This window comes from Lissotriton vulgaris, chromosome 2_1, assembly GCF_964263255.1.
Source record: "Lissotriton vulgaris chromosome 2_1, aLisVul1.2, whole genome shotgun sequence".
NCBI lineage: Eukaryota > Metazoa > Chordata > Amphibia > Caudata > Salamandridae > Lissotriton > Lissotriton vulgaris.
This window is the reverse complement of record NC_141687.1, coordinates 615,197,546-615,269,634: the sequence shown is the minus strand read 5'-3', so window position 1 is coordinate 615,269,634 and position 72,089 is coordinate 615,197,546. Positions and strand designations below refer to the sequence as shown.

At 45.6% G+C, this 72,089-nt stretch overlaps 1 protein-coding gene across 2 annotated transcripts; it reads right to left on the bottom strand.

Moving 5' to 3' along the window:
- Positions 1-26,898: 26,898 nt before the first annotated feature.
- On the bottom strand, positions 26,899-58,863 carry CCDC28B (coiled-coil domain containing 28B). 2 transcript variants are annotated; one of them, XM_086955668.1, is made up of 6 exons: positions 58,728-58,843; positions 54,540-54,779; positions 47,901-48,064; positions 45,210-45,364; positions 44,842-44,864; positions 26,899-27,909 (listed from the first exon to the last, which is right to left on the bottom strand). In XM_086955668.1, the coding sequence occupies exons 2-6, from the start codon at positions 54,698-54,700 to the stop codon at positions 27,855-27,857; spliced, it is 558 nt and encodes a 185-aa protein (XP_086811794.1). In that variant the 5' UTR covers positions 54,701-54,779; positions 58,728-58,843; the 3' UTR covers positions 26,899-27,854. The 2 variants fall into 2 exon arrangements, with proteins under 2 accessions (XP_086811794.1, XP_086811795.1); XM_086955669.1 differs by lacking the exon at positions 54,540-54,779 and having other exon boundaries at positions 58,728-58,863.
- Positions 58,864-72,089: the final 13,226 nt, after the last annotated feature.

The following is a 72,089-nucleotide window of genomic DNA, read 5'->3' as shown; positions in this document are numbered from 1 at the left end:
CTACGGCCCCCCAGTTTAGAGGCAAATCTGAAGATGCAGTTTACATTTCTGGTCATCTTCAGACCAACACAGGATTGCTCGTTTACCCATCTCCCATCTCCTGAAAAGGTAATACCTAAATAGCAGAAATATTGGACAGCCTCGAGTTTATCCCCATCTAAAAAGAATGTCTTGTTTTTCTTCATTTCAATTTTTTCAATTCAAAGATAGCTTTATTCGGTATTTGACAACACCATATAAGCAAACATTACAAAATACAATTAAAACAACATTTTTTAAAGCATTTAAATACTAAAAAGGAGATTGTTACAAAGGATTCATATTCATTACAATAGTCATTCAATTAGTCTAGTATTAAAAACCATACAAAATTTTTTTCCTAAAAAGCGTTTGATGTATGAATCATTTCATTTACTTAATAGAAAGGTTGAGGTAAATATGACATATTTATGTATTATATGGTGTTATTAGGCACAGAATAATACTCCTACAAACCCTCAGCCTTCTAGTCGCTTCTCATAGACCCTCTACATTTTATAATGAACGACAGGAATTTTATCACCACTCCAATAGTACACTCGTCTTGAAGCAAATACAATCTTTGGAGGGCTGCTTTACAACTTCTCAAGCCCCACAGCTTTAGTAGTGGCAATAGATGTTTTTTCCTACCCCATTGATAATACTTGCAGAAAAGTATACAATGTATATTAGTCTGAGTGGCTACTCCGTCACACGGGCAATTTATCAGTTTCACTGACCAATCATTTGGGGCCGGGAACGTTATTAGCCTAAAAAAAGAGTCTGTCCTCAGACGAGCTAACAGCATTCTATGGTAACAGGAGATATTTGGCGCCAAATAAGGATGTAGGCCATGTTCATGCAAAATCTGGCGGTGGGCTATAATGGTAGACTTATTCCCATCTAGATAATATCTCCTCTCCTCCAATAGACCAAGACATGTCTCTTTTAATACTTTTTTGGGGATTTGGGCGCATGATATTGGGTCTGAAAAGAATTCTGGCTGGCCGATGGAGTTCAGGAATTTTTTAACGTAGGCTAGCCATGGTTGTTTAGCGCCATTCCCTTGCTGCAGGCAATCCTGAATTACCTCCCTATTGAAGGTCGTGTCCTCGCATGTCCAGATCTTATGCCACAACATAACTGGCGCTATCTTTATCATATCACTAATATGAGACCTATCCAGTTCGTTGTGGCAAATAGTAGTGGATGTGGAACGCGGGACTCCTAGGAGGTACCTCAGGAATGCATTCTCCACCCTTTGGATTTCAGAGCTATCTGCAAGTCCCCAGATCCCCGCCCCATATACAGCTGTGGACACACATTTTGCTGCGTAGATCTTAAGTAGTGTGTCTACCGGTTTCCCGCCAAGTTTTTTGGCAAATTGCTTTACCGCCCCTATTGCGCGGGCAAAGGCCAGATTCCGGGAGGTAATCGCTGCAGACCATGTCCCCCTATTATTAAAAATGATACCCAGGTAAGAAAAGGTTTTCGACATTGCTATCTTTGAGTCATTAACAAAGGTTTTGCAGTCTGGTACTTTTTTTCTCGTTGTGCATGACATCGTGAAAGTTTTCCCCACATTTATTATAAGGCCTCTAGAGCTCATAAAGGTTGCAAAGCCCGTTAATGCCTTTTGGAGTCCCCGCTGAGTGCGGGCCATAATCACCGCATCATCAGCATATAACAATAGTGGGACTGCGAGTCCGTTTATCTTGGGGTAATCCACCTCCAGGTCATTCATCGAGACTGCTACCTCGTTTATATACAAATTAAATAAAAACGGTGCAAGAATGCAACCCTGGCGAACGCCCTTTGCAATTGGAAATTTTCTGGTTTGCTCGCTGTTTTTGCCATATCTCACTGTGGCTCCTGCGTCTCTGTACAGTTCCTGGATAAAAGTTAAAATGTTTTTATCAATCCCCATTTTGGTCAGGGTTTTCCACAGGATTCCATGATCCAGACAATCGAATGCCGAGGTTAAGTCGACGAATGTTAGGAACAAGTTCCCTTTTTTTGATCCAATATATTTATTTATTATAAGGGACAGGTTTAAACCCTGCTCTATGGTTCCCACACCCGACTTAAAACCATATTGCAATTTTGAGAGTATCCCGTTACTCTTGGACCAGGTTTGTAATTTGGTTAGTAACACCCTGCCTGCTACCTTCATTAAATTATCTAACAGAGAAATGGGGCGATAACATTTTGGGTCTTGTCTGTCTCCTTTTTTAAATATTGGGATGACTATCGCTTCCTTCCATGTGTTGGGGAAACCTAGTTTGGTGTAGGCGTTGAGGACATTTGCCAGTAAGGGTGCCCAGAGATCTACGTTCCCTTTAAATAGATCAATGGGGACACCGTCAGGCCCTGGAGCCTTTAGGCTTGCGCTCTGGGAAATCGCTTGTTCCAGGTCTGCAGGGGTAAACATTACTTTTAGAGGAAAATTTCCCTGTGGCTGTAAAGGAATCTCACTCCCCTCAACCAACTCCTCTTGTGAGATCAACACAAGTAAGTCTTTCTTGTAGAGGGCGGTAAAATGATTGACCCAGACATCTTCAGCTATGCCAATTTCCATGGAGTCTACCTTCCTATCTAGAAAGAAGGGGGCATTAACTTCTTTCCAGAAGGACGTGTTATCCCTTAGGGCGCTTGCCTTTATCAAGGCTTCCCAAGCTGCATTTTTAAGTTCTTTCTTCCTTGTTAGGAGAGTCAGCTTGTAGGCTTGTCTAGCCTCCTTTACTTGGCTGCTATCCCTGGGTATGGTCTTTAAAGCCTGTAACAGTGCTTTATGAGCATTTGTGCAGGCTCGATTAAACCAGCCATATGTTCTCGTTTCATCCCCTGCCTTTAATTTTTTAGTTAGCTTAGCGTTTATTGTGGCTTTAATCTCATCATATGCCTGTATTATTTGCTCTGGGTTGGTACTTAGTTCCAGACAGGTGGTAAATTGTCTAGTTTCTATCTGTAATAGATCTTTCAGAAAGTTCGTGGGTTCAATTTTTGCCCATTTAATGGCGTAGCCATTTTTCCTGGCCAGTGCCACTGAACGACCATGCAATATATCCGTGGTGCTTATTTTTTGGGTGCCAGATTTCCCTAGTTTAAGGGAGGTACTAATAGGGAAATGGTCACTTATTGCTAGGCCCTCCGTATCAAACCCCCCCACCCAGCCTTGGTTCCTATTTGAAACCAAGATAAAGTCTATTACAGTGCCTGCCCCATGACCAAAAAAAGTTGTTTGAAACGCTACGGGTGGCTGGCAGAGTTCATTTGCAAATGCCAAATCCCATTCATGCATAAATTGATTTAGCAAATTTCCCCCTAAGGAGTGTTCAAAGTGCGTAGTGGGATCCCCTTGTGAGTCAAAAATGCCACAATTTTTTGTTTGACTATAGGGACATAGGTGACAATTAAAATCCCCTGCTATAAGTAGGCAGTCTGCCGCCTGGCCGCCTCTCTTTAGCAGTGAATCCAATTCCGCTATTAGAATTTTTACCTCTACTTTTGGCATATTATTATAAAGGTTTATCAGAAAGAAGGAGCGCCCGTTTAATTTAAAAAACAGGCCTTGTAGTGAACTCCCTACACCTGCCTTTGGCCCACTTGCCTCATACATATTCTGTTCTATGTTACAGAGATTAGAAGTAAAAATACAAAGTCCCCCCGAGCCCCTGCCTCGGTTACCCTGGATCGAGGGAACGTAGAAAGTGCTAAAACCCTCTATAGGGGTCTCATATGGGTCCCAGCACTCCTGTAGGCAGACTATATCCTGCTTTTCCATAAAAGTTAGGAATAGCTGGTCACGCGCTTTTTTCGCAAGCCCAGCAATATTCCAGGAAGATATCTTTAGCAAACAATTCCCCTCAGTGGTTGGGCAGGGTTCTTCCTGCCTAAATTGTGGGACCATGCCCACCTGCAAGGCTTCAGTCTCGTTATCGAGTTGGGTCTTAGTCCTATCTACTGTACTCAGATATGGATTTATGCTGGTAATTTCAATTATGGGGCCAGTTCCATTCTCGGTCCTTGACCTACTGGATTTTTCTGTTAACTGCTGGCTTAACCAGTTTCCACCACCCGTGTCTTGCACTAGTGTAATCTCTGACATCACGGGGTTAGTATTTTCTACTAGGGGAGGGACATCATGGATTTTTAGTTGGGGAGCAGTGACTTCTAAGACCCCTGTGGTAGCCTTTATTGGTCAATCGACCATGTCTAAGCAGTCGAATCTATTCCTCATGGGAACCCCCTCCCAGTAATCAAAATTTGGGTTGCCTCTGCTGTGGTACCAGGGGCGGGAATTCCAGCCTCTGTTCCAACCATTATTGTTGTTATTCCTATTTCTGCTTCTATTAGTATACCCCACCTGTGTCCAGGGCCAATGCTGGACATCATCCCAACCAGTTCTATTTTCGTAATTCGGGGTATTTAACGGAGGATAAAAAAAGGAAAGGCGCTGTACATCCACCCCCCCCCTTTTTTCAAGTGCTGGCCAGGAAGAGATATAGTCAGCCATAGCAGGATCGTCACAGTTGACTATAACGCAGTCACCCTGTAGGCTTTTTTTAGTATCCCCAATCCAAAACACTCTTCTAAGTGAGTTGATTCTACTAAGATGCGATGGCTGTATAGGTCTATTTTGGCTAAGCCATTGCAGAACTTTGTTTCTCAGTGACCACGGGGGCTCATCCGAGCCCTCTGGTAATTCTGAGACCCCTGTTAGGACAACAGTGAACGGGGTGGCCTCAGGTGGAAGATGGAACGGCCGTCTAAATCTAGATCCCGTCCTCTGTTTCCCCTGAGCTTGAGAGGGCTGAGTTTTTTGGGGTTTTTGTGAATTCTCCTTTAGGTTGGCTAGCTGAGTATTTAGGGCTACTAGGGCTGGGGTGGGTTGTGCATTATCACTGGTGGTAACGAGTTGGCCCTTTCCCTCTACGGTTTGGGGTTTAGGAGTATTTTGTGGGTTGTGTTTGACGCTTTTAATAGTCTGGATGTTCCCTTCTTTATCTGGTCCACGGGGCTTTGGGCAAACAGCTGGTGTTGTGGATGGTTGAGTTGGTTTAGCCAATTTGGCCGGTTTGCTTGGCTGTTTGGTCTTCCCCTCCCCCATGTCTAGGGTACTCAGTGACTTCTGCATAAATGCAGGAGTATTTAGTTTGGCGAGTTGTTTTTCGATTACCCTTATACTTTTCTCCAGGGGTTTCAGATGGTATTTTAACAGTTCCCCCATGCTGTTTGTGAGAAAGTCATGTAGTGTCACACATGAGGTACAAGGTTTTTGTATGCCCCCTACTGCGCCTAGTGTATCTAGGTTCCCCAGTGGCGTGATGTGAGGGCGTGTTTGGGATCACACTATTGGTTGGTGATGGTGTTTGCAACACTACGATGTTGTTACTATTTATGTTCGGGTTGCAAAAATTCACACCATTTGGTGGAGCTAATATGTGCTCATGTGGGTTCGACCCCTTATTTAACCTCTTAGGTATGGCACCCTCCCTGGCCCCCGTGGTGTTGGGTTCTATGGCCATTTCATGATTATGTAGGAGTTGTAAATCTGGTGTTTTTTCCAGATCCTCCCCAGAATCAGAATCAGGACCTAGTGACAACTGTGTTGCTGACAAATCCACAGTGTTTGGAACTGTGTGAACTAATGCACTTGTTGGATTCAGCAGGGGTATGATCGGCCCCTTTTGTATAGGGGTTTGTGCTGAGGCCAGCGGGCCCATTGACGATCTTTTTCTGGCCATCTCCAGTTCGTGAGACACCCGTCGATCTATCAATTGAATAGTATTGTCAATGGCTGCGTTGGCCTTGTGTAGGAATAGGTCAAGTGGACCCGTTATGTCAGTGGTTTTGTCTGTCTTTTTGCTTCTAGTGACTCTGGACATGATCGGGCGCTATGCGTCTCAGACGCAATAACTTGTAGGTCACGAGCAAACTGATATCGCTATAAAAATTTGTGACTAGAATATGAGGACCCACTAATTTTTGACCACACAGATCAACAAGTGGATGGAGGAAAATATAAAACAAAAATACCGTGGCCCAGTCCAGTCCTGCACAGTCTGTAACGGGCTGAAACGGGCCCGCCCTTGGCCCGGGCTTCGCCTCGCGCTTCTCCTCGCGCGCGTCCCGCGTTGCGTGAAGTATAGTTTAATTTAAAGGGAGGTTAAAGGGGCGTTACCGCCGGGGGAAGAGGCACCAGGTGGTGGAAGCAAAGGCTTCTGGTCCTCGCAGTCCCCCGGTGCAGGCAGCCAACAAGAGTGGGGTCAAGCGCACGCTGGGAGCTGTTGGACACTCCGTCGATCAAGGAGGAGCTCCCACCAGCAGCGCGACCTCAAGGATTCCTCAAAGCAATTTGGCGCAAGTCCGCTTCCAGGCGTCCTTCAACCAGCAGCAGCACGGATTCTGTGAGTGGCACCCGCGAAGCGGGTGTCACGAAAGGTAAATAGGGAACGGCAGGTGATGGGCGTTACCGCCGGGGGAAGAGGCACCAGGTGGTGGAAGCAAAGGCTTCTGGTCCTCGCAGTCCCCCGGTGCAGGCAGCCAACAAGAGTGGGGTCAAGCGCACGCTGGGAGCTGTTGGACACTCCGTCGATCAAGGAGGAGCTCCCACCAGCAGCGCGACCTCAAGGATTCCTCAAAGCAATTTGGCGCAAGTCCGCTTCCAGGCGTCCTTCAACCAGCAGCAGCACGGATTCTGTGAGTGGCACCCGCGAAGCGGGTGTCACGAAAGGTAAATAGGGAACGGCAGGTGATGGGCGTTACCGCCGGGGGAAGAGGCACCAGGTGGTGGAAGCAAAGGCTTCTGGTCCTCGCAGTCCCCCGGTGCAGGCAGCCAACAAGAGTGGGGTCAAGCGCACGCTGGGAGCTGTTGGACACTCCGTCGATCAAGGAGGAGCTCCCACCAGCAGCGCGACCTCAAGGATTCCTCAAAGCAATTTGGCGCAAGTCCGCTTCCAGGCGTCCTTCAACCAGCAGCAGCACGGATTCTGTGAGTGGCACCCGCGAAGCGGGTGTCACGAAAGGTAAATAGGGAACGGCAGGTGATGGGCGTTACCGCCGGGGGAAGAGGCACCAGGTGGTGGAAGCAAAGGCTTCTGGTCCTCGCAGTCCCCCGGTGCAGGCAGCCAACAAGAGTGGGGTCAAGCGCACGCTGGGAGCTGTTGGACACTCCGTCGATCAAGGAGGAGCTCCCACCAGCAGCGCGACCTCAAGGATTCCTCAAAGCAATTTGGCGCAAGTCCGCTTCCAGGCGTCCTTCAACCAGCAGCAGCACGGATTCTGTGAGTGGCATCTTCATTTCTTCATTTTCTTTCCACAGGTCATAGTCATTGTCTTGCCCTTGTTAATTTTGAGCTTTCTGCCCTGAATAAAAATATGGAACTTCTCAATTAACTTTTGCAGCCCATTCGCGGTCCTGGAAATCAGGACCGCGTCGTCCGCGTATAAAAGGACGGGTATTTGCTTTCCATTAATGATTGGGGCATCAGCATGAGATTCTTGTAAAAATTGGTCAACCTGATTACTAAAAAGGGAGAATAAAAGAGGGGCAAGCACGCACCCTTGTCGGATCCCTCTGCCAATTTTAAAAAAGGGGGTACATTCACCATCTGTTCCGAATCTGACCTTACTTGAGAGACTACTGTACATTCTGGCCAGGAGGTGGATGATTTCGGGCGGTGCGCCCATGGCAAGTAGTGTTGGCCAGAGCAGTGCGTGTTCCACCAAATCAAATGCGGAACTTAGATCGGCAAAGCACATAAACAGATTACCTTCCTTGGCTTTTGTGTACTTGCCGATAATAAGTTCCAGGTTCACGCACTGCTCCATGGTTCCTAAACCCCTTCGGAACCCGTACTGGATAGGTGAAAGAATATTATTGTCTTCTGCCCAGGACTCTAATCTCACCAAAAGTACACGACTCAGAATCTTTAACGACGAGTCCAAAAGTGAGATTAGGCGATAATTTTGTGCTTCTGCCCTAGAGCCCTTTTTGAAGAGTGGCACTATAATAGATTGACCCCATGAAGTTGGTAACTTATCTTCAATTGCAGCATTAAAGTAGCGGGTCAAAATGGGGGCCCATAGGGTAATCTCATATTTGTAAAAGTCCACAGGGACCCCATCCGGTCCCGGGGCTTTCCCCCCCTTACTCTTCTCGATTGCCTCAACCACCTCGCTTAATGTCACAGAAAACAATAATTTCTCCCATTTAAAACAGGCTGATGTGTCAGCTAAAACATTGGAATTAGAAACAGAAGTAAAACCAAAGGTAAAATCAGAGTTAAAAATCCCTGTAAAGTGTGCTATCCAAGCCCGGCAACTGACGTGCGAGGTGAGTTCAGGAATGTTGTCGTTCTTCATGAACGGACTATTGACAGTGTCCCAAAAAAGTTTATGATCTTTGGTATCTGCGGCCAGATCTAATTTCGCCCATGCCTCGTCCTGCAATTCCTTCTTCCTGGTGGAGAGTGCAGTTTTGTAGTTGTGGCGCTCTTCCCTGATCTTACTAGCGTCTCTTGGTAAAGCATCAAGTGAAGTTTTCAGCCTTTTTAGTGACTGAGCACAATGGTCATCAAACCACACCGCCTTGAGCTTCCTTAATTTCTGAGCTTTGTGTGCCAAGGATTTCTCAATCGTTTTTGTTATGGTTAGGAAGTTGGATAACAAGGTTCGTGGGCATGGTTTAGAGGATAAGCAGTACTCGACCTCTCTGCAACAATTTGTGATCACGTTGGCAACAAATTGGGTGGGGTCAACTTTTATCCATTTCACCCTCATCCCATTTGGTCTTTCTGCTGCGATGTCCTGGATTGGTTGACCATAGGTGTTCCTTTTGGTTCCCCAACCCAATAGTTCAACGGTTACACTGTTATGGTCACTGACCGTTTGTTCAATCACCCAAACATTAATATAGGCTACGGAGCAAGATATCATAATGTGATCAATGAGTGATTGGCTGTTTCTCCCATGGAATGTCGGACACCTGACATTGTTTATGTTCTTGTTGCATTCTAGGAGGTCCAGGTCATATTTAGCAAGTAGGTTATTTAAAGCACTGCCATAGTTATTGTGCGGGAAATGATTATATACACTTGTTTCCCTTCCCGAGTACTCCTCCCTGTGGCCACATGCCCCCTTGAGTGCGTAGTTACATGTTTTGATGTTGAAGTCTCCTACCCATAGAATTGCAGCTGGTTTAGATGTACTTGATAAGATCGCATCAATGGTCCGCTCTATGTCAGAAATGAACGTTCCCCGTTTGTGCCCCGCAATATTATTGTAGAAATTCACTACTATTAGATCTCTACATCTGCTATGGGCCATGCGCAGAACGGAAGCGTGTTCTCCTAGGACAACATGATCACTAACACAAAACTCAGTTAGTGTGGTGGATATCAGGGTCACAAGTCCGCCCTTGGCTCTACCAGCCTGGGATGCCACAGCCTGCACACTAAAGGAAGTGTAACCCTCGACGTGAACTTCTTTCCTGTCCCAAGTTTCTTGCAGGCAGATTATGTCATAACCCTGTTTAATAAAGTCAGCCCACATGGGGGTGTTTACCTTAGAGGCTATCCCAGCTATATTCCACGTAATAGCCCTCAGGTTGTCTTCTAAAACTACTTGGGGTGGGTCGGTAACTGTTATGACTGATGGTGTTGTCGGGTTCTCCAGATGATTTTCACCGGTGCATATGGTAGCATCTATCACGGTTGGATCATTAGAATTTGCTACAGTGGTGTCTGTTGGAAGTTCCTCAGCTGTATTAACGGCCATCAACCTTGGTTCCTCAGTTACAGATGACTCAACAGATGACTCAACAGCGAGAGTATCCCCGAGTCAGTCATTTTCATCTAGGGAGTTGAATATCTGGAATCTATTAGATGTTGGGACTGCATATTGACCATAAATGCTCGTTCCCAGCCCGGGGACATTAAGGTTATTGAGGTAGTTGGGGTTTGGTGTTCTAAATAAATTTAGTGGTTGCTGTGGAGCATATTGATTGTTTGGGTCATAAGGAATCATAGGGTGCCCGACTGGTTGCACTGGTGCCTGCTGTACAGGTGGATGAGGCATATTTATTACTCTGGGGTGTTTGAAATTCTGCACGGGAATTTTAAATCCCACCTGGTTCCTGTAAAAATAGTCCAGTGGGAACAAGGTAGTGTTGTAATCATTATCTGATGGGATTGGCGCATTCAAGATGGAATCTCTTGCCCATTCGGTGGTTTTATAATTTATGATTACGCAGTCCCCACTTATTTCCTTTTTACTGGGGCCCACCCACCCTACCCTTTGGGTTGAGAGGATCTGACTTGCCCCTCTTAGGGGGAATCCACAATTGTGGACAAGCCAGTGCAAAACTTTGTTTTTGAGTGTTTCGCTATTTTCGAATTGGGAGGGTTTAAGTTTCGGGATATTAGCAAGAATTGCCACATATGGTCTACTTTCTGGCGGGAGATTAATCACTGCAGTAATGATGTTATTATAGTAGCTGCGTGCTGGTGGATTCCCGTTTACAGAGGTATGACCCATTGGCTCTCCACCTCTTACCCCAGAAGGCCCACTTGTGGTGTTCCCTGGGGTATAGGTGTGTAAGTTAGTGGGCTTGCCGGGGGCTGCCGTGGGGGCCACATTTCTGGCGGGAGGAACCTGTGAATTAGTTGTATTAGTGGCAGTCATATTGTCCTTATTCCCAGGAGGTACATGCAAGGGAGTTGGAGTGACTTGTGGACCCAGATGTTCAAGAATGTCTAATTTAGCTAGACCTAATTTCTCCAAATTTTCCACCTTTTTACAGATCTGCTCGAGTTTGTCATTTAGGGGGGCAATGAGGAGTTTCATAGCATCCACAATGTGACACATTATAGACTCCCCATTGAGTGTGGTAGGGTTAGTATTGCCTCTTGGTCCCAGATTTGAGCTTGACTGTGGTGGGGGTGGCTCTCTTCCGTTGGCCTGTTCTGATAATGAAGGAGTTACCTTCTTTCTCCTGCCCCTTTGTTTCACACACCCCTTACTTGGGGCCAATAATTTTCTATTGCGTGTGCGTCTGGATCTGCGGTGGACAGAGCCGTGATCAGTCGTACTATCTACACAGCTATTATTAGGTGAGTCGATTGTGGGGATGGGATCTTCATTATCGCAGGAAATCAGGATTGCGCTGGTCTCAGGCGCGTTACTGGGCCCCGGTGCCTCAGGTGGTGTAACATTACTCTGTAAATTGGGAGTTAGGGACAACCGACTATCCCTATCTTGAAACACTGCAGGAAGTTTGGGATGATCTTCCACATGGGTTGGCTCGGCCCCGGGGAGACCCGTGTAAGATTGCATTAGTATAGAGTCATTTGATAATGATGTCACATTTATATTATTTACATTGCAATCATCGGGTTGTGATATCTGCTGGATTAAACATGCACTAGGTGGTAACGACAATCGTCTCTCAGTATTTTCAATGGCGTTCGCTACCACCACAATTGTCTGTTGAAGCATGCGGTCAATTGCAGTTAAGGTCGGTAGCGGTGTTTTTGTTGGGGCAGTATTCCTTGTGACAGAGCGTGTATGGATAGGCGTTTTTTTGACCGTGATTTTGGCGTTTGACTTGGGCTCCATAGGTGCCATTTGCAATATGCTTATAGGTCAAGTGTGTAAATACCTTTTGAATGGTCGGCGAATCGGCCAGGGGGTAATGCCCAGCCCAGACTCTTCAGGCCTCTGAGGGCCACAGAGGGCCCGCCCTTTGCCCGGGCTTAGCCCCGGGCACGGCCCCGCGCGCGGTCCCGCGACGCGGGAAGGCCAGCCCCTTTAACGGCGCCTCCGGGCGCTAAGCCTCGACGCGACTTCCGGGCCAGTCGCGGAGGCTTCTGGGGACTGTAGTCTCTACTCCCCCGCTCTGCGGCAGTCCCGGTGTTGAAGGGCTGCGGCGGGGGGAGGAGACAGCAGGTGCGGTGATGGTCGCTCGAGTCCCCAGGCAGACGAGGCTGAAGGCAGGTCAGGATCCCCAAACGGCAAGCAGCGTGCAGGTAAAAAACGATGGATTTGGGCCCAGATCTTTGGACTGGGGTGAATGTGTGACATTGATCCACATCTGTCCATCACCTGTTTTGTTTGCAATTGCCGCCATGGGTGCGCTGGGGATGCTCAGACGTGGGTCCCAGGCACTCCACAACACTGGAGTCAAGCTAGCCGGGCTGATGAGAGGTGTTACCTCGAAACCGGTCCGGTCCTCGGATGCTTGATTCCGTTCTGGGAAGGACATGGCTTTTGTAGTTCGGACTGGACTGTTCCCATGGGGCACAGGGTCAGAGCTGATTTGCATATCGCCATTGTCTAACCCAGGGTGGTGTGGAGTGCAAAAAAACGATGGATTTGGGCCCAGATCTTTGGACTGGGGTGAATGTGTGACATTGATCCACATTCTGTCCATCACCTGTTTTGTTTGCAATTGCCGCCATGGGTGCGCTGGGGATGCTCAGACGTGGGTCCCAGGCACTCCACACCACTGGAGTCAAGCTAGCCGGGCTGATGAGAGGTGTTACCTCGAAACCGGTCCGGTCCTCGGATGCTTGATTCCGTTCTGGGAAGGACATGGCTTTTGTAGTTCGGACTGGACTGTTCCCATGGGGCACAGGGTCAGAGCTGATTTGCATATCGCCATTGTCTAACCCAGGGTGGTGTGGAGTGCAAAAAAACGATGGATTTGGGCCCAGATCTTTGGACTGGGGTGAATGTGTGACATTGATCCACATTCTGTCCATCACCTGTTTTGTTTGCAATTGCCGCCATGGGTGCGCTGGGGATGCTCAGACGTGGGTCCCAGGCACTCCACACCACTGGAGTCAAGCTAGCCGGGCTGATGAGAGGTGTTACCTCGAAACCGGTCCAGTCCTCGGATGCTTGATTCCGTTCTGGGAAGGACATGGCTTTTGTAGTTCGGACTGGACTGTTCCCATGGGGCACAGGGTCAGAGCTGATTTGCATATCGCCATTGTCTAACCCAGGGTGGTGTGGAGTGCAAAAAAACGATGGATTTGGGCCCAGATCTTTGGACTGGGGTGAATGTGTGACATTGATCCACATTCTGTCCATCACCTGTTTTGTTTGCAGCAGCGTGCAGGTAGGCACACGCACGGAACGCCACAGGCTTTGGCGCATATTCAAATCAGTCTTTATCCTGTTCCCTATTGGAACAATCCAGATCGAACTGCCAGGCCAGGTCCTCCCTGGACCAGAAACAAGCATCTTGAGGCCAGTTTTGGGGTATCACCTCATATCAGCCAGGGTAGCTTGAATCCAGTAGCACAGGGTGCACAGGAGCCACGTCTGACAATACCCTTCCCACTTAGGACGAACAAAGCAAAAACAAAAAAATTATGGACGGAATGCTGAACAAATCAAACATTTACCCCCAGTCACAGATCTGAGTTTAATTCATGATTTGTTTGCTCACCATGCCACCCCAATTTGGACCCAGCCATAGGCAAATCAGTCTTGCCCCTGTCCCCATGGGAAAATTCTGCCTTAGGTTCCAGGCCACGTCCTCCCAGGACCAGAAACAAACATTCTGGGATCGGTGTTGAGGTATCATCTCTCATCAGCCAGGCTAGCTTGAATCCAGTGGGGAATCACCTACCAGCACGCAGGCAGTCCAGCAAAGCCTGCTACACCAGCGGGACGACACATCGCTCCTGGGGCCCTGACGCTGTGGTCTCGCCGCCCAAACTCCATCGCGGCGGCTGGAGACTACAGCTCCCAGAGGGCTGAGCGGCAACTTCCGCCCACTTCCGCCTGCAGCGCGCCCGGAGGCGCTATTAAAACGGGACTCTTCCTCCGCGTCGCGGACGCGCGCGGACGGCGCCGGGCGGAGCCCGGGCAGAGGGCGGGCCGTCTGTGGCCGTCCGGGGACGCCGAGGGACGGGACGGGCCACCCCCCTTGGTCCTTCATCTGTGACACCAACTCTAGGTACTCCACCTTGGCCATATGGACCTTGCATAGGGCAGTTGGGCCCCTGAAAGCTACACGCTAAACCCCCACGGCAGCACGCAAGAGGATTGGCTGAACCCAAAGCCGCACTGTATTGTGGCGGAAAGGAAAGAGGCCAAAGGGGAACGATGTCCACTCACCCCAACACACGCTCGAATGGGACCAAGTCAACTAAGAGAACAACCCCTAAGATAACACGGGGGGAAATAAAGGAGGCTGTCCACGCAAAGGGGAACAAACCTACAGCAATTGACTTAATGCTAAAAAAAGTAACAGGGGAAATTGAACGAATGGAACGGAGTTTATCCTCCTCGCCAAATCTCAATGCCATCACTCAAACACCCCCTAGAGATGTACTACTAATTGATAGTTTAAACACCCAGGGTAGTGTGCCACAAACAAACTATGACACAGTGGATGTCCCTTGTGCGCAAACCTCAGGGCTAGAATCCCCCGAATTTATCGACACGGCCCCTCGAAAAGTAAGGAAGCGAGTGGGGAGGAATAAGGGTCAGCAGAGGCAGAGGAAAGCACCCCCAAGAACCAACTCCCCAATAAGCCTCCAAGAATATAATTCACAAGAAAATAATCCACGAGCTGACACTATTCCCCCAGGGTGGATCGAGATAGTAGTAACAGACATTAAAAAACAGCTAGAATCCTTCATTGCGGCACAATTAAAACCCATCATAAGCAAGGTGGATAAAATAATGTGTGAGTTCTCCAAACAATCTAAGGCATTTGAACACGCACTTGCAAAGACTCCCGCTGACCAACCGCAATCGACAGTGGAAACCATCAATGATAAGGCAAACACAAAGAGGGCCCAAAATAACAACTGTGTTAGCCATGCCCAACAGGCTATAGTTCAGATTCATGAGGCCCCCAGCACTGCCCAAAACCCCAAAGGGAACATAAACGATCACCCTAGAGGGAGACATCAACAAGGTGCGAGTAACACACAGAGAGAAAAACCACCCATACAACCACTAATGCAATGGAGACAAGACGAGCGCCTGCAGAGAGAAGGGAATTACAATCACTGTAACACAGACTCTGATCCCTTTCACAACACCAATACTCAGGCACCACACTTAGATTTACCCCCCGAGGCGAATCCCTTTGTTATAATTTTTGCAGGGGTCCCAGAAAATAGGCCTAATGAGAGGGAAACACACCCACAATTGCTCTCAAAAATTTCTAGATGGTTGAATATCCACAGACCCCTAGATACTGGGGAAAGAGGAGAGATTCTAAGTGTAAGAAGGGTAAACTGGGTTGGGAGTAGAAGGAAAGACATCAGAGGTGACTGTATAGTCGCAAACTTCACAGACACTAGTCTGGTAGAGTACATCCTAAAGAACTCCAACAGGAACCAAACCAGCACGATTTGTGCCCTTCCACTTGGGTATTTCTACCCAAGGACACGAAACAATAATCGTGGGGAGGAGGAGGGAGGATGGACGCTGGTTAGATCACAGCGGCCTCACAGACCAAGACCTGCAAGCCACCTCGATCAGCCCTATCCCCAGCGTGACTACCCTCAATGGAGAAACAGATATGCCCCATTTCAATCTCTAGAGGGCATAGATTGACTCAAATTCACTCACTCCACTCAAATGAACACTACAGGAAGCCCGGCCATTAATAGCTATCTTGGCCCACAAGTAGGGAATACAGGGGGGAGCCTGGAGTGTATATTAACTAGGGGTCTAGACTCACCCCGACCCCAGAGGGAAAATGAACATACAACTAAACTAGATTGCCCATTAGATGGGATAGAGGGAGTAACGGAAACCCACATGGCTAGAGGCAAAGAAAAGCGGGAGGGCCTGACCATTCTATCCTGGAATGTCGCAGGGCTGGAAGCCAAATTAAAAAACAAGGAATGGCTAGAATTTATCAAATGTTTTCATTTGATAGCGCTCCAGGAAACATGGGCAAGAGACTCTGGCATATGTCAATTGGAGGGCTACAAATGCTTCTTTAAACCCGCACAGGGTACAAACTCGGGAAGAGCAAAGGGAGGTTTAGTCGTATACGCAGACTTAGATCTGAAAGGCTGCTGGTCATTTACCAATGACCCCTCAGATAATATACAAGCAGTCAGACTCACTCACCAGGGGGAGTGTTTACTGTTCGTGAATTTCTACAATTCCGGACCGGTGGAAGGAAACTTCCCAATCTTAGAGCAGTTGGAGACCTGTTTAACCAAGGAATTAGATCAAAGGGCGACGGGGCTTGAACCAACCGTCCTGTTGATGGGGGATTTTAATTGCCATCTATGCCCCAAACTACTCCCCTTAACTCCTGATTGGTCAGCTTGTCCTCTAGAAAAGGGCCCCCACTTTACACATACCAAAGAGGGTACATCACTGATGAAGTTATTAGATAACTTTGCCCTTACAAAGGTCATGGATTTAGCCGCTCATAAGCCAGGTGAAACCCCAATACCAACATTTAAGGGTAAAGGCGGGGGCTCTATAATAGATTATGTTATGATATCCGCCTGGGCTAGGGAAAGGATCATAAACACCAGGACAGAGTGGAGTCCCTTTAGCGACCACAACCCCATTATAACAGAAATCAAAGGGAATGATTTCATCAAAAAAGTTCCAGGGGTGATCCAACAAGCAGAAATCCAACCGACAGATCAAGGGAGACGCCTAAGGTGGTCACTGATTAACCCCCAAGATTTCTATGTTAAATTAGTTAATGAAGGGAAAGATCACATAGAGACCTGTTTAGATGCTACAACAGAGGGCAGAGGTTTAGTAGAGGCGTTTGAATCCTTAACCAAAATTGTAGAGAAACTCCTGACAACTAAGAAGCCCATAAACCCGCAATCCATGCCCAGATGGTTTGATGCTAACTGTTCGAAAGCGTTAAGAGACCTAAAACAGAGCCTAAAACTGAAACCAAGGGACAAAAATGAAATCACCCGTTGTAGACAAAACTATAAAAACCAGATCAAGATCAGAAAAAGCACCCTCCAAAAAGAAACCTGGGCAGACTTAAGGGAGACTGGCGAAAACAAGGACTACACCCAGTTCTGGAAAATTATAAACAAACCATGTTTTCACGATTCAACCTCCCCAGTCATTAGCTCAAACATTCTGCCGGAACAATGGATTGCTCATTTTAAATCGCTGTACAATCAGCAGGATGTAGATATTGGTGACGGAATATGGAGGGGGCCAAGGGCGGAAAAACTCGAATTATCCTTGGATGAAGTTCTCAAGGCAATACTAGGGTTAACACGGAACAAAGCCCCGGGCCCAGATGGAACCCCCCCGGATCTCTTCCTAAGTAACACGGACCTTTGGGCCCCAATGGTAATGAGAGTATTGAATGCAGCCATCAAAACGGGCCTGCCGAGATCATGGTCCACTGCGGTGATTGTCCCGATCTACAAGAAAGGCTGTAGGGACAGCCCGCAGTGTTATAGACCAATCTCGCTCATCGACGTCTCTGCCAAGGTACTGGGGAGGGCACTCCTTAACCGCCTACTGGATTGGACTGACACCCATAACATTCTGGTGGACACCCAGTATGGGTTCAGAACGGGGAGATCAACCACCGATCAGTGCCTCAACCTGTACCTGCTCACTGCCAAGTACACCAAAGCGTCTGAAGGTACCATGTATATGGGGTTCATGGACTTAGCAGCGGCGTTTGACAATGTTAATAGAGCCAAACTATGGTCGATCATGTTTAACCTGGGAATCGACCCGGATCTTATCAACATCCTGAGGGAACTTCATTGGAACACCACTGCCAGGGTCCGCTACAGCGCGGGGGGGGGTGAGTACCGATCCCTTCCTGTGCTCGGGCGGGGTTAGGCAGGGGTGTATCCTGGCACCTTTTTTGTTTTCCCTCTATATAAACGGCCTGGAGAGCGACCTAATAGCACTAGGAACTGATTGCCCAAAGGTGGGCTCACGTCACCTGCCAGTACTCTTGTATGCGGATGATGCCGTCCTCCTAGCCCGGACGGCGGTCGGACTGCAACTCCTAATCAAGGGTTTCGCAGATTTTATGCGGAAATTGGACCTATCTGTAAATATGACAAAATCCTTTATTATGATAGTGGGGAAGAAACCTCAGAAGAAATTCGTATTTAAACTAGGGGATCATGTTCTGGACAGTGTCAAAACATTCCCATATCTGGGTCTCTTATTCGATGAGAAGCTGAAGTTCGCCCCGTTGGTAGAGGAGAGGGCGAGGAGACTTGTCTCAGCGAATGGAGCCATTTCAAACTTTGCTCGTCGAATGGGAAGGTGGTCCCCTGAGCAGGTGTTGACTTTGTATAGATCAGTCAGCATCTCAAAAACCATTTACGGATCCGAAGTCTGGGGCTTCAGAGATGCTCAATTAATCCAAAGTGAGGAGGAGAAATTTTTTAAAAAACTGTTAAAACTTCCGCTGAGCACCTCCGCCGCAGTAACACATAATGAGCTGGGAATATCATATATAGCAGACTTGATTAGACTGAGACCCATACTGGCTTGGATCAAAATTTGGCTAAACCCCAACGCGGAACTATCCAGACAGATTATCCAGGATTGTTTGACGAAAGAAAAATGCCTCCAAATCCCCTGGTTGAAATATATTAAAGATACCCTGGGGGAAATAGATGAACAAAGATTATTTTTGGACCCATCCCTGGTGGACATATATACCAGTCACTCGGTACAAAGGCAATTGCTGGATAAATTTGGTGGTAGGAGGAGGGAGCTGGACTCTATTAAATCCTCCGTAGTTGCCCACTCGCTAGTCTCGAATCAAATTGGCATGGAACCTTACCTCTTTTTATTGTATAGCCAGCATGAGAGGTTTTTAATGACTCGTTTTAGGCTCAATTTGTTGCACCACAATCTAGCTCATCCATCAGGGTTTACTCCAACAATTGAGCAGAAGGGTGCCTGCGGCTGCGACAATAGGTCTCCGCAGGACACCCTTCATTTTGTATTATTGTGTCCTTTTTTTAAAATACCTCGCCAAAGATTTCTAGCAGGGGTTTTAAAAGACTCAAAAATTACCCATGCCAAATCTGCTTTACTGTTTCTGCAAAGAGCCACTGAAATGCGAACCCTATGTGCTATTATAACTTTTCTTAAAATTGCTTTTAAACTGAGAAACACTATGGGCTGTTGAAATTGGGAGTCAAGGGAGATATCTACTATGTGATGAGGGGCTCTTGTATTTCATCTGCACTTTGGTCCTACTACCCACAAAAACCCTTCTTTTTAAAAAGTGAGGCCCCTTTTCTTTCCATTTTTTTTTTTTAATGATATATTGTTAAGAAAGTTTGTGATCATGTTTTTTACTGTGATGTATTTTCATGATGGTTTTTAACCTTCGAAATAAATAAACAAACTGAAAACTGAACAGTGGCACAGTGAGCATGGTACCCACATCTGAGCATACTGTTACCACTTAGGGTGACCAAAGCATATCAGTTTTTTTGCCATTTGATGAATCTTCATGACTGATGGCCATCTTAATTGCTAAGGGTTCTCTTTTAGCCACTGTGTAGTTCTACTCAAGGGATAACAATTTATGAGAGAAAAAGGCTATTGAGTGTAAATGTCCTGAAGCTTCATCCTTTTGTGATAGTACTCCCTTAACTGTGTACTGTGAAACATAGGCCTCAATTTTATGGAAGAGAAGGGCCAGGGTGTTTCAGTATGGGAGCTGAAGTGAATTTTGTTTTCAAAAGCTTGGTCTGTTTCCTTGCCCCAATGAAAGGTTATCACTTTGCAGAGCAACAGAGTAATCGGTGATGATTTCAGAAAAATGTGTAATAAAGTGTCAGTAAAACTTAGCCAAACTCTGAATCTCTTTTACGTTAGTAGATCTTGGCCAGTTTAGAATTGCCCCCACTTTTGTTTGATCCATCTGAATCCCAGATAGAGAGATAATGATCCCAGGTATTCTATCTGTGTGGTTTGAAATCTGCATTTTTCTAGTTTGTTAAATAAATTATTCTCTCAGTTTTTCTAGTACTGCTTAGACATGAAATACATGGTCTTTTTAGGTCTCGCCTGTCGATGCGCATGCGCATCGAGCTTGCGAGACTATGGGGGCTTAACCACTCTTTAACTAACTTGCAAGGAATCGTGGCGATTCCTTGCAGTGCCCGTGACTTTTAAGCTCAATGCGCATGCGCATTGAGCTTAAAAGCGCGTGCACATCTCACAGCCTCCCCCAGCTCCGCCCCCTCCTCCCCTGCCCGCCGTGTCGCATTTCTCCTCCCCCCACCCCTTCTCTCTCGTCCAGCCGTCGTGTTTATTTATTGTTTTACCCGCTCCGCCCCCTCCCCTGCCTCTGTTCCCTCTCCCCGCTCCGCCCCCTCCCCTGCCCGCCATGTCGCATGCTTATACTTTCACAATGGCTGCATGCCTTTCTTTTCATGTGAGCAAGCAGCCAGTGGCTGCTGCGCGGCTTAATTTTGAAAACACAGGCACTATTGTTTATCTTTAGCACGGCTCCTGCTTGTTAGAAAACATTTTTTTTTGCCCAGAACGCATACTGCGCTTTATCTTTAACACGGATGCACACATTTAACAAAGGTGCCAGTCGCTCGCAGCCCATCACCCCCTCCCGCCCCCAGCTCTGTGCTTACTATTTCAGCACCGTGCCCGCTGATAGTATCACAATAACAGAGCGCCGTGTTGTCTTGTGAGCAGGCAGCCAAAGGCTGCCACGCACCTTTATTTTGAAGACATACACCTCTCCCTCTTTTGATATCCGAGTCATGGAGATGCATGTGTCTCCCCCCAACCCTCCTTTTATTGCACCCCAGTTGGGTTTTGGGGCCCCTCTTATGTTGCTGTTACCTCCCCATATTGCTGTTACCCTCCTCCCTTTCTCGTGTAGATTCCACGATCCGCCCACCCATCCGTGTAAAAAAATAATACTTTACAATGAAATAGGTCAAATAGCTCGATTTTTCAGGACGCAGCTGCCGGGTAACTTTCAGTTTACATCTCACAGCCTCCCCCAGCTCTGCCCCCTCCTCCCCTGCCCGCCGTGTCGCATTTCTCCTCCCCCCACCCCTTCTCTCTCGTCCAGCCGTCGTGTTTATTTATTGTTTTACCCGCTCCGCCCCCTCCCCTGCCTCTGTTCCCTCTCCCCGCTCCGCCCCCTCCCCTGCCCGCCATGTCGCATTTCTCCTCCCCCCTCCCCTTCTCTCTCTTCCCTCCGTCTTGTTTATTTTTCTCTCTTTGGTTTAATTTGCCTCATTCTTTCCTCTTTTTGCCTCTCTCTCTGCTCTTTTGCATCTCACTCTTTGAGCTGCTTTACCTTCTGCCACTAACTAACTCTTTGCACATTTGCCTCTCAATCTTTGCCTTTCTGCATTTTTGCTCTTGTCTTTCTGCTTGTGTTGCCTATTTTTTTTACTTTTTGCCAATCTTTGCCTTTCGGCACCTCCCCTCTCTATCAAGGAGCGGCATGAAGTGGGGGGTTGTATCGTGTAGCTAAAACATTTTTTTTTTTTGCTAAATGCACAACCTGTTTTATCTTTAACACAACAACTGCTTTTTAAACATTTTTTAAACATTTTATTTACCCAGAATGCATACCAGGCTTTATTTTTAACACGGACGCACACATTTAACAATGGCGCCTGTGGCTCGCAGCCCGTCACCCCTGTCCCACCCCCAGTGCTGTGCTCAATGTTTCAGCACACCACCCGCTTATACTTTCACAATGGCTGCATGCCTTTCTTTTCATGTGAGCAAGCAGCCAGTGGCTGCTGCGTGGCTTAATTTTGAAAACACAGGCACTATTGTTTATCTTTAGCACGGCTCCTGCTTGTTAGAAAACATTTTTTTTTGCCCAGAACGCATACTGCGCTTTATCTTTAACACGGATGCACACATTTAACAAAGGTGCCAGTCGCTCGCAGCCCATCACCCCCTCCCGCTCCCAGCTCTGTGCTTACTATTTCCGCACCGTGCCCGCTTATAGTATCACAATAACAGAGCGCCGTGTTGTCTTGTGATCAGGCAGCCAAAGGCTGCCACGCACCTTTATTTTGAAGACATACACCTCTCCCTCTTTTGATATCCGAGTCATGGAGATGCATGTGTCTCCCCCCCAACCCTCCTTTTATTGCACCCCAGTTGGGTTTTGGGGCCCCTCTTATGTTGCTGTTACCTCCCCATATTGCTGTTACCCTCCTCCCTTTCTCGTGTAGATTCCACGATCCGCCCACCCATCCGTGTAAAAAAATAATACTTTACAATGAAATAGGTCAAATAGCTCGATTTTTCAGGACGCAGCTGCCGGGTAACTTTCAGTTTGTCAAATGCGGCTCAGATCGCTTCCTCCGTCCCACGACATCGCGCACGCCATCAGACTTCATTGCAATGCGCTCCCGCCCGCCCCCCCCACAGCAATGCCAAGAGCTTGTTTCATATCTTAACGTGTATCCTCTGGGATTTATAAAGTTAATTACAAAGCATTTTGACTTGAGTAAGACAGTGCTCGGCTTAAGATCCGTTGCTCTTCAGGTGCCTGCATAGGGAAAGATGCAGAACAACCAGAAAGCGTGGTGAGCCATTGTTATTTGTAATATCAATACATTTACGTCACGTAAATACAAAACATGTTGCATTACAAATGCTATAGGTGTAACATTTGCGAAAGTTATAACTATTGCCATTGTAAATGACAAAGCTATTAATTTAGCTATTTCAAAAAACAACACAATAATTAAAAAAAGTCATTTATAAGACCAATAGCTCAAACTTTCCTAATGCGAGACCTATTGCATTTCCAATGCTTGTTTGGTCTTGGGAGTAAATCAGTACATCATTGATATATACAAAGACACAAATATCAAGTAATTCCCTAAGATCTTCATTAATGAAAAATTGAAACGCTGCCAGGGTGTTGCACAAGCCAACAGGTATGATACAATATTCATATAATCCGTATTTTGAGAGGAAGGCGGTATTCTGTACATCTCCTTCACGCACAGTAAGCCCCACTTAAGTCCAACTTTGTGTCAATTGTGGAGTCTTTTACCTGATCCAGTAAGATAGGAACTAAGGGTAAAGGATACCTGTTCTTTATCATCACGTTATTTAAGGCACGATAATATATACAAGCCCTAGCGCCCTTTTTTTCTTTTGCATGACAAACAGATAAGAAGAGACAGGTGACGTGAAATGACGATGAAAACTGAAATGCTGATTATCAGGCATGGATAGGGCATATACTTGACTAAAAAGCAAAGTGGTCTCAAGTCTATTTGGCAATCATAGATTCGAAGTGGAGACAGGGTTATTATTTGAATGTCTTATATAGCGCAAACAAGATCCTGCCTTTTCCTTGTCGAAAACATCTTGGAAATCTGGGTATTCATTAGGAAGTGCATTCTTGGCTATCTCAGAAGGGGAGCCTCAAGATAAAGGGATGTACCAGTCAGTCACCAATTTGTAACAAGAGTACAAGCAAAACTCAGAGTCTGACATTTTTGGGTGGGTCCAATCAATCTTTGGGTTGTGGAATTGCAGCCAAGGCACTCCCAGACTCACACCAAAAATCGGAGTGCCAATAAAATCAAAACATAAGGTTTCCGTGTGTCCATTAGCAGATAACATAAGAAGAGGTTCAGTTTGAAAAACAATCAGTCCTGATGACAGTTCAGTTCAGTCTCCAGTTTTTTTTCTACATGAATTTCCTTACAAATGACAGGTAGACCTAAGTTCTTTTCAAGGGAAATATCTAAGAAATTTCCTGTGGCCCCAAAATCGAGCATGATGGGTAATGTCTTCATGTGTTGGGTCGGACGAATTAAAGGCACACGAATCATCAAATGCTTGGGAACATATACGACTATGTTCCTTAGTGTGTGGGAGCCCAGAGTAATAGAAGTGCTCAGAGGATTGGTCCCAACACCCTTTGAGCTTAGTCGTTTCCCGACTCAGGATGAATGGGGTTAGTGGAGATTCCATGTACTTTCGCGTAATGGGAGTGTTAGGTTTTGCTGGACACTCTCAGGCAAAAGCCCCCCCTTTGCCACAATATAAACACAAACTCAAATTTCAGCTTTCGCCTTTTTGTCTTTTTCTTCCTCGGTTAACTGGCCACATGTTCTCCCTATCCGCATAGGTTCAGAAGTGTCTGGGTTCTTATTTTCGGTGTCTCTTTGTTCTCCTTAAACCACAATGAGTTTACTATCCAACCTTGACTTTTCTCCCTTCCTTTCACCTACTCGTTGATCTATCTTGACTATCAGATCTTTGAACTCAGAGCAGTCCGGGGGGTCAACTATCTGAGACAAGATGTCCTTTAAGGCTTCTCGTAGTCCCCTGTAGAACAGCAATGTTCTCTAGTGCTCCACCACTTGGTCTTGGACACTGGACAGTTGAAATTGGATATGTAGGTAAGAAGATCTTCATTATTCTGTTTTAGGTTGAGGAGCTCATTATCGCTTTCCTGCAATAAAGGTGTGTCTTCTAAAAGGTTTTCTAATGCTTTCCTTAAGAACACCAAAATTGTAAAGGAGTGGGTAATTCCGTTCCACTAAGGAAATTGACAACTGGACCCTACCAAGTAGGAAATAATAAATGCCACTTTTGAGTCATTGTCAGGGAAGGCCGCGGGCTGGCAAAGAAAATGAAGCCGACATTGGTTCATATAAATTGTGTACTTAGCACGATCACCTTACTGCCAGACCCATGGAACCACTGCCTGACGTTTGAGTGGCCAATGTTGGCGTTCCCCTATGTATGTGTTTTCTCCTAAGGAATGAAGGAAACCTAGCAGGTTGTAGGGATCTTGAGTTTAGCTCCCCAGGGATTTTCCCATGGCTTGTACCTTTGTAATTCAGTCTTCAGGGACTGTGTTTCTCGTCTCAGGAATAAAACTTCATTTTGGAGACTTGCTAATGCCCATGCTAAGTCTCCCACAGAAGGGGACTCTTCTACCAAGTCTTGAGCCATATTGTGGGTGTCAACAGTCTCACCTGGATTCATTTTTGCTTAGGCAGAGATTATGTACGTGGGCTTGGCTTGGATTTCTGTCAATTCCAATTCCACTCACCTGAATTTCCAGGCTTATGTACTAGTGAAGAATGTTCGCCTTTGACCCGACAGCCAGACCCCCAACCTGCCATAAAATAACAAACGGAGCTCAGGAATCACTGCAAAGTGAAGGAGGGTTGAGAGAGAAGATGTCTTCTGATGCTCTGGTCTGGAACTTGCATATGGAGCTTAGGTTTTAAAGTGTGGTGGATTGGGTAAGGAATCGCAAGCTTCCTTGACTGGAGGCACATCAGAGGAGGGTCCACTGTGGTTATTTCTCTGGAATATAAACATGTACAGTCACATCCTATTCACGTGAGACTGTAATATACATACAACACCCTACCCAGGGATGTTTGTGAATCCTAGATACATTTTTTCTTTTGTGTATGTGCCATAATTGAATCTCTGGGATGTTTTCTCGGGGTGGTATGCACTGAAATGGAATAGGAAAAGGGGATTATGAATCTGCGCCTCTCTGTTCCTTCATTTGCTATTCTTTATGATGAGCATTCACTCTTCATTTATTCACTGATACCTTGAAATTGATCTCTTTCTAGGAAGACCTCTAGATGTTTTTGCCACAAAAGTATTACTGTTGTTTTGCAACAGCATGAAGTTTTATTTAAAAATATGGAAACGCTCTGTTACCCAAGGTCCTAGTTGTTCCTTCACAACTCACTACTTGAGTATCCACACAATATTTGTTAAATGATTGAAAATTATGCTCTAACCTTTGAAAGCAACTTGCCTCCGGGGGGCGAAAGTGTTGTAGCAATAATGAATCTTACTACCTTTGAATAATTCATTCTTATCTTTTTTTTGCTGTTTTTCAGGTGCAGCAGTCGAGTGCTGACTCAGGAGCAGGGGCCGCAGGACTGAAGGGCTCGGCGAGGAAGACGTCGCTGTTCCAAGAAGTTCACAAGGTGCGTTTAAGCTTGTAGGTTCCAGGAGCTCTTCTGTCTCTGAAGTTAAGTATGCCAAGCAAGGCTAAAGGGCTTAGGCATGGTATTTATATATCCGTGACCAAGATCGCCACCGTTCTGAAATCTCGCGAGATTGTGGGAAGGTGTGTGCCTTCCAGAGCTGCTCCTCAAATGGGGGCCTTTCAAATCTCAGACTCTAGGTGCCTGAACTAGTGAGTTTAAACCTGCTCTGGGGGTGGAAAAAGGTTAACTGGGGAGGTCAAAAGGCCCACTACATAACCAGGGAGGCCAAAATGCCCAATATATACATTGGTGGCCACTGAGAAGATGTCTAAGGAAACAGTAAGTGCAGAAAAGGGGCATCAGGGAATGCAATGTGCAAACTGTGAAGGGTACACACTGGGGTAGTAGTGTGCTGCACAACAATATCTATATATAACTTAACCTCTAGAATTCTAGATGTCCTTCCCTAGGCCTGAGGCCTGATTAAGAGCTGGGCAGACAGATGCTGCATCTGTCTTATTACAAGTGCATTAGGATATAGTGCACTTGTGACAAGGTGGACAGGATATCAGTCATGTTTGTGACAGAGTACCTGCCTGCCAAACTCTAAATCAGCCCCATTGTTCTTAGTGTTCTTATATTGACTATTGCACCAAATAATTGTACTCAGATACTGTGTAATTCATCAAAACTATCTGCTATGTTTAATAAATATGTGCATAATCCAAGACCAATCCGGCTGAAAAAGATGGGTATAGAAAGGCAGCTTTTGGTTGACCACACATCCAAATTCTCCTAAGAGGGCCTAGAGAGCCCTCCAATCCACCATCCATCCCCCTCTTCACCACAGAGACCAGCAGCAAAGTCCTACTTACTTCAAACCATCAGTACCCAATGAAAATAAAAGCAAACAAGAGTCCTCACTCACAAAACAAGTTTATTTCTCAATGTCAGTACACAGTAGAAAGCAGAAGCAAATATCAAAACACATCTAGTATCAAAATTGCAATTAGGGAGGCCCATTTCAGAAACTAATGGCAGACGACAACTGTGCCTATTCGAGTACCTAAATATATTTGCATGTTCTTGCACACATACTATTGCACAGACACTGACAAATTAAGAGGTATGTTTGGAGGTAAAGTAAGGTTTGCTTTCTATAGGGCAATAGGGTTGCAGTAGAACCAGATACATCTTAGTCAGGTGCCTGACCCTATCCCAGTCCCCTAAGCCTCTATTGAGCACATGTCTAATAGGAAATCACGTCAACCTAAATGTTGTCCCCTCACCAGTTCCTGCCTCTTTGGCCTCCCTAACAGGCCTTTTTCCTCATCCAGACGCGGACACTGCCAATGATTGCCTAGATAGGTCTGGGCCTCCAGAGAATGATCTAGACATTGTCTTGGTCATTGGTACCCTTGTTTCTAGGACGCCACATCCTTTCTACAACACCTGGTGCGATTTCAGCTTTCTCTAGCTCAGTCTATACTATTGCAGGAGCGTCATTCCCTTGTGTGCCCCTGGACTTTCAGAATTCTATTGCTAGAGAGACGAAGTAAGCAACTGCTGCACACAAAAAAACAACAACAAAACATTTTGCTATAGTTAATCAATCCTCCGAGTTCACATACACGTCTTTAGAAGTATTTCCAGGGTAGGTCTCCAAAGCCTTTTCAAGCACAGCCAATTCTACTTCTGAAGACTTCCATCTCAAGCGCTGCCTTCAGATACAGATGGACACCACTATGACTAAGTAACGCCTTTTCAGGTGCACCCCATGAATCCATTCTGTGCCCCCGGCATCTTCTCCACCTGGATGTCACTGTCCAAGCCGTGGGTGGCCACCTGGACTTGGGCGGGCTAAAGGAAATCCTGTTATGCCGGGGGAGACTTCTGGGGGTCCGCGTTCTCCGAAAGGTGCAGTTTCTGTCTGAGTGATGAGTTAAGGAAAATTTGAGACAGACAAGTGCACTGAACATTCGTTCTGAACTCTTCCCCAAGTGGAGCAATGAGGAGAGGTTGGAAGGCCTAGTCCTGCCACAGTAAAACCCTCTACTTATTCAAAACAGGACCCTCTGTGTAACTGTTGGTTGGGAATTCGGCATGTTGTGGTATTGATGGTTTAGAAGGTGCCTGCCATGTTAAATCACAATGGAAACAGGGTCTGCCGCCTTACTGATGGTGACAATAAGGCCTGCTGCCGTAGTAATGGATGGGGACAGGGTGTACTTTTTCATGAAGTGGGTTGGTCTGTGACAAAAAGAATTAATGGTGGAAAAATGACTATATGATTAGAGGAGAGCTCCTGGGCAACTGATCACCCTCATGACCACAGGGAATCTGGCATAGGACGCTCTCTAACACACATTGAGAATCCAAGTAAAGGCACATTTTAAGCAGATCGGGGGCATGCAAATACAAATGCTGGGAATTAGGCTCATGGGCAAGTGGGGCTTTGACAGCAGGGTACTGCATGCAAAGCACGTGCAAGGTGGAAGAAGGGAGCACATCCTTTTACAGTCTCAGTTGTCCAAGGAATGCAGAGTTTTAATTGTCTTCTAATTCTGCTGGGCACCTTCTGTTGAGATTAAGGCAGGGCCGTAGGAAGTAGCATGAGCTTCATGTATGTGTCAGAGCTGGGAAAGCAATCAAATCCATAGGTACATCAATCAGAAGTAGCTTCAATAGCCAGAGCACAAGCAGAACTATCAAAGGCTTGGATTAAATCACGCAACAAATGTATTGTGGAATTACATCATATTTATGCAATATTAAATTATGGGATGTATTTTTAGTGTGTTACATTGAGTTACATTTAATATCCATTGCACTAGATGAATTGTTGTACCCTGCTGATTTAATAGAATATGAAGTATTTATGCATAATTGATTGTTATTTTTCCTCCGTTTATAAATGTTTTACATTACATTTTTATTATATTAAAATATTTTTCGTTTTGAAGAAGGTGGAAATAATATATTCGAACCTCCGAAACGCATCAATGATTAATTGTGTAAAATCCACATCCCCTGGAAATTTATATGACTGATGAATTCATAAAGGCTCTGTGTTATATATGGTGGATGTATATTTGTCTACAAAAAGATTTTTTTTATCGTAGAAAAAAAACATTTCATTAAAATTTATTTGGAGTAATTTAAGTAATGTAAATACATTTTTAATGATTGCAATGATTATTTTTCTAGACGTATGTTATTCTCATGAGCTTCCTTTGATCACAAGTGTGGTGTATTATTAATTGAATGTATGAGAAGTTTGGCATTTTTTGTTAAGTATGACTATCACACTAATGGGAAATATTTGGTGCTCTGGTTTTATAACCTTGCCTCCTTGATAAGAGGGGGTTGCTCTGTTTGTACGTGACTGGTGGTTAAATGTAAAGCAATATTACTCCCTATCAAACCATGAACGAGTAGCATTATTGCACCTCTTGCATTCCTAATTACTTCACGGTGCTCTCACATTGGTCGTGCAAGGAAAAAGAGTCTCTGTAGTACAGCGATTGGCCTAGGACCACACTATTTGGTCAAATGAGCAAGCTGGGATTCTAGCCCAGTTTCCTGAAACAAACTGTACAATTCAGATGGATGTTGCCTTCGATCTCCCATTTAACAGTGCTTTGTGTTCAGCTCTCTCCTGGGCTACATTAATACAATATGTTTATGGGACATCACGTTAAATCTGACTATACAAAAAATATATATATTTTTAGAAAAAAGTACAGTGCTAAGCAAAAGTAAAGGCGTGAAATGTTATTTTTATGTTTATAGCTCGGTGTTCCGCTTGCTTAACAAAAACAGGTTCATTCAGGGATGATTGAACCCATCAATAACGGCAACAGATTAAGAAACCAAAGCGGCCTCAGGATCCAACAGAGCTCTGTTAGCTACCGGTCTTTAGCAGACATATAAGAAGTGCAGCTAGCTAGAAATAGACACATTCCTGGACAAGTTCTGCCTCCAGTGCAAGAAGAAAAGCTGATTTTATATACACGCCTGGATATCCCATATTTAACAGTTTTGTGTTTCTAAAACTACATTCGGGAGAGGGAATGGGGGCTATTTGGGGTGCTTGGCCTGTCTTCATTTTGAAGGTTGTCTACATGGGACAAGGACCGAACCTAAGCCAAACATGTCTCAAAGCATTCTCAGGTCTTGCTTTGTTTGCCCACCACTAGGCGGCATGAATCACATTTCTTTTAGCTTCAATAAATTAGGTGCACGTGTTTCATCGTCTTTATACAGTATACGTGTTTATTGAGATCTAACCTAATAAACGTTTATATTACCTGTATATGTTGTATACATTATTTACGTCAAGGTATAAAATGTAAATATATTAAGGTGAACATGTTTACCTGTATATAATGAGGATTTTGCATATGTTAAAATAGTACATTTGTTCAGGTGGTATAGTAAACATTACTGTCTGGTTCACTATAACGGCATATGCATGAAACGAATCAAGACTGCGCACTCAACTTTACTTGAAATGGGTGAAATTAAAGGCACTGAATCATGCAGCAGATGACTGGTAGTCAAAAACATCAGAAAGCTAACAATGAAAGACATCATAGTGACAATGAAAGAAGAGGGTGGAGAAAGAAACAGAATAGTGATAATAGAAGAGAGACAAGAGAAACTATTGACCATAAACCTTCTTAGCTTGAAGATGGACTTAAAATGTGTCGTTTTGAACGCTTGGAAAAGATCTGCAGCTGGAAATTACTCCCCAGGACAGAGGGTGCTTTGGGACTCATATCCTAGTCTCCCTCTGGTGAAAAGGTCCCCTGGTGCCATACAGAATACCGCTCACAGCAGTGACACAGGAGGTGTGTGTCCCTTCAGCAGCCAGTGCTTGTTTACAAAGAAGGCCGGGCAGGGGCTGCATCGCACCGGTGTGAGGACAAGCAGCGCTTTGAGTCATGCTTGTGAGGAGAAATGTGAGGCAGCTCTAGCCCTCTGATGCAGTTGTCCTGGGGGGCTCTGCCTACTAAGTCTGCATGGCCAGTCCATCCGTGGCTAGGGGTGATGGCTGCTGGGCTTTGACTGCTTCAACAACCAACCAACGCACACCAAGACCGATCAAACACCCCCCACCACCACCCTCCACGCCTGGACCCCGATCAGCACCGAAGAAACCATCCGCCCGATGAACTCCATCCACTCCGGATCACCGACCGACCCCTGCCCTCACCACGTCTTCAACAAGGCTGACGCTGTCATCGCACCGCACCTGCGAGACATCATCAACACATCCTTCGACACCGCCACCTTCCCTGAGAGCTGGAAGCACGCCGAACTCAGCGCTCTACTCAAGAAACCCACAGCGGACCCCACCGAACTCAAGAATTACCGCCCCATCTCGCTCCTCCCGTTTCCAGCCAAAGTCATCGAGAAGACCGTCAACAAGCAGATGGCCGCCTTCCTCGAGACGAATGGATCCCTCGACCCCTCACAGTCCGGCTTCCGAGCCAATCACAGCACCGAGACCGCCCTCATCGCCGCCACCAATGACATCCGAGCCCTGATGGACAACGGAGAAACAGCGGCCCTCATCCTCCTAGACCTTTCCGCGGCATTCGACACTGTCTGCCACCGCACCCTAGTACAGCGCCTCAGCAACGTCGGAATCCAGGACAAGGCGCTGGAATGGATCATCTCCTTCCTCAACGGAAGAACACAGAGAGTCCGCCTACCACCGTACAAGTCAGAGGCCACCGAAGTCATCTGCGGCGTCCCTCAAGGATCCTCCCTGAGCCCCACCCTCTTCAACGTCTACATGAGCCCCCTCGCGGCCATCGCACGCCAACACAACCTCAACATAATCTCCTACGCCGACGACACCCAGCTGATCCTCTCCCTGACCAACGACCCCGCCGCCGCCAGAGCCAACCTGCACGAAGGGATGAAAGAGGTAGCCGAGTGGATGAAGACCAGCCGCCTGAAACTGAACTCGGACAAGACGGAGGTCCTCATCCTGGGCTCCTCACCCTCCGCCTGGGACGACTCCTGGTGGCCTCCCGCCCTGGGCACCGCACCCAAACCGACAGACCATGCACGCAACCTGGGCTTCATCCTGGACTCCTCCCTCTCCATGACCAGGCAAGTCAACAACGTCTCCTCGGCATGCTTCAACATCCTACGCATGCTACGGAAGATCTTCTGGTGGATCCCCACCGAGACCAGGAAGACCGTCACCCAGGCCCTCGTCACTAGCCGACTGGACTACGGCAACGCCCTCTACGCCGGTACCACCGCCAAGCTCCAGAAGAGACTCCAGCGGATCCAGAACGCCTCAGCCAGACTCATCCTCGACATCCCACGAACCAGCCACATCTCCGGACATCTGAGAGACCTTCACTGGCTCCCCGTCAACAAAAGAATCACCTTCCGCCTCCTCACCCACGCACACAAAGCCCTACATGACCAAGGCCCGAGCTACCTCAACAGCCGAATCAACTTCTACGCTCCCAAACGCCACCTCCGATCAGCCAACCACGCCCTCGCCGCCGTCCCCCGCATCCGAAGAGCGACTACAGGAGGCAGGTCCTTCTCCTACCTGGCCGCCAAGACCTGGAACTCCCTCCCGACCGACCTGCGCCTGACCCAAGACCACCTCTCCTTCAGGAAGAAGCTGAAGACCTGGCTGTTCGAGCAGTAGCGGCACCCCCCCCACCCCCAGCGCCTTGAGACCCTACGGGTATGTAGCGCGCTCTATAAATGTCATTGATTGATTGATTGATTGACTGCCCAGTTGAGCATGCGCATAAGCTCTCTCTGCGCAGACATCCAAACACGCACCTCCTAGGGAAGGAACACAGGACAGGACTAGTGGCTGCTACTCCTGGCCTGCCCGTCGGTAGTCGGTACCTCTGGCACTTCCCTCGGTACCCCCGGTTCAGGGATGGATCATGGCGGACACAGAAACAGAGATAAAACAGAACTCAGAGGCCTCTTCAGTTTTAGACGTTTGCCTTTCTCCTAACTTTATCATCAAACTGGAGGGTGGGAGTGGGGCAAGGGGTCAACTCTTCAATGTAAGCAGGTGCACTGCTTGCTGAGTTTGTCACTTTCACTGCCCTCTCATTTTGGAGAATCAACATGGATGAATATCTTTTCTATTTCTCTTGCTTTCGATTCCTCACAGCTATCCAGCCTCCTTTTTAGAGGCAGTTGTCGACTTGCTCTTTTCAGTGTTCATAAATAATAATTAAGACCCCATAAAAGAAATGAGAAAAAAACTAAGTTCCATTTTCTTAGTATATTCATTGAAATCATAAGCACAGAAGAATTCTAGCCCGTGGATCCCACACCTGGGCAGGACTAGCAGTGTTTATGAATATGAATCAAGATGCCAAGATGGAGGACACTTTCCTGTACCACCAATCATGGCCATGGGCGCCTTCATTAAACTCAAACGCCTTCTTCCTCCCCATTCGAGTCAAGAGCATGGAAGCTGAGCTCTATTTCTAAACCCTAAGTCCCGGGCTTTAAGCGGGTCCTATCGGGCTCTCCATTTCCGCTCTCACTCTCAGAATGGAAAAAAAAAATGTTCACTGTTTTTGATGCAACTTTTATTTTTGTTGCAGTTCTATATTGCCTCCCAACAGTCACACCAAGCTCTTTGTTCTGCACCAGTATTAGGAACTCCAGACTACACTCACTAACAAGAGCATGTGAGCTTAGTACAAACTTACTTGTCAATATTTTTACCAACAGCCAGTATGCATTCGGGGTGGCACATAATTTTGGTCGCTTATGGAAAGAAAGGAGTTTCCTCACCTCACATGGGACACAGATAGTGCATGGAGATTTAGTGATTAATCTTCTTATTGCCCTAACCTATCCTAAGAAAGTAGCAATTGTTAAATGTAGTGCACACAAGAAAGTGACTGATAAAATAGGAGCAGGAAAAAGCATTTGCGGATCACACAGCCTGTGAGACTGCAATGCAGCGAAGTACCACCTCCATGTATGTGGTGAAATCACAAGCTGAACGTTGGCATGATGCCAGGCAGGAAGTGCTGGACATGCAACAATCTGCCTCTGCTGACGAACTAGATCAATGGTCTGAGGGAGGAACACTGGATATTGGAGGAATAAAGATATGACCAAATGGAAGTTACCCACGGCTTACTTATATCCCATGATTCACATAGCACATGGGCCGGCACATGTTGGTGCATCCTCGATAGCAAAACAACTTATGTACGTTTGGGATCATCCTGATATTACCAGCACTGCTAAAAATATGGTCCAGTCTTGTTTGGTCTGTCTTCAGTATAATCCTGGAAAAGGAACGAGAACTCAACAGGAGGATTTGCAACACCAACTTCACCTTTTGAGGTCCTGCAAAGGGACAACGGACCTAATTTTATTAGGCAAGTTGTAGAATATGTCATGAAGGATTAGGGATTAAGCAGAAATGTCATGCCGCTTTTCATCCACAATCAGCAGGCTTAGAGGAGCGTTACCACTCCCTCTGAAATTGGCTAAAATACAGGCTTCCAAGTCTTTGAAATTGCCTGATGCCATGCCCCTAGTACTACTTTCTATCAGATCAATACCACATACACGATCTGGCCTTACGCCATATGAGTTTGTGTTTGGCAGGCCTATGAATATTTGTGGAATCCCTAAGCCTTGCCCTATACATTATGTACCCCATGTGTTGATCAGTGACTATTTGTACAAGTTAACAGACAGCTTGTCTTCTATTTATCAGCAGGTACGGGAAGCCCTTCCAGATAGGTTGCAGGGTGAAGGCCGCGATCTGCGGCCTGGCGATTCCATGCCACAAGCCCTCGTCAGCCCAGCTGCGTTGACAGATAAACACAACAGTCTGATTACTGAGAATGGTTGAGCTGCGTCACCTGAAGGACCTGAGGAAGTCTTACTGGACCACACAATCCTTGGTACATCTAGATATCTGCTTCTATCCAGGAAGAAAGACATTTCATCGCAGAAAGAGACAGTTTGAGCCACTGTCCTGGGTGGTTAAAGACTGACTTCAAAGGAAGGTAGCCTATTAGTGACTACTCGTCTCAATGTTAGTGAAGAAACCAGCGCCTGCCCAGGACCTTAAGGCATCATCTAATTTGTTGTTTGCCGATGAAAATAAGCTCGCCTAAGAAGAAGGCGATCGCTGCGACAATGTTCAACGGCTGTACAATCTGCATCCTTGGTCTTACTTTGACTGCTGACATCATCGCTACTGTAATGTGGGTAGTGAAGGAAGCAATGCCTGGAGCATCCTCACCAAACATTACTGTTACATCACTTGCTGCAGAAGAGACCCATCATTTTGATTTGCCACAACATGAACAGGGATACCGGCAAAATATGAGAAACAAATAATTTCTTCAAATGTTGCATCAGACACATCAGCTAAGCAATGCTACTAATGTTGGCTTTTTGGCAAGATTCCTACTCATCAGAAAATAAAAGGAATCCCGTTGTCACCGCTGCCATTCTCGTAAAATGGCTCCTGTGGAGCCTGGTTCGCACTGTTCTGGGCCTCTGAAACTGCTAACATCACTATAGCTGATGTAGGAGAACTTAATACAAAGTTTAATAAAGTTTGTTACCCCGATGAGGAAGGGGACCCACAAGCCAAAGGAACTACATGGGAAATAGAGGAGTATTGTAGAGGAAATTTCTCCACACGTTATGTTTTCCCCAACACTCGAATGGCCATGGGAACGGGCCTTTGGTCATCGCTGCTACTAGAGCCCGAGCAAATCTTTGTGCGAGCAGTTTTGGTAGTATCCCAGTGGGAAAAGGTGACTGTACCACAGTATTGAACATTACTTGAATGAACAATAGCAGTTTTTTATCCTTGCACAACACTTATTTCATTTGTGGAAGTAAAGGCTACTATCATCTATCAATTGGTTGGTCTGGAACATGCTACGTGTCCTTCTTGCTTCCTCCGGTGTTCATAGCACCTGCATCTTATCATAAAGATCAAAAACTGTTTAATGACATGTCCTAGAACCGATTCAAAAGAACTATAAATAATGATGAAGTGGATCAAACTGACACTGCATTACAGCAATATGTTGATTTAAATTTGGGACTATTTTTCTTTGTTGGTCCTGCTTTGAATAGCAGGAAAATCAGGTGTTTATGTATCCAATGCGGGCCAATGCTTGTTCCCTCTGTATTTCCACTTGTAATACTTGTCTACCATCTAAAATAAATGTCCAAAATGTAAATGCCCATTTAGCAATAGATCGAGAAGTCAGCAATATGATGCCGATTGATATCCATGATATCTATCGTACCACTTTTAAAGCATAAGAAAATGTCTTCGCTTATGCCAAAAGGGCCGCCTGTGGAAAACGTGTAATATTTTATTTGGTATAGGCTGCAGCCATATTGGCTCTGGTATCCATTTAAGTTTCTTTCATAATTCTTTCGTCTTTTCACTCTGCTTGTGCTATCCATAGTTGACTTCCTGACTCAGCTAAAAGCAATGTACGTGCTGAGAGTTGTAGTTGCCAGTACATCTGCTAACTGTCAATCATTTACTGCTGCCATAAGCACTCCTGTTTCCCCTCCCATTTTGCTGACCATGTAGTTTTTATCAGCCCTTGTTTGATGATAACTATTCCTAAAACGTGTTCTCCCTATTTCTGCTCACGTGCTTACACTGCACAAAACTTGTATAAAAGACCTGTGTTCTGTGACTTCAGTGTACTACCTCTCCAGCACTTGAGAGTGCTGTGTGGATGTGGTCCCACTCATGAGTGATTAATAAACTTGTTATTTAGTCCTACTCCAGTGCTGATTTCTACTTTGCTGGTTTTTGAACCTGTGGACAAAAGGGTGAACCTGCACCAGTGTACCCCTAAAAAGGTACATTTCCACATAACCTGCAGTACTAGTTTCGGGAGAGAACATATACTGGGATGTTACAGTTTATTATTATTTATTTATTTTATTTGAATGTCTTATATAGCGCAAAGAAGATTCTTGCGGATATCAGAGCGCGTTACAATCAGTTAAGCTAGGCATACAAACGTGTAAATGTAGGCACATCAAGAATACAAAGCACATAGTACAAAAGTGAGGCATAAGGGTACAACATAAGAACGTTGAATTAGGTAGTGGTCAGCGTGCGTACCTAAAAATCCTGGAGTGCCTTTGTCCAAGTGAGTGTCGAAGGAAAGGGGGTGCTTGGTCAAAGAGATACCTTGGATTATGGGTAGGTGAGTTTTACCATGAGGAACTCTTTCACTTCCTTTTTGAATGAAACAGTAGAGGCGTTTAGTCTGGTTTCTGGGGGCAGTGAGTTCCAAATCCTGGGCGCCATCCCAGAGAAGGTTTATTTATATGTTTTCTTCCTGTTGAATCTTTGGGGTTTCAGTAACAGGTTTTTAGAGTTTCTTGAAGCTCTTGATCCACCAGAGATCGTCAACTTCTGTGTGAGGTAGCTGGGTGCTTTGTGGTGTAGGGCCTTATGAGTCATGCATGCTATCTTTAGGTGAATTCTGTCTTCAAACAGAAGCCAGTTCAAGGCTTTTAAGTCTGGGGAAATAGGAGAGCTTCTCTTTGAGCCAGTGATGAGTCTTGCTGCTGTATTTATAGTGGCTCTTAGGGGTGCTGTTGATGCTTTAGGGAGGCCACATAGGGAAACACTTCCGTACTCCACCCTCGGGATAACAAGCCCTTGAACTGCCAGCTTAAAATCGTTTGCTGGCAAAAATGGTTTCAGCTTCCTCAACGTGTTGATCTGGAACTTTGCTCCTTTTATTGCATTACTAATGTGTTTTTGCATGGTAAGGTTGCTGTCAAGTGTTATTCCCAAGGATTTCGCTGAGTCTACAATGTTAGGTTTGACATTGAATGCAGTAATATATTTGGCCAGATCTTGCATCATGGGGACCTTGGCAGGTGGTGCAACAAGGAGGAATTCAGCTTTTTGAGCGTTCAATTTGAGATGGTTTTCTGCCTTCATTCAAACCACACAGGCGCTAAGAGGGAAAATGGAAAGGGTCGCCCTCCACTCATAAACTGTATTTCAAAATAAAGACCCAATCCAATCGCGTGCTGCTATAACAGTGACAAAAAGGGGGGTATTTATTGGAAACCTTCTCCCCACTACACTCTTATAAACATTATAAGGAGGTAATGCACTGTGCTCCGCTCATATAAAAACACCTGTTCTCCCTGGCAACACCTCAGAACACCCACTCACAATGAGCCAACCCAGTGTTGGTCACACACGTCCACCACAAATATTAGACGTTCCTCATAATAGAGAGAAAATATGTGCGAGAAGCAAATGACCCCTCACGGAAACACCACCATCGGGGTAACTGGTATGAAATTTTCAGACAGGCCCCTGTCTCTTCAAAGCACTTTACACCAAGTATCAGAGTGGAGCTCTCGGACCAAGTCTAAAAGATGTGGTTAATAGTCTTAAACAGTTCCTCGATGACGTTACCCTGTCGCAAATCTGTAACACCCCCACAAAAGGGTCAATCCTGGATGTAATAAGTGGGAAGGAAAAAACAAAAATATGGGAGTTTTTTCTGGAACATAGGGGGCCTTGGATTGGAAGTTGTTGAATCTTATACTTTTCTAGGGAAAATAATTTCTAGCACACTGAGTGATAAGGGCCATATAGCCAACAATGTTCGTAAGGCAATGTCTCATGAGAGGGGTTTAAATACCCTCTATAGATCCACCGGCCAGAAGAATTTTGCCTACCTACTGGAGGTGTTCAGAGCTAAAGTCCCGTCTTCCTTACTATACGGCATAGAATTACTCGAAGTGGGGAAATGGGGCTTTTTGAACACCACAGAGGGGAAGATTTTATGAAGATTTTATGGAAATTGTGTATGGTTAATAATGCATGTAATATAGCGGCTTTTAGGTTGGAATTCGGTATACGTAGTGCTTGGGTCCAGGGGTTTTGCTGGGGTAGTACGGTGGGTCTCCAGCTTGGCGAATGGTGAACCTGGTACCCTAAGATATCTGATTCAAAAAGAACTTCTCAGACCCTTAAAGGAGTACACCACAATTGTAAAGAATTTTAGACTAGCAGTTAAATTACAGAAATTAGACGAATTGACACTCTTCTCGTTATCTGCTTATCAGTTAAAACTGACTCTAAAATTAGCCTCATGGAATCTAAGTTTTGATCTAGACAAAGAGGCCCTCACGGTAAAAAGAGGTCCGCTACCAATTATTAATCAATTTCAAATTAGAATTCCTCAACCTTACATTTCCTGGAATCTTCCCCATGGGGTACGTCGTTTCTTGTTCCTCCTGAGGCAGGACATACTCCCTTTAAATGTTTTATTGTCAAAATGGTATGGCTCTTCAGTAATGTGTAATTTTTGCAACAAATTTAAACAGGATGTTAATCATGTGTTATTGGTTTGTCTGGCTCTAAAAAAATATTGTCTTAAATGGTTAAAACCTACCTGTTTAAGACTCAGTATTGCTTCCGCTTCTGCTTTATTGGAAGCTATTTGTAATCCACCAAATGAGAGGTTTTGTTGTGCAATTTTTTACTTTTCTTAAAAGTTTTATGGAAATATACTAGTTTTGTTCTTTGTATATTGTAATGCCATTGTTTGATGATTTTATGTGTACCTCTGTTATGAGTTCCAAAACATAAATAAATAAAACTTGAAACTTGAACTATTAACCACATCGTCATTGTGGTCATCCCAATGGAGATTGAAGTCGCCCAGGAATATTTGGGTATTCTCCCTTCCTGTGTTCGAGGAGATGATGTCCATGAGGTGTTCGGTGAAGATGAGGTTGTCTCTAGATGGATGGTAGATGATGTGTAGCGAACAAATTGATTTGCAATTACTGCTAAGGTTGAGGCATAAATATTCGCAAGAGCTGAAGAGGGGATATGGCCCTGTTAACTGTAATATTACTCCCATGTATACAGGCGATACCACCACCTATCTTTTCGATTCTGTCTAGTCTCATGATGTCATAATTGGGGGGCACTAGGATGTCGAGGAGTGGGGTGGAGGATTCTGTTAGCCACGTTTCGGTTAATATAATCAAGTCAAGCTCTTGTGAGATGATGAGGTCAGCTATGTCTGCTGCGTGTCTAGAGGCAGATCTACAATTTGGGAGTATGCATTTGAGACGGGGAGTGGTGAGGGGGGAGGTGGGATCATGAGTGATAGGGACTCTTCTCAGGTTATTATCGATGATGCCTCTCTTGTTTTGTTTGGAGGGCCTGTAAGGGTTGGGGGGGGGGAATAGTAGGAATGTGCATCTGCGTAGGAATTAAGGTGTTAATGGGTGTTAATGTTATGTTAGGGGTTTGGTAAAGCGCAACAGCTGCCCCAGCAAAGAGGCGTCCCGGCGCATGTAACCTGCAATGCTAGTTTTGGGTTAGAACATATACTGGGATATTACAGCTGGCTGTTCATGCAACCTGCAGTGCTAGTTTTGGTTAGAACATATACTGGGATATTACAGCTGGCTGTTCATGTAACCTGCATTGCTAGTTTTGTGTGAGAACATATACTGGGATATTACAGCTGGCTGTTAATGTAACCTGCAGTGCTAGTTTTGGGTTTGAACATATGCTGGGATGTAACAGCTGGGTGTTACTGTAACCTGCAATACTAGTTTGGTTTAGAACATAAACTGGGATATTACAGGTGGGTGTCAATGTAACCTGCAGTGCTAGATTTGGGTGAGAACGTATACTGAGATGTTACAGCTGGGTGTTAATGTAACCTGCAATGCTAGTTTTGGGTTAGAACATAAACTGGGATGTTACAGCTGGATGTCAATGAAACCTACATGCTAGTTTTGGGTGAGAACATATACCGGGATGTTACAGCTGGGTGTTAATGTATCCTGCAGTGCTAGTTTTGGGTTACAACATATACTGGGATGTTACAGTTGGATGTTAATGTAACCTGCAGTGCTAGTTTTGGGTGAGAACATATAGTGGGATATTACAGCTGGATGTTAATGTAACCTATAGTGCTAGTTTTGGGTTAGAACATGTACTTTGATATTACAGCTGAGTGTTAATGTAACCTGCAATGCTAGTTTTGGGTGAGAACATACCCTCATATGTTACAGCTGGGTGTTAATGTAACCTGCAGTGCTACTTTTGGGTGAGAACATACCCTCATATGTTTCAGCTGAGTGTTAATGTAACCTGCATTTCCGCTTCTATCCCTCAACTATCCTTTCCAATCCAACTAATATACTCACATGTCCACTGCTAAAACTGACTTCATATTTCCCCATACTAATTCTCCTCTAATCCTGTTTGGTTTTCGGAGTAGCGGGCTACCTGTCGAAAAGCGCTTCAATACCTCACCAGAGGTAAAGAATGCTTTAGAAATGCAAACCCTTACCTCTCCTATCCCTCGACTGTCAATTTTCAATCCAAATTACAAACTCACACGTCCACCGCTGAAATTAATTTCATATCTCCCTACACTAATTCGCCACTAATTATTTTTGGGTTACTGAGTAGAGTGCTTTTTGACGAAAAGCAATTTGAGTTCTCATCGGGGTAGTAAGAGCTATGTACATGAAATTACAATTAGTTTGGGTGAGAACATATCCTGGTATGTTAGAGCTGGATGTTAATCAGACCCTCCAGTTTATCGCGATTTCGCGATTCGCAAAATAATCGCGAAATCGGCAAAGGAGCGCGATTACCGCGATTTTCACCTTTCTGGCCGCGAAAAAGGGTCTCCGGGAGGCATAAAAAAAATGCTTGCATCTTATTGGCTGTACGCGCACACGTCACTACGTGGCGCCGTACAGCTGTAAATACCTGCCTGCTTCTTACTGCGGCCGGCATTAGGGATTTCAGAAAAGAAACACAAAGTACGTTCTTGTCAGTGGGCCCTGCCCATTGACACGATTGAACACATTAAGAGGCTGCATTCTCAGCTGCGCATGCCTCTCTTTTAACCCTCGCCGTGCACTTGCTGTCTCTTCGCTCCAGCCCCCCTCCTTCACTTTCCAGTTCCTATTTGCCCGTGGCAGGAGCGGTGCAGGGGAGGGGATAGAGGAATGGAGGTTTTTTTTTTATGGATGACCTTTATCTCTAATCTGCTCAATTAGCTGCCGCTTTTACGTTCTGTCTCCGTGTATTATAAACACCAGAAGCTCTGTTAAAGCAAAGGGCTGGTGTTTGTGCTTGAAATAATTACCTGCATCGAGTTGTAGCTGATGTTTACATGAGTATCTCAATGGGTAGCTCTGCTGTCCGATAACTGTTGTCGAGTAACATTAATCCAAGGGCTAGGCCTGCTGTCTGACACCTTGCTGAGACACCTTGCAGTTTTAAACGAGATATATTCATTTTGAAAAAACTAACCACAGCGACTGCCATCTATGGAGTAACCAAGAGCTGTGTACCAGAGCATGCATGCCAGCAGACCTGGTTCAGGCAGGAGACATCCATTTTTTAAGCCCCAAATTATTTTTTTAACTGTCTGCTGCCTAGAATTTCCTTTGCCTGAATGTACCAAAAGGAGGAAAATAAAGCCCCCCTTTTTATTCTCTATCATAATCTCCCTCTTTTTATTTAAAAATGTAGGCATGTATGTGTGAGAGCCAGCTGTACGGTGCAAGGCCCTGCCATAAGGGCTTACTGAGGGTGTCCCTGCTCTCTCAGCCTTCACTAGAAGATGGATGATTGGAGGGACAGCTCCACTCTACGTGTCCTTACTGGCTGGTATTAGACCCAAAGACATCCCTACTCTGCAGGTCCTTTTTGTTGTTGTTGCGGTTTAATATAGCACAAACTCGACACAAAGGTATCAGAACCCTTCACATGAGCAATAGTTGCATTACCGAAAGACACATTCATTTTTAGGCACAGGGAGGAATACCTCTCCCCCGCCCCCTCGGCTATGCGGGTACTAGTCTATCTTCTGCTGTGGTCAGAAGGTTGACTGCTCTGTTCAGTGACTATGGGAGTTTGACAAAGGTCAGCACCACTGAAAGGCCCAAAGGACTTGGCAAGAGCATAACATGGGAGGGGACAACTCTTCAGGGGTCCCAAACCCTTCAGATGGGCCCCATTCCTACCAAGGCCATTAAATGCAGTATAATCTTGCACTATATGCTTGGTCACATAGAGACACAATGAATACCTTTCAGCTGGATGAGTAGTGCTGGGTGTCAGGGTTGAATACCACAGCTCACATGGTCGGGTTGCCTCTTTCTCTCATATACTAATCAGACTCTCCAGCATTTCACGATTGATGCAAAAATCGCAAAGTCATCTGACTAACGAGATGGCCACATTATATACAATTTCGGCTGCGGTATTTACAAATAAGTGTTTACCGGGAGACAGCAAAACAAACAATGCCCTCTTATTGCCTGTGCGCGCACATGTCAGTACGTGCCACCTTCCAATATCTGCTTCCTCCTGGCCAAGTTGTGAGAGACTAAGTTTGCATTACACATTCCTATTTCGATTAATGAGGGAGCAAGTCAGTTTCCAGCCATGGGAGCCGTGTACGGCATATAATCTATCAGAGGGAGTGCTGGAGTGCAGACATATGCAGGTCATCAATTGCATGGTCACGTTGTGTTATATATGGATGAATGGACAGTAGCAGCAAAGCGCCATTCGGGGCAGCACACTATACTAAATGTAGATTTTTAGCTTAGGTGTTTTAAGCCACAACCTTAATTAAATCGGCCACGCCTCTAGGAGAGAATCCCCCCCCCCCAGGTCTTCCATCCTACTTAAAGCCCTGTACACACCCCTCTGCTGTTACTTAATTGTGGACTTCATTCAAAACCTAAGTCACGTGCAGATGGAGACGAGCAGATTGGTAAAGAACAGTCACTCCGGCCCGGGAAAACACTCCTCTTAGCCCACAGGTGTAGCACATTCTGGAGGGGTCCAGTAGTCAGCAGTGCCCCGGCAGGTGTGCATTCAAGGGTGCTAAAAGTAATAGGGCCCCCTCTCCCGAGGTGTAGATGGGAGCTGTGCTTCTGCAGAGCAACAAACACTTTAAACATGCCTATTTCACATTGGAAAATACAGATAAATTACTTTACATTGATTTAAGGCTGAAAAGAAATGATTTCAAGTAAAATAAAGTGCCGCAATAATGCCGCTAAATTTCAATTTTTGTGCCGCTAAATTTCCATTTTTGTGCCGCTAAATTTGCAAATCTATGCCGCAATATCCTAGGGGGTCTGGTTAATGTAACCTGCTATGCTACCTTTGGATGAGCACCTACCCTAGAATGTCAGAGCTGGGTGTTAAAATACCCTTTTGTGCTAGTTCCGGTGAGAACATACCCTGGTATGTTACATATCGCTGTTAAAGTAACCTTCTATACTAGTAAGGGTGTGAACATATCCTGGCATGTTGGTATTGGGTGTTTATGTATCCCACTATTTGAGTTTGGGGTAAGAACATATCTTGGCATGTAAGAGCTGGGTATTAAAATAACCTGCTATGCTAGTTTGGGTGAGACCATACCTTGATATGTTCCAGCTGGGTGTTAATGTAACCTGCTATGTTAGTTAAGGTGAGACCACACACTGGTATGTTAGAGCCGGGTGTGAATGTAACCCGCTATGCTAGTTTTGAGTGAGATTCGAGAACATATTCTGGTAAGCTACAGCTTGGTGTTATAATGTAACCTGCAATGCTAGTTTTGGGTGAGACCATACTCTGATATGTTACAGCCGGGTGTGAATGTAACCTGCAATGCTAGTTTGGGGGGAGAACATACCCTGGTATGTTATAACAGTGTGTTAAAGTGACCTGCTATGCCATCAGTTGCTAAGAACAAGGCCAGCCTCGTTCTTAAACCCGCTTGCATCATACATCATGAAAGGATACATGGAACTGCTCAGCTCTTCCAACTGGAAAACAAGAAAACAAAATGCAATTTAGAGAGTTAAAGTCAGTAACAATATTTCAGGATATTGCTCCCTATGGCAGATATTCCCAGACACCAGACCTTCGTAACTCTCCCCCCTTAAGGCGCGGCACCTGTCATGCTATGGCTGAAGAATGCTTGGTGGGCGTCAGACTGGGAGGGGATGTGGTCAATTGACCAAGCTGTCAGCAGTTGAAGCTGAACACCTAGGATCCAATCCCCTTCTCCCCATTGAACAGGTCTGACGTAACTGTGCCTTGGCCTTAGATCCACGAGTCCTTAGAAACACTCCGGGTTTGAAACGCCACGCAAACATGGGAGCACTCACGTTGGTCAGCAGCTGCTCCAGGTTCTGGTCGGCCACTGGCTTCTTCTGCTCCTCGCTGACCTCCTCCACACAGATGTCCAGGCTGAAGTGCAGGCGCGCGAGCTTCTCCTGCATCTCTCGCACGTGCTCCAGTTGCTCGAAGGAGCAGACCTTCCCTGCAGGGCGGGAGAACGAGCAACGTCAGAACTCGAGCTTAAGAGCCCGTGGATAAGAGCCAATCACCGCTCCACAAGACTACACCATACTGTGAAAGAGACATGCGCCTGTCAACGGGTTAGCTCGAGGACGGGAGGCCGGCCCGACCCGGACAGCGTGACCACCGGGCTCACAGACAGGGCCAAACATTCACTCACCATCAATACCATAAACAGAACTGAGTGCGAGGAAGGCACTAACCAGCCCAGAAGACCCAAGTATTCCACAGATATGTCAAACACGGGTACATATCTGTCACTAGCATGACCGTCATTGATGTAATAATCAGACCTGCTATACATGCACCTGCTATTGTTGTGACTACGTCACTCTGTGGGCTCAGCTGTCTGAAATATCCGGTTACACAGAGTTCTGTCATTTTATTACACACTGAATTGTGGTTGGGGTGACGGGAACGTTTGACTTTTTGTTGGATGCGCTAGTAACTATTTTATCTCTGTTTTTGTCAAATATCGGGTGGCGAAAACTCCGTACGTCATTGAGAGGATCGAAGGGTGGTCTATGTTCTAGCTTAGCCACCCTGTGGTGTTCTTTCTATTTACAGTGGATGTGATTGTGTTTGAGAGTGTCAGGGATAGGCCAAAGGACTTTATTGCTTGCCTTATTTTGGGGGGTTATGATGGTCCATCGTTCAACAAGTTGTTTAGGCTATGTGTCCCCTGTAGTGTAGAGGAGCACCGAATGAAATATTGCATGGTTTGCAATGTATATATCTGCAGATCTCCTGCTGGGCAGATATACACAACTCCCTCGAGGGCATCGTATGGAAACAGAGACTCTCAGCTACCACAATGGCCTTTGTACTCTGACGCAGACACTAGCTCGTTGGAGCACCTTTGCACATTGATTTCACTGTGCCACTCCGTGTCAGACTCGAGTTCCCTTATGCTTGTATATGAGACACCAACTCCCTTGATACTCAGACTCATGGCTGACTGGAAGGCCTTTGTGTTCGGACAGACATACCCAGGCCTTGTACTTGGACAGAAACCCCGAACTCTTGACGGATTAGGGCTCCTGTGCTCGTACAGAGATACCTAGTGCCCTTGAGGGCACTCAAACACAGGGACATCTTAGAGATTTTGGGGACCTGGGCCAAACCTATTGTGGGGCCCCTGTTCAGAACAGCTTTGAATTTATGATCCAGTATCAGCGCTTTGTTACCCTTTTAGGCAGGTCACTGACCGTGCTCAGGGACTCTGGTCCAAATTCGAAATGTGTTTACATCTAATATTAAGGGATTTTCTGTGTTTTCAATATGGTAACACAGCAGCAGCTCATTAATTGCATTGCGAATAATTTCTGTGACATCCTCCCATTTCTCATCATATGCGAGGTCCTGTTTGGAACTAAAAGAAACTTTTTTTATGGATGTTGCATGAAACAATCACATTTCTCTGCAAAATGTCTATAATAGATTTTCACACACGAATCACATTAAAAATAAATTATAAAAAAACAGTATTTAAAACAATCTACTTGAGAATTATTCAAAGGGCGAGAACCGAGCTGTCTCTACCAGGGGCCGTATTACGCATGACTGCGCAGGCGCTAGTTGTCGCTGTGCGCCAGAGTATGCACCCGATCCTATTACAGAGGATCAGTCTGTAAAGCGCTGTATAGTGGCGCAGTCTTTGAGCTCTGTGTTTATGTGCATTTGCGTCGGAGCGCACAGGGTATTAGCGCACAGACGCAAACGCACACAAACACACTCTGGCACACACACAGCCACAACTAGCGCCGGCACAGCCATGTGTAATGCGGCCCCAGGTGGCCTCTCTGAAAGGCTGGGGCCATGGGCCAGAGCCCACTTTGCCCATGCCTTAAAACGTCTCTGCTCAAACAGACATTGCTGAGGACAGGACCCCTATTCTGAGAAAAATATAAGGCTCCTTATGAGAACCCTCAGACCTGAGCACAAGTCCTAAAAAAAAGAAGTGGGGGGTCGCTGACGTCACGAAAGGAAGTGATGTCACGAAAGGTCGCTTGCACCATCTGACTCATTACCTCCCCTCGCTCACCCCTTAGATGCGATTGCATCAGAGTAGCCAGCACGTGAGCAGCGTTCTGAATGAGCTCAGATCTCGCCCCAGAGAGGGCAAAGAGGGAACTTGTGGCTTCATTTGCTCCAGTTATCGAACTCCCATTAAAATAAGTAGTGGGACGCCGTCCACCCGCGTGGTACCCCGACTCGAGCCCTGCCTCAGACCTCTCTGCAGAAGGACCCTTGAGCTCGAACCACCACACCCATCACCACCAGGAGCCCTCTCACATGGACTGCGAGGCCCAGAGCACTCAGGGGCCATTATTCTCAGACAGAGATCCCCAGCTCTGTGGCACCCCAAGACGTTATACTCCTGGCTGTCACTAGGTCTTTGTTCTCAGCTCCCTACACAGCCCTGGGGGAGGGCGGCGACGTCCAGCGTCCTCAAGGGCCCTTGTGCTCAGATGGACACACAGCCCCTGCCAGCTCACCAAAGGCCTGCAGCTTCCCAGAATGGAAGTCGTTCAGGAGGTTAAGGAGGCCGCTCTCCATGTCGCACACGTCGGACACGTCGGTCAGGAAGGAGTGCTGCAGGGGAGCCCCCGTCACTGAGCTGCTTGCAGGCTGAGGGGCCCGGGCCTTCTCCTTGGTTGCCCTGTGCGGAAAAATGATAAGCCATGGTCTATGAGAAGATGGACACTTACAACCTCAAACACCCATCATACCTGCAAGCCCGTGGGAACATTCGAGAAGTGTTTTATGCTGGAAGACCCTCAAATGACCAAATTATGAGCAGGCACTTCTAACAAACCGCTTTCTAGGTGAAGACCTGAAAAGCTAAAACAAATATTTCCTGTCAACTGACATAAAACCTCTTTAACCCGTTGGCTGCTGCCGTTGGCCGACGGCAGCACTACTGTTGGCTGACGGCAGCACTACCTCACTGGTGCTGCCGTCGGCCAATGGCCGACGCAACCGCACCCGTTTAAAACGGCCGCACTGCTGCAAAAAAGCGTAAGCAGCCAACGGGTTAAGGGGAAAGTAGCAGAACTATCTCAAAGGAGGCAAGCACTGACAAAGCCAATTCGCCCAGCATTAGCAAACCTGTGATTTTTTTGTATTTCTTTTTTGCAAACATATTTCATGGACATTAAAAGTGTAAGCGTAATAAAGAGTCAAACTGCTGCCCCCTAAAAGGTGACCCGCATATATTAGTAAAACAGTAAATACAAATGATATATTGCAAAAATAGATGAATAAAAAACATGAAATGTTAGCAAAATGAAAGCAAAAGTTGACCTATCAGTCCTGGCAGTAAAGTGAACAAATTTCTAGGCAGAGGTGCACATGTGCAAGAAAAAAACGTCATTCGCATTAAAGTTAGCCAAAGGCTGATCCACTGCTCCAAGCTGTAGCCTGTGGTGGGCGGAAGCAAAATATATGACTGACAATTGAACACACCAATAATGAAGGTGGCGGACTGAACCTTGTGTGTGTATATGTATGTACATATGTATGTGTTTAAGTGTGTGCATATATAGGCAGACACACTCAAACATATATGGCCTTCAATCATCCTTCATCTATTGGTGTATATAGATGAGGCTCTAGGTCAGGCCTAAATAAAAGGAAACTACAGAAAGAAATCAAAGAAGAAATAGAAAATTAAAGAAAAAGAAAGACCAAAAAAACCCTAAAGAACGGAATAAAACGTGAAAGATGGGGGAAACTTAAAGAGAAACCCAAAATATGGCTATGATTAAATAGCCCGAAGGAAGGCAAAAAACATAATCCAATAGACCAAAAAGCAATAGTAAAGAACTGAAGAACAAAAGTAGAAGAGTACTGAAGAGAAAACAAAAGAAAATGAATGGAGAGGAGAAAGGGATGAGAAAAATAAAAGCAAAGAAATAAAAAGAATGAAGAACAAATCAATTAAAAAAGAGAAAATCAGTAAGAAGAAATAGTTAATGGGAAAGAGAATGGGGAAGAAAGAAAGCCACAGAAAGGCTACGAAAAATAAAAAGGATTTGCAAGAATCAAAGTAAGGGAAGAAAGAAAATGAGAAACGAAAAAGAAAAACAAGTAAACCTAGGGGGAAAAGCCTGCATTAACCGAGCCTGCTCGCAAATTCAGTAGCTCACGGGCTGAACGCCCATTCAAATCCTGCAGGGCCAATGTGTGAAACATAGCAGGGCTAGCCAAGTCTCCCATCCTTCAACTGTCGATAGCATGAGCAGCCACTCAGTTGATATGCACAGTGTGTAAGTCAAGCACATACAAACAATGTAAATTGTTATGTGCACTGTACAGTCGATGTTCTTGTGTACTATGGCCATTTTTGGCCACTGAAAGAGCCCTAGAACTGAAGCTTCCATGGGCTCACACTGCTCTGGCTATATATATCCTAACTCCCTCTTCCCCTATTTCCGCATTCTACACTCTTATTTTAAGGTTTAGTAAGGTCTAATCTGTTTCCTTCTTCTCTCTCTCCCCAGTCTCCTAATCATGCCTTCCCTCACCCATCCCCCCTCTATCTCAGCTTCTCCCATCTCGAAGTTTGGCCATAACTCTTGGTCTATCCTATACCCCTCCCACCTCTCCAAACATGGTAAGAAAAACTTAAAACACAAACTCCTCTGCCTCCATCCAGAAACTTTATTTGCTGATCACCATAATAGTCTTAACTCCACCATCATCACCAACTACATCTTCTTCACCAAACGCCCATCTAAATGGAAAAGCCTATTTCTCCGACATCTCCCTATCACTAATTCCCACAATATCCCATACGGTCTGAAACTCTCCTTCCTTTCATGGTGAAATAGATATCTCCATCTACAAATCTGGAAACATTCTCATCCAAGCATCTGAAAACCATCTCCACATCTTTGAACACCACTTTAGCGCTCTATCTAAATTCCTCACACATTCCATAAACCGTTCCCTCTCTCCCCCCCTACCCCCAGACCCATCTCCTCCCCAGCCCCCCTGTCACTCCTCTCTGATTCACCACAACTCCAAGTTCCTTCATCACCCTTCGTTTCTCCTACCCCCTATCCATTCTCCCTGATTTTCCTTCCTCCTCTCTTACCCCCAATACTGTGACCCTTCCACAACCGCACTCTTCCCCCATGCCTCCATCAATACTACAAGCAATGACTCCCCTCACCCCCCCTAATTCTCCTCCCATTATTTCCACCACCTCTTCCGCCAATCATGAAGATATACCACAATCCCTCACACAGTCCTTAAACCCTTCCATCTCTCTCCCTCTACACCTAGACCCATCTCTTTCCATCTCCTACCTGGCCCCCCTGTCAATTCTCTCTGATTCACCCCTACTCCTAGTTCCTTCTTCACCCTTCGTTCCTCCAACCCCCCTATCTCCCCTACCTGACTTACCTTCCTCCTCTCTTACACCCAATAATGTTACCCTTTCCCTAACGCACTCTACCCTCCCTGCTTCCAACACTAGTACAAGCAGTGACTCCCCTCACCCCCTCCCCCTAATTCTACTCACACTATCTTCCACGCCTCTTCCCCCAATCATTTTAATTATTCCCAATCACTACTTACCACCCCCGCTCAACACTATAACCTGTTACGACACCCTTGTCTCCCAGTCTCCCAATATACACGTCTCTCTCCCCTCCTCCTCTACCTATGAATCCCCCCCCAGTGACTCCACTAAACTGTCCAATTCCCCTCTCAACTGCTCCCCGATTCTTACTTCCTCTCTAACCGCGACTTCCTTATGCTCTGCTACACGCTCCTTCCCTTATAACCCCTACCTGAACAATCCCCCCACATCCTCCACCTTACACATCTCCTTACCGACGCCTCCAGATCCACCATTTACCCCCTTTTATCCCCCCATTCCAAGAATGCACTTCCTTCTATTCACCTCCCTCCCTCCCTCTAATGTCCATATCACTTCTCAGACAATCAGAATGTGCCTGGAGGAATCATCCCACCCCTAATAATCTAGCGCTCCTTAGAAACGCCAGAGCCCAATACAAAAAACATATCTTCAATGAGAAATCCTCCTTTCTCCGGTCACAACTTGACCAGGCTAGAAACTGTCCAAAGGAACTCTTTAACATCGTCAAAAAACAAACTTCCTCTGGCCCTCCTAAAATTTTGGCCTCTGTTGAAAGATGCGAAGAAATTGCCAGCTTCTTTTCTAATAAAGTTAAGAAGATCGAACTATCCTTCTCCACCCCCTCTCTCACTCCAACATCCCCTCAACCAACACACCCTCCTTAACATTCCTAATACTCCTCTGTCCTCCTTTCCCCCTCATCACGATCCCTCTCAACCCAGGCGCGCAACACCCATTGGGCTCACCGGGCTTCAGCCCCCCCGTCGTGTGTGGCAGCCCGGGATGAGACAGATCCCGGGCACACACACAGCCGCACCCGATCGTTTAACAGGTCTTTAAAAGACCATTTGAATGCTAATTAGGCCTGGCTGTTGTTTCACCCCTTGTTGGAGGCCCTGCAGCTCCACTCTGCCTACAGATTAAAGGTTCAGCCCCCCCCCCCCGAAATTTTTCCTTAGCCCACCCCCGAAATTCGGCTCTAGTTGCGCCTCCGTCTCAACCCTTCCCTGCTCTCCCCCAGCTTGACTCCACTACTATGGATCACCTTGCTAAAACAATGCTTCATGGAGTGAATTTAGTCTAGTATCCGAAAACACTATCATCAACATTATCTCTAAACTCAAACCATCCTCTCACTCCAAAGATCAACTTCCCGTCCACTTGGTTCAAGAACTCAAATACACCATTGCCCCAATATGGACCAACATCATCAACTCCTCTCTTTCTACTGGCTGCGTCCCCGCCTCCCTTCCGCTAGGTCAAATCTCCCCCATTCCTAAAAATACCTCTGCTGACCCTAATAACCTTAACAATTTACACCCCATCTCTAACCTTCCCTTCCTCTCCAAAGCCCTTGAAAAATGTGTCCTATCACAATTAGATAACCATATCATCTCCTTCAATCTCCTTGACGCCTTCCAATCCGGTTTTCGAAAGGGATGCAGTACCGAAACTACTATGCTCAATATTACAGACGACATTCATTGCTCTCTAGACAAAGGAGAATCCTCAATACTTATCCTCCTTGACCTCTCGGCTGCATTTGACACTGTCCACCATCCCACCCTTCTTAACACTCTCAAAGATCGCTTTGGTTTTGAAGGCACTGTATTCAAATGGTTCTCCTCGTTCCTTCAAAATAGATCAACAAATTAAACTTAGTCACTGCCTCTCTAAACCCCAACCTGTCTCACTTGGTGTCCCACAAGGTTCTATCCTCTCCCCAACCCTTTTCAACCTTTTCATGGAACCACTCGCCCTCATTCTCAAACAAGCTAAAATCAGCTACCACCTCTACACCGATGATACCCAACTATACTACAAGATCAAATCCCACAACGACATCCTTCACCTCAACGATATCCTGAATAGAGTCCAATCCTGGTTCCATCTTAATCATTTCAAACTGAATCCTAAAAAACTGAAACCATCATTTTCACCCCCAAAAACAATCCCCTTCCCATTTAACTCTGGATCAATGACATCAAAGCTCTTAACTGCTCCCTCTCCACCTCTAATTCTGTCAAATCCCTAGTCATCAGCATTGATCCGAATCTTACCCTCATCCCCCACATTAAAAATGCAGCCAAAAGTGTTCTTTTCACCCTACACCACCTCAAAAAAACTAAACCTTTTATTCCAGCTGACGACTTCAAAATCATTGTCCAATCACTTGTCCTTTCCAGGATCAACTATGGTAACACCACACTTGCTGGCACTCCTAAAATCCATCCGGCTCCGACAAATCTGTTCTCAACCTAGCTGCAAGACTTATTTCTGACTGTAAAAGATTTGATCACATCTCCCCAGTCCTTAAAAATCTCAACTGGCTCCCAATAGAAGGCCAATCCACCTACAAGATTGCATGCATTACTCACAAAGTGATTCACCAAAACACTCCCTCTTACCTTACCAAATTACAAAAAGCAGGGTGCTCCAGGTCCCTGAGAAGCACTAACTCACTTGTCCTGATCCCTCAAAGACTCAAATGTAAAAAGACCCAATCCCGTGCATTCTCGGGTTATGCTCCTTCGATTTGGAACTCTCTCCCCAAAGATCTTCGCTGCAACCCCTCTTACCCTATCTTCAATAAAAGACTCAAAACACTTCTTCTCAACAAATATTGGGGTACCTAATGTTACCGATCTCGACTCTGCTCACTCTGTTTTTCCCTTTCTTGTTTCACTCCTATACCCACCCCTTTCCCTCTCCTCTTATTACCCCCTCCCCCTCTCTACACGCCCATCTCTCTATTAAATTTCAACATTCAACGTTCCCTTAGTGATCTCTCTGTTTCTCTCTCCTCATCTCTCCTTTGAATGCTAGGGTTTATCCCATGTGAATATTATGCACATTGTTATTTTTATTCTGATATGTTGCCCTACTTTGTAAAGCGCTCTGATACTCTTGGGTCCAGCAGCGCTATATAAAATCTTTTAAATAAATAAAATAAATAAATAGATAGAAGAAAGACTGCAATGGCAGAACTCACAAACATAAAAGACCAGCTAAAAGGGCAACCTGTCCAACTTCAGATCACACATATTGGAAAAGTGACCAGGCAGGAGAATCCGGATGTATTATGCTACTGATAAGAGCTTCAAAGCATCTCCAGATCCAAGCCTGTCAGTGCAGAATTTCAGAGATTTAGACTAAAACTGATATTTCATCTGAAATTTTAGGATTTCTAAGGGCTAACCTCTAATAGGTCCGCCTTGCAAGTGCCTCTCTATTTATGACAACTGTAACATTTACCCAGCATTAAGTTTCTGTTGGCATCTAATGGTCTGATTCTATTCTGCACAGAACATGGTGGCTTATCTGAGCTGAGGTTGTCTCCTCCAAACACCTGGTCACAAGAATGTGGCTCCTAGTAACTTATTCTCTCGACCAGGTCGCCCAGTTCTACCAGGAACCCAACACTGAGCTTCTAGCTGGCATTTGTGGCTCTACCGCCAAGATCTGGACAATCGAAGGAGATCACTGCCTGATGTCTACCCCCACACTACCATCACCAGCAACTAACCTCTTGAGTTTGCTCCTCTGTTTTGGTGAGGAAGGGTGAGGCGGGCAGAGGGTGAAGGTGGCACTTTTGCTGGCAGGGACAGGCAACTTGCGCAAGACCCCTGGCGGAGGTGCCTGGGCAAGGCACACCTTGGGGCTCCTCTTCTTTCGTTTATCCTCCATTGCGGGCACCCCGTATCACCCCCCAAATCGTGAAAAGGGTTTTTGCTTCAAGTGGCGCCCACAGCAGACAATGGCCAGGCTGTCGAGAAAGAAAGAGTAGAGAAGGCAGGAAAGAGGTGAGATGGCATGGAGGGGCGGTGGCAAGGGGTTGGGCCAAAGGAAAAAGGGGAGACAGTGTAAGCATAGAGGTTAAAGCTCATCACTCAAGGTCATTTATTGAAAAGAAGACAGCTGCTAGCGTGAGACTGGAGCCCAAGAGCACCAGAAGAACAGCACACAACCCATTCCTCAGCACTGGGCAAGCTTCAGAGGGACATTGTCATGGGTAACTCTTTCCCGGGCCGCTGTCCTTTGTGGGGGCACGTTTTCCAGCGGAACGTCGACGCTGCTTCTTGTAGACCGTTTCCATTGCTTCTCAAATCTGTATGGCTCTCTCAAACATAAATCAACCGCAAACAAAAATCTAAATATATTAATACCCATCCCCATGCAGTGCCATCGTTTATGACTTTCCTCACTGCCTTGCCCCTCCCTTTGTATCTGTGTATCTGCATACTGCTTACTCAGCAACTTCGCCTCAAGCCCCTACTTGTTGCCTCTGAACGCCCACAGCACCCCAGTGAATGCCAGCCGCCTGCATCACCACTCTCAAAATGTTTGACAAAACTCGATTTCCAGGGATAGCTCCCTGCCACGCTGCTCCGCGCATTGCCCGTCTCGGACACCCCCTTACTCTGTCCTCCAGCCCCTTAAAAATCCACTGCTCTTTATCAACCCCGCTCCTGCTCCAACGCACACCCCTGGAAATCGGCCACTCTGCGTGTAGTGGCATATTTTACTACAAGATTTTCTATTTAACTTATATACAAATGGCCTTGAGGAGGCCATGTTAGAAGGGAGTCAGGACCTTCCAACAATCGCCAGTCGTCCGAATCCTGCGTTACTCTATGCGGATGACGTAGTAGTTATGGCCCAAACCCCAGTCCAACTCCAGATCCAATTAAATTCATACTGCAAATTCATGGCTTTGTTGGACTTAAAGGTCAACATAAAGAAAACATTAGTCATGCACTTTGGGAAAAAGAGATCTAAGCATAAATCGATTTGTATTGATAATGCAAAGTTGGATTGTACCAAGACTTATCCCTATTTAGGTATACTTTTTGACAATACCTCCTCCTGGAAATCGGCCACTGAAAGTAGATATCTCCTATTCTTAAGAGCCTCCGCCGCATTGATTGCCTTCTCCCTTAAAATAGGTAAACCGCCCCCCAAAGAACTTCTGCAAATATACTACGCCAAATGCCATAGCGCAGCTATATACGGCGCTGGGGTGTGGGGCTATGTACCTGTGGCCAATTTACAAAGGGTTGAGAACATCTTCATCCGCTATCTTCTGGCCGTTCCCCAATCCTCTCCAACCTATGCCTGTCACATGGAATTAGGCATGGACTACATTGTTGACCACATAAAAATCCAGCCAACACTATTGTGGCATCGCATTTGGACGACGGAGCAGTGCCACCTAACCCGTGCATTAATTGAAGACTGTCTGGTTTTAGATAATTGGTTGAACGTTCCATGGCTGCTATATGTACATAACTTCTTAAATGACCTGGGCCTCTCTAAATATTTCAAAGACCCGGCAGTCTTAAATACTATTACTGGAAAGGCCCGACGATTGCTGTGCTTATCTCATCTGGGGGAAATCCGCTTGGCTCAAGAATCCCACAAAGCCACAAACTGCCATATTTTAACCATCCAACGCTCCTTGGGCATCCAGCCGTATCTTACTTTCTGTCTGACTACTTACGAGAAGTACCTGTTGACTCGGTTTAGACTTAATTTGTTTTTCCGTTTGGTCATATTTCCAGGGAGACAGGACTGGCCAATCCCCATCATCCAGTGTCCCTGTGACGGTACCTCTGAACAGTCAAATATACATGTACTACTGTTCTGCAAATATTATGATGTACCACGCAAACAATGGATTATTCCTATCCTATTGTCCCTTGGTTTGAGAAGATGTCGTCCTGCCTTTATGGCATTACAATTCTTAGATACAGCATCAAATGCCAAATGTATAGCCATGTATTTAAAAACCTGTCTGAAAATCCGAGCCACTTTGGAGACTAACGGTAATTTTATAGAACAAATAGATCATTGTTGATCGACATGCTTGACTTTGTATTTTTAGCTGTAAGAACTATAGTACGGATGTAAGGCTTTATTATACGTGTGCTCACACACTTTGTTTAATACTATTTTAATTGTGTACTTATGATGTATATGAAATTGTATATATTGATTGATGCTTTTATGATTTTATATTGTTCTAAAATCGAATAAAGCTTTCTACTACTACTACAAGATTCCTTCGAGGCGGGAATCTGAAAAGTGACAGAAGGCACAGCATCGATTCCAGGGCCGTTTCAAGGGGCCGCGTGGATGGCTTGTGTCGGTCTGATACTATAGCCCGCCCAAGTAATCCTACCTAAGGTAGGTACCAGCAACGAATGTAAAGGCCCGGCCTGCTATCATCATCAAGGAAGCATCTGCCCCAAAGCCGGATACCAAAGTCCAGGGCCACACTCGAGAGCGTGCATGAGGGCCGGGTGTCTACAGCAGGTCGCACGGCCCAGCCTGAAGGTGGGGCTTCCCTTCAGGGCCACACAAGGTGCCAGGCCAGGGGGTAAAGTCCATTGCATCACAGATAATATTTTAATTTTACGTTATTGGAAAATAAGGTTTAGTCACGAGTAACCAACCATAAAACCCCTCTCACAGACAGATGTGCAGAGTTCACCTCGATGGGGTCCGTCACCCACAGCCGGTCAAAGCACACAAGGGGCACGTGAGTCTCGTGAGGACGTTAGTCCACTGAGAGCCCCAGTCTCAGCCGCTCAGAGACCACATTTTGGAGTTAACGCGGGAATGGAGACCGTGGATTATTTCTGATGGAAAACTCGGGAGTTCACCCTAAAGGGGTTCGAATCGTGCACTTCTATCACAGCCGACCAAAGCACACGAAGGCAAGTGAGTGAGTCAAGGAGTATCTTTAATAGTCACTCAGAGTGACTGGTGAATATTCCTCTAGCGAGAAGCGGAAGGCAAAGAGGCTCTCTATGGACTAGTCTTATTGCCTCAGAGCACACAGTGAGTGAGCCGTCTCAGTTGGAGGGGGAGAGTATGCCTGACTAACATCCAGTATGCACAGGACGTTCACTCTGAAAAGGAGCGAAGAAACTTCCTCTAATTGTCTATGTATCCGGGGAGTCAAAAATAAAACTAGGAAGGGCAGACATCTCCGTCAAGATCGCTTCCGGCTTAGAAAGGGTACATTATTATAGAGAGTCGCGGCAAGATACCCCCTCAGTCAGTCTCCAAGCATACAGAGAGCTCCATCTAAAAGGGGTGCAAGAAGCTTAGTCACACTCAGTCTGGCCATATTTTTAATTTCAGAGCTGGGAGTGGGACAACCTCAACCGTCCAACTTCAGCCACCAACTCAGCTCTGTAAAGTTTCCCCAAGTCCACGCGTAATGTGCTGCTCCAGTACAGTTTTTCTTTTTTGAATTCCGTGACTTCTTGTCTTGTCTATTCCGTTATACAGCAGGACTACAAGTCCCAGAATTCAAAGGGGAAAACATGACTGGACCAAGACAGCATCAATGGACCTCGGAAACTTAGCAGACAAGCCTACGCCTCGCATTTTCTCCTATGTCCTCCATACCGCGTCTTTCTTTTACCCCGTACTTCTCACAGAAGCGACCTTCAGTATCCTTGGCCCCTCTTGTCCTCCACCCACCCCCACTTTCTCTCGCAGTAAGTAGTGCTTTCTCGCCTACAATGTATTTTCCACACTAGGCAGCTGCATGAAGATTAGCCCTAACCCGAAGCCCCCTGCGCCGCCCCGGGCGCGAGGAGCGCCGTGAACCGAGCCGCTGATGCAAAGCCATCTCCAAGGCACCGCCCAAGAACAGTAAATGCCCCCACTACCCCGCCACCCCCTCGCAGCAGGCACTGACCGGGCCGAAGCAGCTCCTCCTGGGGTGCAAGGGATCTTCTTATTATTGTGCGATGGAGGGGCCGCCCCCACCACCATCGTCACCCCTCCCAGCGCGCCTCCTCTCACCCGTGTGTCTCCACCCTCCTCCTCCTCGTGTCTCCTCCCACATCTCCCCCTCCACACATAATAATACAATACGTTATGTTTAGCGCATCTGTATAGCGATTTCTCACCATTCGTAAGGCGTCAAAGCGCTTTCTGAATATGGATGTCATTGGCGGTCATGGGATCAAACGTTGTTTGCTTAAATTGTATTGGGTTGTGCCCAGTGCAGGGCGTTAAGTGGGATGAAAAAAGCGAAGGTTTTCTGAAAGAAATATGGTGTTTGTAATTAAGGGCGAGGCTCAAACACTTAAACCATATTTCTGTGAGTTCCCTAGTATTTATTTATTTTTGCATTTTTATGTAGCACGTACTTTACCCAGAGATGTCAGAGTAAGGAAAAAGAGTAACATGGTAGTAGGCATCACTACTATTACTCGGGTGTGCGTCAGTTACATATTAAACGTTACATATTCACTCAAGATTACATATTGAGGAAAGGTGGAGTGATTAGGGTTACATAAATACATCATTACAAAATTGAGACAGAGGGTCCTAGTAGTATACCACCCAACTGGTATTTTGTTCCCTTACTGAACTTTCTGTTATTTCCTCCAGGTATATAACACATCAACTGTCATACACCTAAAACCATTCAGGACTAATGGCATTTTCAATGGTTATTATCTGGATATAGCGGCATGAATTAGCAAATTTAGCGGCACAAATATGGAAATTTAGCGGCAATTTAGCGGCATTTTATTTGGCAGTTTTTCCTACAACAAACACAGATATCTTAGTTTTTGTTGTTGTTTAACAACATGAAGCTATGTATTTTTGGTTTATTTACAATGTAGACACTTTGTTTGGCTTCAAGGCTGCATATAGGACATAAACATGTTAATGAATAAATGCCCCAAAAGCAATCCCCCCCAGGGCTCGCCGCACACTGGGCACGCAGCAGAATTACTTAGAGTAGTGGTGAGTGGAATAGTATTCCAGAGTGGCATGGAGTTGAGTAGAGTGTTGTCGAGTAGATTTTCCACCCAGACTGTGAACAGTGTCTAGTACCACACGTGCATAATTATGTGTGCCAGGGTGTGGTCACGAGCTAGTAGGGCTGTCTAGCTTTTCCCTTCAAAATAAAGTTTTGGGATCACCTATAGTAATATGAATAGCCATCTGTGAGGGCGTTATCAAAAAGTAAAGGGCCATGAAACACCACCAGTGTTAACCAACTCATTCATCGCGGAAACAAAACAGATCATGTCCAAAAGGCATGTTATAATAGTCTGCATTTTGGAGACAGTTACAAACAAGCTTGTTAGAATTATCTTTCAGATCTTAATAGGAATGCAAAAAAAAAACCTAAAATGTGTTATAAATCTCGAGTGTGGTACAAAAAATTGATTGAGAATGAAGGAGGCCCTGAAAATTCCATATGATGTCACATTTCTAAAGGAGAAACACAATATACAAGTAGCAAAGCTGCGTTTCTGGAAAGACAGACTAGTGTGGCTGAGATATTGGATCATGCTGGAGTCTGTTTGCTAATGCTTTGTATACCATTACCTGCCAAGAGATGGCAGAAGTGAGGATTGAGCATTTAAAGTGTGTTTGTGGTCTGTGCGTGCTGGGTTCCAGTGTGTTTGTGGTCTGTGTATGGTGGTCCCTGGTGTGTTTGTGGTCTGTGTGTGTTGGTCCCTGGTGTGTCTGTGTGTGTTGGTCTCTGGTGTGTTTGTGGTCTGTGTGTGTTGGTCCCTGGTGTGTTTTATGGTCTGTGTGTGTTGTTCCCAGTGTGTTTGGGGTCTGTGTGTGCCGGGCTCCAGTGTGTTTGTGGTCTGTGTGTGTTGGTCCCTGGTGTGATTATGGTCTGTGTGTGTTGGTCTCCGGTGTGTTTGTGGTCTGTGTGTGCTGGGATCCAGTGTGTTTGTGGTCTGTATGTGTTGGTCCCTGGTGTGAGTATGGTCTGTGTGTGCTGGTCTCTGGTGTGTTTGTGGTCTGTGTGTGTTGGTCCCTGGTGTGTTTGTGGTCTGAGTGTGTTTGTGGTCTGTGTGTGTTGGTCCCTTGTGTGTTTGTGGTCTGTGTGTGTTTGTGGTCTGTGTGTGTTGGTCCCTGGTGTGTTTGTGGTCTGTGTGTTTGATGCCTGTATGTGTTGGTCTGAAGTGCGTCTGACGCATATGCCGCCGGGTCACTGATGCCCTTGAACTCTCTGAAGCTGCTGCTGTCTGCGGACACTGAGCCCTCCTAGGGCCCCTCGGGGCCCCGGGCAGTGCATGTCTGCAGACAAGGGCCCATTCGGGAGCCAGGAGAGTGAAGGAAGCCCCCAGAAGGGCTGGGGCAGGGTCAGGCTTCCGGCAGGGTCCGATCCCCTGGTGTGCAGCTGCATTAAATGTTCCTGTAATTACAGAACCGGCTTTCTCTGAAAGAGCCGTCAGTGACAGCCCCCCCTCCCCTGCGCAGGTCGGATACTCTGCTTGGAGCCTCCGAGTTACAACCCGCCTCTTTCTCCCCTCGATCGTGGGATCAGCAGGAAACACCCCTGGGGGTCCCACAGAGCTGCCCCTCCCAGGCTTCCCAAGGAGCAGGGGCTGCCACTGCCTCCAGAGGCCTGAGATCGACCAGATGGCTCTTTCCACCCCCCCCCCGCCCCCACCCCTCCGCAGACCCACCCCGCCCCCTTGAAAGGGGTCTGGATGTCTAGATTTTGCGGGCACTTTTGTAAAAATCCCGCCATTTTTACAAAAGTGCCAATTTTGCAGGCACTTTTGTAAAAATTGCTGCATTTTTACAAAAGTGCCGATTTCGCGGCAAACCGCGAAATCGCGAAATCCTGGAGGGTCTGATAAATAAGTAACAACAATGATATTGTTGTAAATAATATTTAAAATGCTTCAATTATGAAACTCTGAATTAAATATGACTGAGGCCTGTGGAGGGGGTAGTTGTCTTCAGAGTGTCCCAATCACTCCCATTATGATCCATTATGATCACTCTATGTTAGAAAACAATGTCAATTTTCTCTCCACATCTCGTCCCTCTGTTCTGCTTGTTAGCTCCTAGTATGGGGGTCCTGGAGATATAATGCATGACTAATGCATTTTAGTAAAGTGGTGTGATCACCAGCTCAAAAAATAGTAAGTCTAACCCCGGATGCGGGTATTGGCCGGGCTGCTTACAACTTAAAGGACATAAACTGCACACATATATCTCACACTTCTTCACCCATCACACTGCTGTCGGAAGCTGGCTCTCTATATACTATACCAAAAAGAGCTATAAATGTGCAGAGAGTCCAGTGGGTTCCCTGAGGCTTCACAGAGGGTAAAGTAGATAATACTAATGCTCTGTTTCAGGATAGAGTGGGCGAGCAGTTAAGCTTATCAGAGGGTAGTGTTAAGCATGTGTGGTAAACACATTGTCAATAAATGAGACACACACTCAATGGATACATTCGAAACCAATTTATAAAAATAATACTTGGTTATATTTATTTCATAGAACCACAGAACTTTGTCTTAGGAAAATACGTTTTGCAATAGAAATTCTTTTCAAAAGTGGACACCGTGCAATTTTTAGACTTTGCATATGCTTAACCTATGGGAGGAAGAAAACATTCAGCATACATATAGGTAACATAGACTTACAAGACCAGTCTTCGGGAGTTATAGTCGGTATTGGGCAAGATTCAGTTTAGCACCAACCGTACACCACCAGCGGCACAGGGGTGGCTGGGTGCAGGGTGAAAATATGGTGTTGGGGGCCCAATGCAACTCAAAGAAGAACGGGGCAATTGAACAGAGGCTTCTTACATGTAAGTAGCATTGGCTTAGGGCACCAGTCTTCGGGGATTGAAGCAAGCACTGGGCTGGGTCCAAAGCAGCACCAACACTACCAGTGACACAGGGGTGGCAGGGTGTGAACACAGCGTCGGGTGCCCAACGAAAAGCAATGGAGACAGGCAAAATCGGAAAAGGGCTGCAGGCTTAGGCCAGGAGGCTGGTAGAAGGAAAGTAACAGCTGGCGAGGGAAGTTGTGATGCTCGGGACATAGGGACACCTTTGTTCCGCTTCACCAAGTTCAGGGCTGGTGGGTGCAGGGGACCCAGAGCACTTCAGTCGAGGTTGCATTAAAAACCAAGCAAAAAGTGGGTGGGTACTGCAACAAAATCACAGTTTCCTACAACTACTATGCTGTGTCTCATAATACGATAACTGCACCTAATGACAGCCCAGTCATCTGTGCTTCTCCTTAAACAATGGAACTGGAACTAGGCGTGCAGTAGGTGCTGTAGCACCTTATAATATTTGAAAGAGTTTAAACACAGAATGAACGATAAAAGGCCCATTAAATGTTTTTTCTCTGGCAGCTATAGTTCTGTTTTCAAAGATAAGACTATCACATATGACTTTAGTGGGTGATGTTATTGGCCAGCACCCCTAGTCTAAACATTGTTCGAGCACCACTGTTTCCCTTTGCAAGTGGATAGTCAGTGGCGTCCATTACATTTTTCACTCCCTCTTAAATAGTATTGTATCAGTAAGTTCTCTGAAATGTAATAGCAGGTACCAGCGCTACCACTAGGCAGGTGAACGATGCGCACAGAAGTATAAAGCAGCCGCCTTGGATTCATGCCAGTGACGCTCAAATGCTCCTCTTGTCAACATGTTCATTTACTCCCCTTCCCTCAGTGCTGGCTGCCCAAACATCTGACTCCTGATCTATTCTGGTCCCAGCTATATTTGCATTCAAATCATGGTGACTTTTCCGCTGCCTTATTTTCCTCTGCGACACAGAGTGAGACAGCATTAAAATCTTCTCTTTGCTTCATTTATTTATATAGCACGCTTAAATGGGAATCTATGCATTTCCCGCTTTATGACACCAGACTCCCAATTTGCTTAGATAATTTCACCACAAGCGTAGTGTTCAACACTACTTGGAATTTGCCCCTTCCCCAGAGCTTTCCTGGAATAGTAATTACACAGGTAGGGCATTCCATTCCAAAGGAATCCCTCTAGCCCTAGTGACATACTTGTGATAAGAAGCTTGGGCTTCAGCCATGGGATAAATAAGTAAAATCACCACAACTGGCAGCACTGTGGTACTAGTAGTAAGGAGGGATGCCTTCCACATAAAGCAAACAGTGACAGTTGTCCCACCCCCGGAAGTGGCGTCACTTCTGTTACCTGGACTTCTGGGCCCCAGGGGGCTGTCCCCGCAGGGACATCACTTCTAGGTGGTCACGTGTCTGTGTTGGGACACATATGTTGTAACATCACCTTGGTCACATGCTAGTCACGTGCTCATGGTTCCACCATGTGGTTCGGGCTATGCGACAGCCCTCGATGAGCTATATCTCCTGGAAATCAGGTGACCATGATGTGATGTGGAAGAGTACACCCTATTTTTTAAATGCTTAGACTACATATAACAAGCCACTAAGCAGCCTATGCCAAACCCAGGAGCCACTCTCCAGAAAGAAATTGCTTAGTGTAGGAGAGTAGGATCTGCTTCTTATAGTTACCCCCACTTTTTGCTGATGTTTCACTGTTTTTCGAATTTAGTCTGGCTGGGGCACCTACTTTCCAGGACCCCAGTCTAGCTGCTACCTTTCTAAATTGATTCCATGTACTTTAGGTACACTCCAGTTTAGTTACTGGTGTACCCTTATGAGTCCCTAGTATATGGTACACTAGGTACCGAGGGCATAGATACCCAGAGGCCTACCAGGGCAGCAGCACATGCCACCCCTGGACAGCCTTCCAAAATGACACAACAAGTCTGCTACAGCAGCCTGTGTAAGGTGGTGTATGCACCCCTTACTTAGATGTAGGTTTCCTATATCTAACTTATATCACTGCACATATAAACCTATCAGTCACCCCTATGGCAGGCCTTATCAATCCTTAAGGCAGGGTGCTGGATTTTGTGTGAGAGGGTGCCCATCCATGATCAGGGCTCCTGTGCAGTCTTCGGAATCTATTCTCTGTGTTTGTTCTGTGATGCAGCCAGACCATATACTCTTAAGTGCAGTATAACCTCGCGGTAAATAATAACCTTGGAATGGCTGCAAGGAAACATGTCCTGTTTGGTGTCAAACACTTTGGAATCATACTTCCCTGCCAGTCCTGGCAGCGGGGGTATGATTCCACCCTTCTACAGGGAGAAACATGACAACACCGGTACACCCGGTACCCGTTTAACAGAACCCTGGCATCACAAAATGGATGCCACAGACACGAGTCTGACCTCCTGCTGCTGGATGAAACTCTAGTAAACAACACACAGTGCCCAAACCACAGTGACTCAATACGTTTTTTTGATACAGGGTAAGAAACCAATTTATTGTCGCTTCCCTGGACACCATTATTTTGTGTCGATCATTTTATATTTTTTATATTTTCAAAAAATTCATGACAGAAAAAAACATTACGTTCAAATATTTACAAGGCTAAACAGACTTTAAACATACATTAAAGGCAAACTTTATTTACACATTTAGAAACCGTTATAACACACATTAGAAAATGTTCTCACATCAGACATTTGACAAAACAATTATTGCAAAAATATGGGAAACATTTTTATCACAAACAACAAAAATTACAAACACTAAATGAGAGAAACTAAGGGTTGGGAGGATAAAATATAAGTAAATAAATGACTTATATATATTTCAATGCTGGACCAGCCGGTCCTAGTATTTGTAAAACAATGATAGTTTGTATCTCCCAAACAACACTGTCGACGCGTTTCTAGACCAGGCATGAAGTCACTGGTCTGTCATCAGGGCTGTATGTATCTTGTATCTGTAGGATACAAAAACATTATTTTACTTGATCTAGTGTGTGGGCTCCTTATTACCATGAGGTAGCTGTAAAAATTTCTGCGCTACATACCAAGGCTGTTCAATGTAGAATTTCAGAGGGGGTCTTATGGAGGTCCGTTTTAATGGCAATATGGTAGGCAACTTGCTTTTTTCGAATCTTCCCAGCGAGTGTGAAACATCATATGCACGCCGCTAAGCTTTTGAATGCTATTCTCTCCTACATCTTAGAATTCAATTTGATGGTCACGCCGCTTCTAATGGATCCTGCCACAATCCGGCACTACTTAAAGTAAAAGGTACGCTTTCACTTTCCCAACCTGACTTGGCTACTAGCGTAATGAATTGATGAATGATGCAACTAAAAAACATCCATAAAATCTTTCTAGGCATCCCTGGTCGGCCACGTTATCCATTAAAACGGACCTCCATAAGACCCCCTCTGAAATTCTACATTGAACAGCCTTGGTATGTAGCGCAGAACGTTTTACAGCTACCTCATGGTAATAATGAGCCCACACACTAGATCAAGTAAAATAATGTTTTTGTATCCTTCAGATACAAGATACATACAGCCCTGATGACAGACCAGTGACTTCATGCCTGGTCTAGAAACGCGTCGGCAGTGTTGTTTGGGGGATACAAACTATCATTGTTTTACAAATACTAGGAAAGGCTGGTCCAGCATTGAAATATATATAAGTCATTTATTTACTTATATCTTATCCTCCCAACCCTTAGTTTCTCTCAGTTAGTGTTTGTAATTTTTGTTGTTTGTGATAAAAATGTTTCCTTTATTTTTGCAATAATGGTTTTGTGAAATGTCTGATGTGAGAACATTTTCTAATGTGTGTTATAACGGTTTCTAAATGTGTAAATAATCTTTGCCTTTAATGTATGTTTAAAGTCTGTTTAGCCTTGTAAATATTTGAACTTAATGTTTTATTCTGTCATGAATTTGTAGAAAATATAAAAAATATAAAATGATCGACACAAAATAATGGTGTCTAGGGAGGCGACAATAAATTGGTTTCTTACCCTGTATCAAAAAACGTATTGAGTCACTGTGGTTTGGGCACTGTGTGTTGTTTACTATTGATATCAGGTCTAGGCCTCACCACATAAAGGACCTAACCCCTGTTGTTCCCAGCTGGATGAAACTCTGGCAGGGAAACCCTGGACAATAGGTTTCCTGTCACAGGGAGGTGTAACCACCTCCCAGACAGGCTTTAGTGTATTGGGCTGGGTGGGTGCCCTCCAAGAGTGCTTTGAAGTTAGCACTGGGGGCACATTCGGTGTCTCTGTGCATAGCCCAGTTAAAACCGGGTGCAGGAGCTACCAGCTCCTGCTCTGGCAAGAAACCGGACAAATTAAATGGGTGTAGCTACCCCTCTTTCCGAACCCTCCCATAGGTGGGTCTCCAGAGTTTGTCCCACCCCTTCCTTGGGTATAATATAGGAACCCCTGGCAACATGACTTTAGATTTACCTGGACGAAACTCTGAGACTGAATCCTGGAACTTCGACGATCCGCACGATGCTGGATGGCTGAAGAATCTCCCTTGGAGTGAAGGAGTTACTCCCCTGCGTGGCAGGCACCAAAGTCGCATCTGACCAGTTTGCATCTCCGAAGCTCCCGCTGGTCTCTGAAGATTTGCAACACAGGAGGTGGATTTCCAGACTTCCCTGAGGCCGACCCGAGTCCCCAGCAAAGCTGAGACCCATAGCCCTCGTGGGTACCGTGGAACCGGAACCCCTGGACACCGTGCACCTTTGCAAGTGCATCTGCTTCTCAACAATCCTTGAGGCTGTCCATTGGGTTACTTGTAGCCCAGACCCCACGCAGCATTTTCACAGAAAATTGCTGGCCTACACTCCACGAGTGCTCCATGAGCCGGCCCTTTGTGTTTTCTCCCAAGGAACCTTCGCAATGGATGTATGATGTTACAACGCGTTATTTTACAACGCAGACCGTTACATCGCAATTTTTACAACGCAGGATCCATTACAATGCATGCCTTTACAACGCATGTCATTACATAACAGATGCTATTACAATGCATGCCATTACAACGTAAGTATATCTTTTTAGGTTTCGGCTACCGTCCCACTGCGTAAGCAGTGGGTGGGCGGAGCCGAAATCTTTTGTTAGTACTTTGGGGGCCTGAACACGCCCCTCTTCTCCATTGGCTGGCCTCGTAAATGCTGGCCAGCCATTGGAGGAGAGGAGCGTCACTGAGTTCAGGGCCCACCTTGACGCAATTCGGGGGCGTTTCCGTGTCTTTTTTTAAGTCACGCCCTCTCCTCTTCCCATTGGCTGGAATTTTACCTTCCAGCCAATGGGAAGGGGAGAGCACACCCCCGAATCCCTACAGGACGCTGTGCTTTCCGAGCAGCGTCTACCGAGGCCATGCGGTAAGCCTCTGCCCCCGTTTGTGCTGTTGTTTCTTGTTTTTCCACGCCAACAGCAACGCAAAGTAAAACATAATTTACCACGAACTAGCGTAATACCATCAGCAATTAGGATCGAAGATGCACGTTCTCACCGGTGAGCAAAATATTGGAAGCCTTCTGGAATCCGTTCGACTCCGCCATGTCACGTCCAGTCTATTCCGCTCTTGAGCAGCACGCGTAGGCACAGTGCTTCCCTAACTATGACGAAAGAGGCTTTACAAACCAAGCGTGCGCTTTGGGGCGTCAACTAACCTTAAGGTGGCTTGGCAGCTGCCTGCAGCCAATGTAGTGAGCGTTCCCGTCCGTCCCCTTTCACTGCTCCCGCGCTATAGGTTGATCCTTGCTTGTGACGCGATACGGCAGGAAGTCTCCAATCTTGGAAAGGGAATGGAGCTCACATAAACTATCATCAACTAGCAGAAAGATGTCGGGGTTCCAGAGAAACGATGTATTGTTGTAAATTGGGAGCTTATGAACTCTAGTACAATACGTAGCACATTTCCCTATTGTAGGCCACATTTTTAAATAAATATGGTAGGCTACTTGTGTTGCCTGATAATTTGAAGGATGACTGACGCCGAACTGCATGACCTTCTGGGAAGTTGAACTTCCTTTTCGTGTCGATTTGTCCGATCTCACTAGCATAAGATGGCTGCTACGTTTTCTTGTTTTAGTTGTTTTGAAACCAGTCATTTCCCCTATAGTTCTGCGCCATTACATGTGACGTCATGTGTATGCGCCGTTCTGTGCGCAGGACCCGTGACTGGTTGTTGCCGGTGTGTTTGACGGCTTTAGTGGATTGTTGTAGCGATTTCCTTATGTAGAGACTACCTGACAGGCGCTTAAGGAGAGGAAACATTTTTATAGAAAACTGCCCTGGAGGTGAGAGTCATAAATGTCAGTGGCTGCACTTTTATGGGGCTAAATGTGAGTTTGGTAGGAGTTGCCAAGGATGTTTCCAACTCTCGCCTGTCTCGAATAAGGTCCTAACCCAGTATAGCCATTGGTTGCATGACGGGTGCCCTTTATGCTCAGTCATTCAACTCTATACTGTCACGCCGGCTTCTCGAATATCTCTGATTGTCCTCTCTTTACTTATATCTTTGTGTGTTGCCATATTTCCCCCTGTTAAAAGATTGCCAACTTGGGCCGAGCATTGACGCAGTGCATTTTGGCTCTGATTGACAATGTGTAAATACATTTATATTTGTTGCTTGTGCATGTCATTATGCGTAGCAGTATGTTACCCGTCCAGTGGCGTCCACAAAAATAGATTCGACTTTTGGTCATGTGAAGGAATTACTATATAATTGCAATTGTAAATCACAGGGTTGCAGTACGAGAGTGTCAGGACTGGTAGGTTAAGGAACGTGGGAAGCTTTCAAACCAGAATATCCGGTTCTCAGCGTAACCACTTGATCAAATTGTGTGATCTTGGGCATTTCTTATATATCACTCTACATTCTTTCATTAACTGCCAAAATCTGGGATCATCTAGAAGCAAATTGATTGAATCTGAAATATCCAAGAACATGTATTCGTAAACACATACATCTGGTTTTGCTTCTTTTGGTCTACTGTGGCAACAGTGCCTATTATTTGCCTAATCCCATTTCACTGCTCAAAGTTGTTACTGATATTTATCATAGCGTCACAAGTGGGCCCTTGATTAATTGAGCATATATAGTAAGTGCTGTGTCCAAGTGGAGGAAACCGTTTGCTATATGCAATTAAGTTAATTGATCACTCAAATACCACTGTCTTCCCTTTTTAGAGATCCAGATACTTTTATGCATGCTTCTCAATTCACACTTATTTGTTGTTTGTACTCACCTAGAAAAGTTTTCACTCTTCCAGCATGACATTTGCCCCTATATGCTTCAGTGGGGTCAGACCCCCATCTTCAGAAGATTGTTCACTCCATTAGTTCAATCGGATCACTTGCAACACACCCTTCAATTCACTCTCCTCAAGAGCTTCATCGGCATGTGTTTTGTCTCAGAGGTAACTGACATAAAATCAAAGCAATCGACCTAAAATTTGGCATTGATAAAGGTCTTTAATTGCACACTCAATTTTATTAAAGTCTGTGAGCATCAATATATTACATTTATGATAGCTATGATTGTTCGGACTGCTAATGGAATATACATCCAGAAACCGGTCTTCTAATTTAGCAATCAGTGTGACGCAATTGGCTTACGCTCACTGTAAGTGGGCATGGTGGGAGTTATGTGACTAAGCAGGCTAAGTGGTAGCTGACTAAATAACCTGCTCTGTATTTGGAGTCTTTGTGGGAAGGTAACTTCATATCTCCCCTAGGAAGAAACAATGACACAAGTCTTGGTAATGTACAGAGCCATCCTCTTAGGTTAGGAACTTCACCTAAAAGAAAGGACTAGAACAGAGAGGATTTGAGGGCTGGACAGGCAAATACTAGTCCTAGTCTACCCACCGGCTGGAAAAACTACAAAACTCTCTTGACATCCTCTCCTCCCCTGTGGGACACACTGAACCCCTAAGTTTGGAGAAGAGTTGCTTGTCATGCAAGTTCCTTGAGTAAGCAGTAAGTTAGTGAGGAACAGTGGGTAATCACTAATGATTCACTACCCCTTCGGCAAGTTATTGGCCAGCATGTGGTGATGTTAGACGTGGCCGGATGTGGAAAAGAGCTTTCTTCCCTTTGGAAAATGGCCCATAGCTGTGCATTATAATTCTTTCAGACAGGTATTAAACGCATAGCCTGTCATAGGCGGTCCCAATAGGAGACATAGTGCAGTAATATGATAACCAGATATTCCCAATCTAATATTTTTTAAATTATTTTAATTTGTTTCATAATGACATCTACCTTCAAACACATGTAACATAGCCTCACGCTTCTGCTTAATCCTTACATGCACTAAACAGATGATTTCTCTTTAGCATGGATTTCCAGCATTGAACAGTTCTGTCAATATTTCACTGACCAAATATTCACTTAATATCTACTCTATTTGTAAACACTCTGTGTAAGGAACCGCTAGTCTATCTGCAGTATGCCTGCTGTTATTGTGAATCACTTCTGTTTTCACTCCTCTTCCCTGCCCATTTCGTGCCACTTCCATCAGTGAAACCTGGATTGCTCCTAAAGACACCACTACACTTGCTGCTCACCTGAAATCACTTGGTGAAACATTGAGCTCCTCGTCAACAAGTTCCTGACTCCAGCTCCTCCCACCCGGTCACACTCAGTCCCCAGGAAGTCATTGGATCCTTCTTGAAACACCTAAATTAACCGGACTCACAGCCATACCAATTTCTCCTAGTCACCTCACTTTCAGCAAGAAGAATGACAAAACAAAATATTCTCTTTATTTAACTGCTCTCACTTTACTCCTTTTACCTTATCTCCTTAGCATCTTTATTGGCGTGCTTCACTCGGTTTTCAACTTCCGCTATCTGTGTGGGGGCATAGGAAGCTTGAATTGCTGATTTGTGGTGCACCTAATTTTAGAGAAGGTTGAGAGCACATTTTCACTATACAAATGGCAAACCATCTATTGGCTTTGGGAATACTTGTTTTACAGTAAATTAAATGCAAGTTAACGTTTACTCTCGTCTAATGGTTGAGAAATATTGTAAATAGGACTCATTTTGAGCTTTCATATCATTAGTGTATTCTTTTTTTACTGTTATCCTGCCAGTGACCTAAAAAATGACATTGCCAGTAATCATAAAGTACCCACAGATTAAGGCGGGGTATTCAGTATTGATTCACCAATATATATACACTCCATTGTTGATTTTTACACTCTCAAAGATATTATTACATGTTTAAAAGCTGATTGTGAGAGATCTGGATTTGACACAGTAAAAATCTCATGATCATAACATGAGATTTTATTCTCAACAGTATGTACACCAATATTTGCTTCTGAAGATCAGAAACCTGTAGATGATCCTTGGACATACCTTAGCCACTCTCCCTTTTGAAAGATGAAACAAAAATGGAGAA

Bases quoted from the DNA above. Each gene is read 5' to 3' on its own strand.
- CCDC28B (XM_086955668.1), bottom strand. From the start codon at position 54,700: ATGGAGGATAAACGAAAGAAGAGGAGCCCCAAGGTGTGCCTTGCCCAG. The intron at 44,865-45,209 runs GTGAGTGCTCCC...CTTGTTTTCCAG, and splicing joins TGGAGCAGCTGCTGACCAAC to TTGGAAGAGCTGAGCAGTTC. The intron at 27,910-44,841 runs GTATCCTTTCAT...CTCATCACTCAG, and splicing joins GAAGAGCTGAGCAGTTCCAT to ACAGAAACTGCACCTTTCGG.